Source organism: Cervus canadensis, chromosome 5 (assembly GCF_019320065.1).
Source record: "Cervus canadensis isolate Bull #8, Minnesota chromosome 5, ASM1932006v1, whole genome shotgun sequence".
Lineage (NCBI taxonomy): Eukaryota > Metazoa > Chordata > Mammalia > Artiodactyla > Cervidae > Cervus > Cervus canadensis.
In genome coordinates, this window is record NC_057390.1 from 6,034,440 (window position 1) to 6,099,921 (window position 65,482).

The 65,482-nt window shown below is 44.0% G+C and overlaps 2 protein-coding genes and 1 non-coding gene across 4 annotated transcripts; 1 reads left to right on the forward strand and 2 right to left on the reverse strand.

The window, feature by feature from the left end:
* Positions 1-5,211: 5,211 nt before the first annotated feature.
* On the forward strand, positions 5,212-18,090 carry CNOT11 (CCR4-NOT transcription complex subunit 11). The gene is made up of 7 exons (XM_043467971.1): positions 5,212-5,861; positions 9,154-9,318; positions 9,813-9,965; positions 13,087-13,289; positions 14,494-14,696; positions 16,986-17,082; positions 17,156-18,090. The coding sequence occupies exons 1-7, from the start codon at positions 5,345-5,347 to the stop codon at positions 17,351-17,353; spliced, it is 1,536 nt and encodes a 511-aa protein (XP_043323906.1). The 5' UTR covers positions 5,212-5,344; the 3' UTR covers positions 17,354-18,090.
* On the reverse strand, positions 17,000-48,263 carry RNF149 (ring finger protein 149). 2 transcript variants are annotated; one of them, XM_043467973.1, is made up of 9 exons: positions 47,670-48,263; positions 35,879-36,123; positions 34,983-35,051; positions 31,328-31,410; positions 28,937-29,033; positions 25,511-25,709; positions 20,851-23,218; positions 19,200-19,345; positions 17,000-17,675 (listed from the first exon to the last, which is right to left on the reverse strand). In XM_043467973.1, the coding sequence occupies exons 1-7, from the start codon at positions 48,106-48,108 to the stop codon at positions 23,175-23,177; spliced, it is 1,176 nt and encodes a 391-aa protein (XP_043323908.1). In that variant the 5' UTR covers positions 48,109-48,263; the 3' UTR covers positions 17,000-17,675; positions 19,200-19,345; positions 20,851-23,174. The 2 variants fall into 2 exon arrangements, with proteins under 2 accessions (XP_043323908.1, XP_043323907.1); XM_043467972.1 differs by having other exon boundaries at positions 35,879-36,129; positions 47,670-48,262.
* LOC122442795 lies at positions 20,661-20,774 on the reverse strand. Its single transcript, XR_006269780.1, has one exon. It is a non-coding gene; the product is annotated as a small nucleolar RNA SNORD89 (small nucleolar RNA).
* Positions 48,264-65,482: the final 17,219 nt, after the last annotated feature.

The following is a 65,482-nucleotide window of genomic DNA, read 5'->3' on the forward strand; positions in this document are numbered from 1 at the left end:
AGGGGGTCATTTGTTTGTTTTTGGCCACACTCCGTGGCACATGGAATCTTAGTTCCCAGACCAGGGATCAAACCCACGTGCCCTGCAATGGAAGCACAGATTCTTAACCACTGGACCACTTCTTAACCAGAAGTCCTACTAAAGATAGTTTTATGCCTAAAAATCCACAATCCGTAAAAGATTAACTTAAAAAAAAAAAAAAACCCACACAACTCTTCTCTTTCTCAAGAGAGGTATTTGAGGCAAGGGGAGCCCAAAAGAACAGCTCCCTTGCTGTGGATCTTCTGTTCCCAGCTGTGCTGTGCTGGGCTGGGCTTTGTCACTCAGCTGTGTCCGACTCTCATGGACTCTAGCCCGCCAGGTTCCTCTGTCCATGGGATTCTCCAGGCAAGAATACTGGAGTGGGTTGCCATGCCCTCCTCCAGGGCATCTTCCCGACTCAGGGATCGAACCCAGGTCTCCCACGCTGCAGATGGATTCTTTACCGTCTGAGCCACCAGGGAAGCCCCTGTTTCCCAGAAGAGGAACCTGAGGCCCAGAGAGCCCCACTCGAGGCCAGTGTTACAAAGCAGGGGATGCTAAGCGCCTCCTCATCCAGCCTGAAGGCTCCGCAAGAGCAGGGACTAGGTCTCCTCCACGTTGTCCCCCCACCACTCCAGCTCATGTTCGGGCTCACAAATTGTGCTAGGGAGGGGTTTACTGAGCTGCACCCCGGTGGCGCTAGTGGTAAAGAACCCACATGCCAATGCCGAAGACAGAAGAGACGCAGGTTCGACCCCTGGGCCAGGAAGATCCCCAGGAGGAGGAAATGGCAACCCACTCCAGTATTTTTGCCTGGAGAATTCCATGGACAGAAGAGCCTGGCGGTTACAGTCCATAGGGCTACAAAGAGTCGGACACGACTGAAGGGACTTAGCAGGCACGTATGGGCAGACCAGGTGAGCCTGCTTCTGTAGCTCTGCCAACCTCCCTGGCTTACACCTATTCCAGCTGAGTCGGTCACATCACTTGAAAGCCCTGAATTGACAAGATATCCCAAATGACTGGTGACTATGTGCAGCATATAGAAGGGCTTTGGGGAGATTCAGAGATGGAAAGAGCTTTATGACGCCAGCACACTCACAGGGGGTGACCGTTCATCTGATGGGCAGGAAATCAAAGGTTTCCACTGAGGCTTCCTTCCTCTTGTTTGCCTTTCCTGGTTTTTCTGGAAGAGCCGCTCAGGACGGATAAGAAATAAACCAACTGCAAGCTCTCTTCGATAGCACCACAGGGACACCTGCACTGCTCTGCCTTCAGTTTCACAGTGATCCACGTGGAACATGGATGGAAGCTGCTGGCACCCCAAAAAGAGGGAGCAGGTGACAGACCAGGAAGGAACACCTACCGTCCCTTTCAGCTGAGGAGCGGAGGAGGCTTCAGAAAGGCCTCATGGGCAGACGTCTGAGTAAACGCCAGCGGATTCCAATCACACACCCAGAGTGGGTGTTTCCTGCGTTTCAGTACAATCTTTTCCATCCTAAAAGGAATACATTTTATTTGGAAGTCACATCAATGTAAGAAGAAACAAAGGACCTAGAGATATTAAGTGAAGTAAGCCAGACAAAGACAACTATGGTATCACTCATTTGTGGCATCTAATAAAAACAATGTAAATAAACTTACTTCCAAGATAGAAGTAGGTTCACAGAAATAGGAGACAAACTTATGGTAATCAAAGGGAAGAGTGTGGGGGAGGGATAGTTGGTGATGAACATATAGACTCCTATATATACAATAGATAAATAACAAGGACCCACTGTATAGCACAAGGGGCCATGAGGTTCCTCTGTCCATATAATTTCCCAGGCAAGAATACTGGAGTGGGTTACCATTTCCTTCTCCAGGGGATCTTCTCCACCCAGGGGTTGAGCCCATGTCTCCTGCATTTCAGGCAGATTCTTTATCACTGAGCCACCAGGGAAGCCAAATATATTCAATATCTTATAATTTATAATGGAAAAGAATCTGAAAAAGAATATATAACAATCATTTTACTGCACAGCTGAAACTAACACTGTAAACTATACTTCAATAAAAAGCTTTTTTTTGAAAAGGCAAATATTTAAGAACAACCACTGTTTGCAGTTTTAAGCGTACATGCATGCACACACACACACAGAGAAACACATTTATTTTGCTTTCTGCATTTAGCATTATGCCATAGGAATGTTTCTATATTAAAAAAAAATTTTTTATTTTGAAATAACTGCAGGGACTTCCTTGGTGGTCCAGTAGTTAAGACCTAGCCTTCCAATGCAGGGAGTAACGGTTCGATCCCCGGTTGGGGCGCTAAGATCCCGTATGCCTTGCAGCCAAAAAAATCAAAATATAAAAGAGAAGCAATACTGTAACAAATTCAATAAAGAGTTTATTTTTTTTAAGCAAGTATTTTTTTTTAAAACAGAAGAAATAACTGCAGATTCACAGGAAATTGCAAAAACATGTAGGGCGAGTGCTACTTACTCTTCACCCAATTTCCCTCAATACGGTTGCATTTTGCATAACTCTAGTACACAATCGAGACTGGGAAACAAGCAATGTTACAATATATGTGTTCAGGTCTATGCAATTTTATCACATGTACACATCTGTGTAGCCAACATCACAACTAAGGTACAGAACTCTCCCATCACCACAGAGCTCCCCACGTTACCCTTTCAGAGGCAGATCTACCTCTCTGCCACCCACCCCCACCGACCCCCCGACCTCTGGAAACCATTAATCTATTTTTAATCTCCAAAATGTGGTCTTTTCAAAAATGTTTTATAGGGTCTTCCCTCATGCTCCAGTGTGGGCTCCCAGTGCAGGGGGCCCAGGTTCCATCCCCGGTCAGGGCACTAGATTCTCCATGCTGCAACTAAAGATCCCACACGCCGCAATGAAGAGGGAAGATCCCTCGTGTCGCGACTAAAACCGGGTGCAACCAGGGTGCAGGAAACCCTGGATACTGCTGTTAAAAAAAAATACAACCGGGTGCATTTTAAAGATCTAATTGGTTTCACTGAACCATTCATAAGTCAGGAAGCATCCCATCTGGGAAGTAGAAAGGAGCTCCCAACGGCTTTAGGAAGGAAAGGTTTTCAAAGGCAAGACAAGGAAGTCATCAGCAAAAAAACGTATTTCAGGCATAGGTAACTCGCTTATGGGGCTCCTTAGGTCGCTCAGTGGGTAAAGAACCCGCCTGGAACGCAAGTGATGCAGATTCACTCCCTGGGTCAGGAAAATCCTCTGGAGGAGGGCATGGCAGCCCACTCCAGTATTCTTACCTGGAGAATTCCACAGATAGAGGAGCCTGGCAGGTAAAAGAGTCGGACATCACTGAAGCAAGGAGCACAGCACACAACTTGCTTATGGGGAGCGGAGGGGGTCTCTGTGGCAGGCTACCTCATCTTCCTTTGGGGAATGGGGAGGGTCCACAAGACCAATTACTTCACTGATGCCGCCTACAGCATTCCTGGTTAAGCCTACATTTTGGCTTTCCTGGTGGCTCAGACAGTAAAGAATCTGCCTTCTATACGGGAGACTGGGGTTCAAGCCATGGATCAGGAAGATCCCGTGGAGGAGGGAATGGCAACCCACTCCCAGTATTCTTGCCTGGAGAATTCCATGGACGGAAGAGCCTGGTTGACTGCAGTCCATGAGGTCGCAAAGAGTTGGCTACATCTGAGTGACTAACATTCACACTTTCTGGGGGAGGATGAAGTTTTAGTTAGGTTGGTGGTGTGATCTAGGAGAAGTGACTCCATCTGGAGCCTCTGGGTTTCTTTTTAACATCAACCTAATTTTGAAAATGCTCCTACAGAAAAAAAAAATTAGTTTATTGGGGCTTGGGGGGCACATAATGTTCAAATGTTTTGAAACAACTTAAAAAAAAACAACGAAACAGTGAAACTGGACTCGCCCAGTGGTGCAGTGGCTAAGACTCTGTGCTCCCAATGCAAGTGACTTGGGTTTGATCCCTGGTCAGGAAACTAGATCTCACATGCCACTACTAAAGATCCAGCATGCCACAACTGGCCAGACCTGGAACAGCCTAAAAAAAAAGTTAAAAAAAAAAACTCTGCAGTACAAAAATAAAAAGACCAAACCCCAATAACAAACAGACCTCCCAAACACAATAAAGTTTATTTACTGTAGTAAATAAGAATACCTTCAAGATAATTTAAATCAGTCTCCCAAGTTAGCAAGTTATGTCTGCTGCTCTTAATTGTCAGGACCTTTCTAGAGGGATAGCTAACAATTTTTTAAACTTAAAAAAAAAAATTTAGCTGCGCCAGGCCTTTGTTGTGACACATGGAATCTTTGCTCTTCATTGCATCAGGCATGATCTTAGTTCCCTGACCTGGGATCCAACCCAGGCCCCCCTATATGGGGGGAACAGAGTTTTAGCCACTGGACCACCAGGGAAGTCCTTCTAATAGTCAATTCAACAAGTCTTCAGAATATGCATCCTCAATGACCAACCAGTTTCTCTTCTTTCAATTTCACTTTAGAACTAAGGAGGCACTGAACTAGAGAATTCTCCAGTTGCCAGCGTTAGTTAGCTCACACGGGATTTCCCAAATTTAGGATTCCCAAATTCCCTGGCAGGACTCCCTGCTGGGTTTTGCAGGTCTAAGGGAGGAACCGAGCAAGTTTGGGTGGTTCCCACCTGGAACGAGCCCTAGTCACCTGGGCAGGTGTTTCTGCGTTCTGAAAACATTTTCCGGAAATTTTGTTAAAACAACTGCGTACAATAGGTCGTGCGCAGTATGACTCCATTTCTTCAAATAGTGTAGGATTGAAAATTAATTTTGGTTGTGAGAAATGCGTGGTCTGTAGTTATTGGCACTTAAAAATCTTCTACCATGAATAGTCATGTGTGTTAACTAAGAGAGCTTTTCAGTTTCTTATATGCGTTTTTCCAGACATTAATCTGGACGACGGTTTCTCCCGGGAACAGTGCCCGGCGGCGCGCCTCTCGCTCGCGCACGCGCAGATGACAACTCAGCGCCGCGCTGTGGCTCCGCGAGACTTCCTCAGGGCGATATCCGGGCCCCGCCGGCGGCTCGGCCCCTCCTGCAAGCTCCGCCTCAATTTCCGGCTTTTTGCCCCGCCCGCTCGGCGTCTCGGGATCTTCTCCCTGGCCTGGCTCCAGCAGCCTCGCTCTGGCTCCGCGCTGCCCTCTTGTACTGCCGGCTGGGTTCCAGGCTTGTTTTGTTTGCGACGCTGTCGTGCCACGGCGCGCTTTACGGCCGCAGGGACGGAGCGAGCCGGTGCCAGGGCCCCTCCGGCCGGGAAGCAGGACGGGCGAAAGAGGTTGATGCCCGGCGGCGGGGCAAGCGCGGCATTTGGCCGGCTGCTCAACGCCGCGGAGCAAAGGGGAGCCCGGGAAGCGGCGGGGTCGGCGTCCAGGAGCGGCCCGGGAGGCTCGGGCTCTAGCGGCAGAGGCGGAGCGGGCGTCCCCGGGCCGGGGAGCGGAGGCCCGGGGGGCTCCGCGGGCAGGATGAGCCTGACCCCGAAGGAGCTCTCGAGCCTGCTGAGCATCATCTCGGAGGAGGCGGGCGGCGGCAGCACCTTCGAGGGCCTGTCCACCGCCTTCCACCACTACTTCAGCAAAGCCGACCACTTCCGCCTGGGCTCGGTGCTCGTGATGCTGCTGCAGCAGCCGGACCTGCTGCCCAGCGCGGCGCAGCGCCTCACGGCGCTCTACCTGCTGTGGGAGATGTACCGCACCGAGCCGCTCGCCGCCAACCCCTTCGCCGCCAGCTTCGCGCACTTGCTCAACCCCGCGCCGCCCGCCCGCGGCGGCCAGGAGCCCGACCGGCCGCCCCTCTCAGGTACGGCTGGGACCGCCCGCCTGGAGCTGCTGGGCCTTCACCGGCCCGGGAAATGCATCGTCTCCTTTTGAAATTCCCTCCCCACCCCCTCCACCAAGTACGGAGGAGTGGCAGCTTCCTGGCACCGAAAATTAGCCGCTCCCCCCGCAACAGCAGGAGCCGTCAAACCGTGCAGCTTAGCGTGGGGCTTGACGCTTTTCTGCCTCACTTGCGGTTCGTTCTCGTCTAGCCCGTCAGAGGTGTGTGAAGTTGTAAGTAACGACACACTTTATCTGCCCCCGGCTTTAAGTCTCAGGGGAGTCAATGAGAAGTCATTCAGAACCGGAAGACGTGGTTGAGCGGAGATACACATTACTCAGGGCTTCCCCGGTGGCTCAGTGGTAAAGAACCCGCCTGCCAATGCAGGAGACACGGGTTGGACCCCTGGGTCACGAAGATGTCCTGGAGAAGGAAATGGCAACCCACTCCAGTATTCTTGCTTGCAGAATCCCATGGACAGAAGAGCCTGGCAGGCTACAGCTCATGGGGTCGCAAAGAGTGGGACCCGACTTAAGCTAAACAACAAAGGACTATACTAGCCACCTTCTTGCTGTTAGGTGTCTTTGGTTAACATGATGGGGTCACAGGATAGAAAGCGGCCTCGAATTCACCGCCTAAATTAGAAAACTACTACTGGACATTATGTAAAAGGTGTGTTTTCTGCAACTTTTGTGAGACCGGTGGATTTGATGCGATGCTGCTTTTATTTGTAACTCAATAGATGGTTTATGAGACTTGATTTTAGGAGAAGACCTGAAGCCAGGAGAGGAGAAAGGAACAGAGGAGATAGATGGTGATGAGTATCTGGGAGATTTAGACAGGGACCAGTGTAGTGGGCAGAACAGGTGGTCAGAGGTGGGAAGCAGATCTCATAGTCCTTAGGCAGTGAGGAAACAGGTAAGTCACTCCTTAGGAAGGGACTGCTATTCTGGGCGCCAGAAGGTGAAGGCAGAGGATTAATGTAATACTAGAGAATTTTTTCTTGCAGGAGAGGGCTTCTACAGGTAAGCTAGTCATTGTTGCTGCTGGCAATTCTTCTAGATCTAAAGCATCTTCTGATTAGTTTGAGAATGCCCAGAAAAACGACTGCAGGATTTGGGTCTGAGAGCTTCCGAATTCTGTAGGATGAATTAGGTAAAGGAACTGTGATTTATGTAATGTTATTCTCAAATGCAATGAGTGTGAAACTAGATCTAGGCTGTTAACTGTATTGTAAACGGATTTCCCAGTAAAGAAATCCATAGATTGGTTATTTTGCCTGTCTCTGCCTCAGTTTACTTGTCTGTAAGCTGAAGATAATAATTCTGAGCTGGCAGAGTTATTATCTACCTGCAAAGCAGGAGACCAGAATTTGATCCCTGGGTCAGAAAGTTCCCCTGGAGAAGGGAATGGCAACCCATCCAGTATTCTTGCCTGGAGAATCCCATGGACAGAGCAGCCTGGCGGGCTAGTCCATGATGTGGCAGAGCTGCACATGACTTAGGGACTAACAAACACAGAGTTGTTACGAGGAATAGAAGTGTTACCCACGATTACCGTTGGTAGGGATGGTGCTTAAATCCACAACAGAGGGACTGTCAATGCCAAGGCTTATTACATTGTACATCAAGGGGAGTATATAGTGGGTATATATATAGTTTTAATTTGGAGTGTGACTGCTCTACAGTGTCATTGGTTTCTGCTGCGCAAGTGTGCATCAGCTGTTTGTATACGAGCATCCCCTCCCTCCTGAGCCTCTCCCCCCCCCCACCTTCAGGTCCTCACAGAGCGCGGAGCTGAGCTCCCAGTGCCAGATATACCGCAGCTTCCCGTCTGGTGGGTGCATGTTTTTTGAGCTTTTCAGGTGACTCTGCTGCAGAGCCAAGGTTGAAAATGTATCTGGATGCAAGTAAGAAGGCGTCTTCACACTCAGGAAACTTCAGCCTGGCTGAGGAAACACAAACGTGCTTGTGACCCGACACCCAGGGCTGTGCTGGCTGGCACGCACAGGGCCTCGCGGCATGGGGGAACTGCACCCGTGGAGCTGGAGGGACTTCAGAGGGACTGAGGTTTTTGCTGGATGTTGATTAGAGGTGGTGGGGAGAGAAGGGTGCGGCCCTCTCAGGTATTCAAAAGAGCTGCTTTGTGTTGTTGTGTTGTATGCTTTGAAATCAGGAATCAGAGAAGAGGTTTTGTGCAACTGGAATGTAGAACACAAGCGTTGGAGGGGAAAATGCGATGAGGAGAGTGCGTCAGGACCAGATGAGAAAGGTCTTATAATGGTGCAGAGCTAGTGGTTGCTTCCTTGTCTCTTTACCTTTTACACAGTTGCTGGTCGCTGCAGAGAAGAAAAGCATTTCTGAGCACTATAGTTCTTGATTTGTTTTGGTCTGTATACATAAGCTTATCTTTGCAGGAACTGAATGAAGCATATTAGAAAACAAAGTTCTTAATAGCTCCAGAAACTTTTAAGTTTCATTGACATCACCACAGATCATAGTGAATCAGTTGAGATACAGTCAGCCCTGTACATCTTTGGGTTCTGCATCTAAGGATTCAACCAGCCCCTTGGGGGTGGGGTGGGGGTGGGAGTTCCAAAAAGTTCCCAAAAGCAAAACTTGAATTCTGGCAGCTATTTGCATATCATTTACATTGTACTTACCTAGCATTTACATTGTATTTATGTAGCATTTACACTGTCTTAGGTATTTTAAGTCGGAGAAGGCAATGGCACCCCACTCCAGTACTCTTGCCTGGAGAATCCCAGGGACAGAGGAGCCTGGTAGACGGGTCGCTAAGGGTTGGACACGACTGAGCGACTTCACTTTCACTTTTACGCATTGGAGACGGCAATGGCAACCCACTCCAGTGTTCTTGCCTGGAGAATCCCAGGGACAGGGGAGCCTGGTGGGCTGCCGTCTATGAGGTCGCAGAGAGTCGGACACGACTGAAGCGACTTAGCAGCAGCAGCAGGTATTTTAAGCAATCTGGAGATTAAAGTATAAGGAGGGTGTGTGTAGGTTACTTTCAGATACTACAGCTTTTATGTGTAGGACCCAGGCATCCCTGGATTTTAGTGTTTGCAGGAGGTCCTAGAACCAGTCCTTGGGATGATTCCTTAATTACATTTTCATAAATGTGTGTATTTGGTTAAATGAATATTTGATTATAATTGTCTTTAAAGATACGTGAGATGCTAGTTTTATCAGGCTCAAGATAATTTCTAAAAATAACCATTAGTAAAATCATACATTTTTTGCTTGTGTGTTTACAGGGTTTTTACCTCCTATAACTCCACCAGAGAAGTTTTTTCTTTCCCAGCTGATGCTGGCACCCCCACGGGAACTCTTCAAAAAGACACCCCGGCAGATCGCCCTCATGGACGTGGGGAACATGGGCCAGTCTGTGGACATTAGCGGGCTTCAGCTTGCCCTGGCTGGTAAGGTGGAGCCGAGGTTCGGGTACTCTTGTGCAGAGGCCAGTCTGCAATTCAGATGTCTTTACAGTGAGATCCAGGGACCACAGATATATTTATGGATGATGCAATTGTGTTTTCCTGACTTAAAGAAAACAAGGAAATAAGCATCAATGACTATAAGGGACAGTTATAACTACAGTGTGTATGCACTAGTATCTTGTGTTTTAACAGATTTCCCCTGGTTTCTACTGAGGTCGAATATCTTTTGAGGTGTTTATTGGCCATTCAAGCTTTTAAAGATAAAATACTCAATGAAGTCATTAGCCCATTCCCCCCCCCCCCCCCCCCCCGCCTGTTTTTAAAGATGGATTTGTAGGAGTTTTGGAGAAAAAACAAAAGAACTTGAATCTGGCCCTTTGCTTGTATGTTGTAGACAAGTTTCTCCAGTTACTAGCTTGTCTTTTCACTCTCCTCGTGCCGCATTTTAAAGTGTTTTCTGTTTTAATCTTTTTCAGAACGCCAGTCTGAGTTGCCAACTCAAAGTAAGGCCAGCTTCCCTAGCATTCTCAGTGACCCAGACCCAGACTCATCTAACTCTGGATTCGACAGTTCCGTTGCCTCTCAGATCACGGAAGCTTTAGTCAGTGGACCAAAGCCACCTATTGAAAGTGAGTAAATCTGATTTTATGTTCCTTTATATTCTTGATTTTATTTTAGCAGAGTCCCCCTGAGACTCTGGTGTTCTGAAACATGTTGTTTTCGTTGATGCTGAAACATGAATCTTTTAAAAATTTTATTTCATTGAAATAGTTGATTTACAGTGTTAATTTCCGCTGTACAGCAGAGTGATTCAGCTGTACGTTCTTTTTCATGTTCTTTTCCATTATGGTTTCTCACAGGATATTGAGTTTTGCTTTCTGTGCTATATGGTAGGACCTTATTCTTTATCCATCCTCTGTGTAATAGTTTGCATCTGCTAATCCCTGAATCCCAATCCATCCCGCCCCCATAGCAACCACAAGTCTGCTCTGTCTGTGAGTCTGTTTCAGTTTCATGGATAAGTTCATTTGTGTCACATTTTAGATCCCACATAGCGGTGATATCTTTCTCTTTATCTGTCTGGTTTACTTCACTAATGTGATAATCTATAGGTCCATGTTGCTGCAAATGGCATTATTTCATTCTTTTTCTTTATCCGTTCACCTCTCAATGGACAGACTGTTCCCATGTCTCAGCTATCGTGAATAGTGCTGCCCTGAACATAGGGGTGCGTGTTGTGTTTTTGAATTGCAGTTTTGTCGATACAGGCCCAGAAGTGGGATTGTGTGATCATATGGCAACTTGTTTTTAGTTTACTGAGAACCACCATGATGTTTTCCATAGTGGCTGCACCAGTTTACAGTCCCATCAGTAATGAAGGAGAGTTCCCTTTCCTCCACACCCTCTCCAGCATATTTGTACTGACTGGTGAGGTGGTACCTCATTGTAGTTTTGATTTGCATTTCTCTAATAATTAGCTACATTGAGCATCTTTTCATGTGCCTATTGGCCATCTGTATGCCTTCTTTGAAGAAATGTCTCTTTAGATATTGTGCTCATTTTTTGATTGGGTTGATTTTTTGCTGTTGAGATGGATGAGCTGTGTGTATATTTTGGAAATTAAGTCCGTGTTGGTTGCATCATTTGCAAATATTTTTTCCCAGTCTGTAGGTTGTCTTAGTTTTGTTTATGGTTTTCTTTGCTGAAGAAAAGCTTGTAAGTATGATTAGGTCCCATTTGTTTATTTTTGCTTTTATTTCTATTGCCTTGGGAGAAAAACATTGGTAGGATTTATGCCAGAGAATGTTAAACATGAATTTAATGAAAAACTTCTAGTATGGTGTCCAGAACATAGTAGATATGCTCAATGAAAGTTTCTTCTTTAATAAAAATACCACATTTTTTTTATTACATACCTAAAGCTATAAATTCCGATTTTACTGAAATGAGCTTATTTTTCTATCTTATTACCTTTTTTTGTTTTATACCTCTTTATTAACCTTATCATTCTCCACTAAAGTTTTACTGATCTTACGGCTCTTATTTTAATTCAAAGAAAACACCTATTGAAGCTTGTGGAACTGCATTCTTTGGTTTTATAGGCTTCTGTGTGGTTTTAATGATGAAGGCATGCTTTTTGCTTAGGGATAAGATTATCTTCTCCAGACTATAGTGTTACCTTGAGTTTGAAACCTGCACTGTGACTCTTTATGCCATTTGTAGCAGATCTTTGGCATAAACAGGTCTGGGCTAGTCACAGTGTACGGGAAGGTCCAAGGCACACAGAGGTGGTTACTGATGCTCGCTGTGACTGGAACGGGCCACTGGAGAGGGATGTGAGAAGTAGACCGGTCAGGAATCAGGCCCGAGTCTAGCTGAACACCAAGCATCCTTACCTCATGGGAACATTCTCTTGATCACATAAGTACTGCATCTCCTAAACTGTTGAAACACTTTCTCTTTGTTAACAGTCTGCAGAGATTCAGTGCTGGTTCTGATGAAGAGTTGGTATAGTTTAAGATAAAGGGATGGGGCTCAGGAGACACGGGCTCGATCCCTGGTCCAGGAAGACCCTATATGCTGAGGAGCACCTGAGCTTGTGCACCACAGCTATTGAGCCTATGCTCTAGAGCCCATGAGCTGCAACTTCTGAAACCCATGTGCCTAGAGCCCATGCTCCTTTGCAATAAGAGAAGCTGCTAAAATGAGAAGCCCATGCACCGCAGCTGGAGAGTAGCCTCCACTCTCCGCAACTAGAGAAAAGTCCATGTAACAACAAAGACCTAGCTAGCACAACCCCCCAAAAAAGAGAAAGAGATGATTCTTAGCCAGAAAAGACATTTTCAATGAACTGGAGTATCCAGGTCTGAAACTTGACGGGGGCTTGGTCCATGGGAGGAGACAGCCGTCTTAGGCCCTGTGTGAAAACCAAAGTGAGGGGTGAAGTTTGCCCAGGAATCCAGCCAGTGTTTGTTTTCATTCACTTAAGAGCATGTATATCTTAGGGATCAATCTTTATAAAACAGTTGAGGTATCGAGTCACTCCCGTCCTGTTTTTTTTTTTTACTATTTTATGAAAATGCTGTGGCATTTGTGAATTTATGGGTTTATGAAACTCCAGATTCGTTTGAGAATGTCCAGTCAGCCATAGTTCTTACATGCCCATTTTATCTGTACATAATTTGCTACTGCAAGGTTTTAAGATGCAAAAATAAAACTGGTACACATTATATAGTCTCTGAATAAAACAGTGCTGAGAATAGGATGACTGAGATCAAATAGTGTTTTATTTTCCACATCAAAAGACTTACCAATGAAGTAAGTGGTGTCCTTTTGCTACTGATCATGATTGAACCAGGACTTGTCAGGGGGTGGTATTGCTTTCCTTTGCTCTCTAAAGATAGATAGATTTGGCCTCTGGTATAATAATTCTATGTCAGTGTTTCATTCTTTCATTTGTATTCTGGAAAAAACCTACTTTATGTCATTTCTGCTTCTGACTTTTGAATCAGTATGACCGTGTTGTCCTTATTGAGTGTTAACTGCACTGCAGTAAGTGGCATCTGAGGTTTTGGCAGCCCACTCCGGTGTTCTTGCCTGAGAAATCCCATGGACAGAAGCTGCCTGGCAGGCCACAGTCCTTGGGGTCGCAGAGTCAGACATGACCGGGCACGCCCGCATGCACAGACGTGGGGTTTATACGTGTCGGCTGCCCCAGAGCAGAAGTCACACAGGCTCCTCTGATTGCAGGCCATTTTCGGCCCGAGTTCATTCGCCCCCCGCCTCCGCTGCACGTGTGTGAGGACGAGCTGGCCTGGCTCAACCCCACCGAGCCTGACCACGCGATCCAGTGGGACAAGTCAATGTGCGTGAAGAACAGCACTGGCGTAGAGATCAAGCGAATAATGGCTAAAGCCTTCAAGAGCCCCCTGTCCTCTCCTCAGCAGACACAGGTATGTGTTACCATCAGCATTCTCCTGTAAGGAATTCACCAAGCGTTCTTGTTTCTCATGAAGTGATAAACGACCAGTGACACGGTGTTGTCAACATGATCCACTGGTAGGAAGTGTCTTGGTCCCTGAAGCTCGGTTCGGCCTCCCACTCTGCCCACTGCGCTGTGGTGGGGCAGCGAGTCTGGTGCCCGAACACCTTGCAGCTTCTGTCTGCGATCAGCTCGACTCCGGGCGAGGGGCCTGAGGTGGCGCTCACGTGGGGGCGCTCTGCTCTGGGTGCTCCGTGTACGCTGTCGCTAAGCTGAACGGGACTCACGGGAGGCCGAGTCTGCAGTGACTCACATCTCACCAGGGAGGTAAACCAGCGCCCATCACACGGTTGGTTGGTCGTGTATTCAGAAGTCCCTGTGCCCGACGACGAGATTCAGGAAACACAGGACGCTGTGGGTAGTTCCTGTTGGTGAATTTTACCCAGTTTGCACCCTTTCCCATTAGAACTTGTCAGGAGGTACCTCTCCAATCCGGTGTGCCACCTAACACCATCTTCAGAGCCAAGTAACAGCCTTGTTCGTAGTTCCCTTTGCTGACTAGTCAGCCCTGAAGGAGTGTGTGTGTCCATGCAGGTAGGTGGGGACACAGCATAGAAAGTGTATGTAAAGGAAGGTACAGATCTGGCAAAACACATCATTTTTGAGCACACATACTTGAGTAACTGTGCGTGTGACTTGCACGGCAGTGTGCGCAGTCTGACCCCGACTCCCCGTCCCCCGGGCGCTGGGCAGGGCTCCAGTTCCTGGGTTTCCTGATGACCTCTGTGGTCTGTGCTTTTCAGTAGTGCGCGTTGCTAAGATTATTTTTGATTATAACCGAAAACAGAAAAAAAACCTACCTACAAGGGATGTAAGGATATTATTGTTAAAATCCAGACAGTATTGATTCTGGTTTCATGCCCAGGGGGCATCAGTGTTATTTATAAACTCTTGTGATGGTGCCTGGTTGTAATACCTGACAATTCAAATGTAAGTGTCAAAATATCAAAGCATGATGATCATGGGTTTGAGGGAAGATACTGATGAAGTTGGTTCAGTGCAGGTAAATTTTATAACATTTCAAAAATAAAATAGTTGGGTATTTTTATATGCGGGAAAGAGAATTTCTAATTTGACTTCTTTTTCTCTCTTTAAAAAAACTTGATTTTATTTAGCTCCTTGGAGAGTTGGAAAAGGACCCCAAACTTGTTTATCATATTGGCCTCACTCCAGCCAAACTTCCTGACCTAGTGGAAAACAATCCTCTAGTTGCTATAGAAATGTTGCTGAAGTTAATGCAGTCAAGCCAGATCACTGAGTATTTTTCAGTTCTGGTCAATATGGATATGTCATTACATTCGATGGAAGTTGTAAATCGGTAAGTTTCTGTACTCGATCAAATGCTGGGTGGGTGCCGGTGGGGCAGGTATATAGATCCTGATTAAATGATTAGAAGGGGAAAAACCTGCAAGTTTTTTTTTCCTGACATTGTTAGTCTGAGAAAACCCATTAAATAATCTAAGCTTTAGTGTTAACTGCATATAAATTTCGCACCCCCAAGGAAGAACTTGGAGGGTATTCTGAGCCTTTAATGCTATCTTAACCACTGGACCACGTGGGAAGTCACCATCTGTGAAACCTAATTGCTAAAGTTTATTTCCCTATATATGGTTATATATTCTTAGTTCTCTGTGCTTAAGTCACTCGGTCATGTCTGACTCTTTGTGCTCCCATGGACTGTAGCCCAGCAGGCTCCTCTGTCCATGGGATCTTCTAGGCAAGGATACTTGAGTGGGTTGCCATTTCCTATTCCGGGGATCTCCCTGACCCAGGGATCGAACCCAAGTCTCCTGCATCTCCTGCATTGGCAGGTAGATTCTTTACCACTGCACCACCTGGGAAACTGTATATTCTTTATCTCTACATAAATTACAGGTGTTACATTATTTCTGTTAGTGACTAAAGCTATATCATGGGAAGGTAGGGGCCAAGAAGCTGAGACAGTTCTGAGAATACCTTCCTAGAATTCCTGGCACTGTTCTCTGAACCGTTCTTTGATTAGGTCTCCTTGCTCTGCTGTCATCGACTGTCAGGGAAGCAACAGTGGGTTCTCACTTTGTTATTTTGCTTACAAGTAAGTTTTAAATACATCACAAATTTCACAGACTTGAAGGTTAGCTTGGGAACCTACTATTAAGCTGTTTATATGTAGTGTAGGTCAGGAAGATCCCCTGGAGGGGGAAATGGCAACCCGCTCCAATATTCTTGCCTGGGAAATCCCATGGACAGAGGAGTCTGGTGGGGTACAGCAAATGGGGTCACAGGAGAGTCAAACACGACTTAGCAACCAAACAACAAAGAGTGTAGCCTTATAGGCAGGCTTGCCTGCTCTGCTCCCAATGTAGGCTTCTCATCCCCAAACGCCCCCCACCCCCCACACACGTGGTGTCCTGTTTCGGGGGCTAAATGTTATGGACTTCCTGCTTACGGGGAGATCCATTCTGAGTGCCAGGCAACTACACTTCAATTGGAGCACTTTGTGGAGCACTCGTTTGAGAGTTGGGGATTATTGTTTCTAACCTGTTTATAGCTGTACTAAGCTGGGAACTCCCTGGCAGTCCAGTGTTTAGGACTCAGCACTTCCACTGCCGAGTGCCAACAGTCACTCCCTTGGGCGGCGAGGGGCCACACGACTAAGATCCCAAAATCTGCATAGTGAAGCCCCCCAGAAAAAGTCCTTTTAAGTTAATCGGCTGGTGGGAAAAAGCCTAACTGAAAGCCCAGGGCAGGTGTGTGCTAGGGCAGCACAGGTCTGGGGAGGGAGCGAGGAAGCGCGAGGTTTTCAACCTTCATTTTCTGTCGCTTGCAAGACCGGTTAACCTGCTGCTTCTGCCGCCTTCTTGTTTGAGCTTTCTTCTGTTCGGGTCCTCCAGGCTGACCATGCTGAGTGCTCACTTACTGTCTAAACCAGATCGCAGGCACTTTGTCCAAGGATAACTACATCCTGTTATCATAGTGTGGACATGTTTCAAGGGTGGGGTCTGCTGTGGGAGCCCACCCACCCACCTCATTGTGCATCACCCCATCCCGCGCGTCACCAGCAGCCCATGGCTGCGTTTCCTTGGAGCCTTGTGGGAAAAAATTCTGTAGTCAAGCAAGTTTAGAAACGTGCCACGCCACCCCCGATTCTACACTTTACTCAGATCATTTACTGATTTGAAGGAACACTTCTGTCCGTGGGTTTCAATTTAAGTCATATGCCCTATGAAGCCTTTCCACTTGCACTGCTCCTTGTGCCTCACGTAAGTACTTAGTCATGCATTGTGCTGTTCAGTTCCTACCACGCCTTCCTTCACAAGCGCTCCCTGCATAGCACTCCTGTGTAATCAGGAGTTACTGATTGGTATTACTTACGTAGACGGAGTAACTGCCCACATTGTCAGAGCCTGGATGCTGACTAGGAATTACAGTTCAGCCAAGACCACACAGGGACATGGTGCTCAGCGCTTATTACACATGATGTGCAGACTTGAGAAATGGCAGTGTCACTTATTAACAGGGGTGAGTGGGGTGGGTGGCGCCGATGTTTACTTGCACGAACCATTAATATCAGAATTTTTACTAAGTGACCGAAATTAACAGGCCTGCCTTTGTTTTTATGAAACAGACTAACCACAGCTGTTGATCTACCTCCTGAATTTATTCACCTTTATATATCCAATTGCATTTCTACCTGTGAACAAATTAAGGATAAATATATGCAGGTAAGTAACAATTTTTGTAACCTTTATAAATACCTGCCCTGAAAACAGACGCTAACACAGGTTCCTTTTTCAGAATCGTCTGGTGCGTCTTGTGTGTGTCTTTCTCCAATCCCTGATCCGTAACAAGATCATCAACGTGCAGGACTTGTTTATAGAAGTGCAGGCCTTCTGCATCGAGTTCAGCAGGATCCGTGAGGCCGCGGGCCTCTTCCGGTTGCTGAAGACCCTGGACACTGGGGAGACACCTGCCGAGACCAAGATGTCCAAGTGATGCCTCTTTGGGACCTCCCGTTCGTTGTTCAGCTGTGCTGTGCTTTCCTTTTTAAAACTGTCCAGACCCCAGTGATTGCTTGGTTTAATGCACATAAACATCACTCCCTCCACTTAAGAGTCTTGCCTCCCTGGGTGACTTTTCCCTTTAGATGAATTTTTGGTAAGAACCTGGAAGAATGCGTCCTGTAGGTATCTTGCTGATGGCTATCCACAGGGAAAGGTCATCCCAAAGTCACTGCACTCGGGAGATGAGGCCATCAACATTGAAGAGCAACAGGCTTGTTTTTGCTTAAGATGTAAGTCACAGGCTTCTGATAAGGCTTTAGGGAGAGTAAATGAAGACCCTCTTTAAGAACATGAATTCCTGCCCCTGGGGCCTGGAGTCATCCCGGGATGGCAGTCTGACCCCTAAACCTCTCACTGGGCCCAGTGTGAGCCATGGACACACGTGTAACCTCATGCTTTCCTTTCACGGGAACCTAAGAGACAAGAGAGTAAGTGCTTTTCTTGGGCTGCCTACCAACGTGGGAATTCCTAGAAACCACTTTTGGGGACTGTAATAGCTGGTAGTTCTCTGGGCTTTCTCTCTTGATGTTCGGTGCTCTGGGAGGACGGTCCTGGGGAGCTGTCCTCGCCGAGTGGGGTGTGTGCCCCGCCTGTGGGCTCCTGTGGGCTGTTACCCCTCTTTTAACTCTGGACAACAGTGCCTTACATTAAAGTTTTCTATGAACTATATTATCTGACGTTTTTACTTGAAGAAATCATGAAAAATCCCCCGTCTACTGATGTACTTTCAAAGCATACTCTACAGAAACCTGAGTCACTCACCTTCCAGTCCAACTCTTTTTTTTTTTTTTTCAGTCCAACTCTTAAGCAAAAGTTAAAGGCTATACCAAAGCAGGGCAGGTTTTAAGATTAACATAAATTCCAGCCTTGTAATACTGGCAAAAGAGTATGCCTAGATGATGAGGAATTTTAGCTTAGACATTCTCATAAAGGGAAGGGATTTATAAATATATATGCTTCAGAAGGACCCAAACTGGTGTAACAGGTGTGCCTTCAGAAGTCTAAAATGATTGTGGTAATGGACTTTCCACACCTAACTTTTCTGTGCCCAGGGCTGACATGCGGGCATCACCATTTTACATGTTAGCACTGGGCAAAGAAAGTTTATTAGTCAGTACTCTCTGTGATGGTGAAGTTTTGACCACACCACTGCTGGAAGACCCCCAACCTCGGGTTCAGGCCCTGCCGATTCTCGGTAAGCGAGCGCTCCTGGCCAGCAGCCTGGACGCACACATGAAGCTCACCTAACACACGTTTTGTCCGTGAGGCACCTCAGTCATGTTGCAGCCCTATGCCTGGGCACTGTCCCAAGCTACGCAATCACCAACTGAAGCGGCACAAAATGTCAGAAATGTGGCACCACGCTGACCACACAAGGACACCTGTTGTCAGTCTGACACTAGAAGACCACGTCCTCCTGTCCAGCCGCACCTGGGAACGCGTGTGCCGGAAGCTAGGCACCTCACTGCCCCCGGGGCATCCACAAGTCGCCACCCACGCAAACACTGATTTGGGGCCACAAACCGGCTTTTGTGGGCAGATCTGCAACATGGCCTGTGACTAAAGACAGACCACTGCTCATCATTTCCAGGTTACAGTCCCGGTGTTTACTTGACAGAAGAAAGGGTTTCAGATGTATTTCAAATAAATAGCTTACAAAGAACAGTAGTTATATTTAGAGAACATTTTATGGGAGGAGGAAAAAAAAACCCAGATACATTTACAACACCAGCAAAAAGTTCTTCGTTAAACATGTTTAAAAGTAGAAGAAAGTTTACCTGAAATAAAAGGAACTATAGTCCTGGGATTTGATAACTGCATCAACTTTTAAGTTTAATTAGATGAGTTCATGTTTTTTAAAAACCACGTCTTGAATTCTCTGGACTTTCAGTTCCAATTTCTAGCTTTAATATCTTCAAATCACCTGTTTAAAAGATGACAGCAAGAAGACCTATTAAAATGACATCTTAGGGTAGAAAGATGTTCGAAAAAGTATTTGTGATCCTAAAATATAACTATTTCAAATACCTTTAGCAATACTGTTTACTTATGCAACTCTAAGAAAATGGTATCATTCAACTATTATTCTTACAGAAATAGACAAACTTTCATAAATTTTAATGGACTCAATGGACATGAGTTTGTGCAAACTCTTAATGCGGAAAATCCTTAAGAAAAGGACTTCCAAAATCCTGAGATTCAATAACTGTAATCAGCCTAACAGAAAGTATAAGTGTTTTCCCAGGTTTCTCTTCATCCGTTGATACATAAGCCTCCAAGGCGTCAAAAAGAATGGATTGACTTTTTTTGTACTAATCTTCAACTAATGTAATGCAAATACTTTTTTGATTTACAACTTATTTTATACTTTCCTGTTAGGATGAGGGCACACTTCTAGCTGCATGGCTGATGATGACATTGTTTTACTTTTGTAACTAGTAATAGGTGTGCCAGTACTTTGGAAAATGAAATGCTTTTAAGTGTTTTAAAACTTCAAAAATGAAAATTAACTGGGAAAAGCATCAGTGACTTTTCTAATTGGTGACCTCGTGACAGAAGCACAGTGTGCAGAAAAATAAGCTGAACTCTGGTTCAGGCCAAAGTTCTGTGCTCTGTAAGTTGCAAATTGGAGTTTACACCAAGCCTGGAGAAATGCTTTTGACTAAAACATGTAAGTACCTCAGGTTCTAGTTAGCCATGTATATGTGCTGACTTACCCTCAGCCCGCATTGACCATACGAGCTTTAATGTGCTCAGAAACAGAGACTATAGCTAAGCTAAGCCGTCTTACCGGGGCATCTGGTTGTGTTGGGCATTTTGTCCCAGTGAGAACAGCCTGGTTCTTGAATGTCTTGTGTGCTTCTGCGCTCAGGGATGTCTGACTCTGCGACCCCGTGGACTGCAGCCCGCCAGGCTCCTCAGTCCATGGGGTTTTCCAGGCAAGAGTACTGGAGTGGGTTGCCATTTCCTCCTCCGGGGGATCTTCCCGACCCAGGCAAGGGGCGAACCCGTACCCCTTGTGTCATGTGAATTCTTTACCATTATGGTCTATTACTATTGTTATTGTCTTCACGATTCTTGTCACTAGTCTTTGATGTAGCGAGTACACCATAAAACATGTAGACAGGTGCTTACTGCATGCTGAAGCCCCAAAGTTGCCCAGGGCTCACCAATCATCTCTTCTTAACAATGTCTGAGCTTGCTGGGAAGGCCCATTTTGGAAACCGTGCCCCGACATCACTGAGGTCAGACCAGAGGTTCGCTTCAGGAGGTTTTGTCATCGTGCACCCACAGAGAGCCAACTGCCAAGGGACACACTGCAATTCGGCCTTTTAGTGTCATCACTCCTCAGCAACGACGGGGCAGTCCTCCGGGAAAGGGTCTGGGTGCCTAACATCCCCAGCAGGACCGCAGGCGAGGAGCTGTTACCTGCTGCAGGTGCTGTGTGCACATCCCTCCAGGCGGCATGGCTTTCTGAGGGGAAGCCCTGAAGCTGCAAGGCAGGGGCGCTGGCATCCATGGGCACATGCTGTCCTCCACACACCACCGAGGCCCTCACAGTTAAAAAGAAAGAACACTGTCTCTACGTTATTTGTGAACAAAGCTTTCAAGACAGCTGTCAGAAGGAAAGTGATTATTGCCATTAAGGAGTACAATCTGAACTAAATCTCTCTGCTTTACTAACCGTTCTTCATTTATATTCCCCAGATTCCCAGCATTTTATCAATGTTGTGTTTCAGCAAAAATTCTAGCAACTGACCCTTCATCACGTCCACCTAAGAAAATCCTTTTGAAAGGAAACATTTTCCTTACCAAGTACAAAAGGGTTTTCTGTCTGCTCTTGCAGATTTCTTTATTTGCTGTTAAAGACTTGTGTTTCTAGAGATGACAGTACTATAATTTTTCCAGTCTCTTATGTTTATAACTTAGGGTCAAAGTCTCTTTTTTTTTTTGACTGTGCCTCACAGCACAGGGGATCTTAGTCCCCTGACAAGGGATGGAACTCGTGCCCCCTGCAGTGGAAGCACAGAGTGCCAAACAGTGAACCCCAGAGGAGTCCCTCAACCTCCTGAATTAGGTAAAGCTCTGGTTGACAGCCGCTGATAAGAACTCACTCGCTCATAATCATCAAAAACAATTCACCTTGATCTGTCAAAGCATTCTTTAAAGTCAGCTTCATTGGCTAATGGGAAGAATTAAAGCACTTTCCACTAGTATGTGTCTTAAAATACAAAGAGCAACCTACTTGGTATAGAATCAGGGACATATTTTCCTATCTGCAATGAATGACACAAAAGGCAAATTTCAAAGATAATGGCCATTATGGAAACCCACTGCAGTGTCTGCTGAAATTAGCACTCAAGAATAAGGCAATTTCTATTCCCATAGCTCTTCCCTTGGAGTCTGGCCTCGGTGATATCAGTAACACTGTTGAATCACCTAGAGTTTCACTGAGTGGCTGGAATAGAGTGTACTAAGTAACTTGAAAAAAAAAAAAAAAAAACTATATAAACTTTACGTCTTAGATACAGGTATAAGAATGAATTGTTTACACTTTAAAAATTATGTACTCTAGTAAACATTTATTTTTACCATGAAATAAAGATGTACACAGTAAACAGCTTGGAAGCTACAAAGGACTACAACTTCAAGCTGTAAAAAACTAACTTCCTCACTCTGGACCTTCCACCTCTAAGAAGTAACAGCAGAGCACAATGTGTGTGTGTTTTTGTTGTTGTTTTTTTGGCCACCCCTGTGGCATGCAGAACTTCCCCAATCAGGGATCGAACCTGCGTGCAGCCCCTGCAGGGGAAGTGCAGAGTCTTCACCACTGTGTGTTTGTTTAATCACTTTTTCAACTTAGAGAGTGGCCCCCAAAGCTTCAGAGCAGCCTAATCCCCCTGCCTTCAAGGAAGAGCAGCAAACAAGAGTGAAAGGGAGAGATGATGAAACAAGTTCACTGTCATTAAGCTCGCTTTGAAATTAATCGAGAAAACTGGTTACTTGTTTAACAGCAACTGAAAGTCTGCATCTATCACCCTTTTAATTGTAAAGATTAAACTCTAGTTGAAATCAGTAAATTCATCATTTACCTAAAAAAAAAAAAAATCCACATCAGAGTCTGTTTACTCCATTTCCTTAACAAGCAATGCTCGTGTGAGATACAGAATCTTAGCTTTTTTTATTTGTAGGAAAAAAGGGACAAAACTTCCCTCCCCATCAAGGTTACTGGAAGAAATTAGGTAATAAAAGGGAGAGATGAAATCACTCAAGTCCGCCAGTACTTTTCTCATAATTCCAAATTTAAAAACAACAATGGAAGTGCTCTCAGGTTTGGAAACCGCTCTAAAATACAGAGGTGCAAGAAAGCAACAGATTTCTCACCACATTGACAAGTTTAATGTTCTAAGAAAGGCTTTCCTCCAGGGAAATACACATGACCAACTACTGAATATAATCACGCAATCACGCAACTCCATTTCAACTAGTGTAAAGTCAACGTGCTTAGGCTAGAACCATCCTTGAGAAGACAGAATCATCTTTTGATACATTTCAATAGATAAATATATCAAGACTAATCAAAAAGTCTCTTGAAAGAATAAAATAGTTCTTTGTATACCAAATTAGAACCTGAAAGGTAAAAGAATGTACATTATTTTCACATATACAAACTATGCAGTAAAGTAAAAAAAATAAAGTGTCCTTTAATTCGAGCCTAGGCTCTGTCCGTGACACGGTCCACAGGTCGCGCGCTAGCAGGTGGGTCCGTCACGCTGAGCGTCGCTCCTGCCTGTCTCTACAACAAAGCAATGGGAGCCAGTGTCAGTCGCTGGGCATTTTCTGGGCTTTGGTTACATAAACATTGTTACATTTGGAGATCCTAGTTCATGAAACAAATTACAGATATTTTTAAATAAAACTTACATGGAAAGACAGCAACCTATTCCAGACAGAGAGTTAAGAAAATATAAAAACACCTTCTTCATATAGAGCATGAGAGGTTTTCCAGTCTAATCAACAAGCATGTGGTCAGCTCCGTGCAACAGAAAAGACGCAGGCTGAGCTGGTGGGATTAACCGGAGTGTGCTTTTAGACACGCAGCAATGGCATCACCACCCAGGAAGACAGCAGCTTGCGTTTACCGGGCAATGTATATTGACCCTACAAGCTAGAGACAGCTACACTGTTATCCCCAATCTAGAGACTGGAAATTGAGACACGGAGAGGTTCAAACTGGCATTCGAGCCCAGTCGGATGTTACCAGGAAAGGAGAACAGAATAATTTTGGTGCAGAAGGTTTCTTTCAGGAGTACAGTACCTCCTCAAATACAGGAGAACCAAGCACTGTGAGTTCACCTACAATCAGACCTGAGGTCAAGTGGGCCAAAGAGGAGCCCACTGGTGCAGACACCTTCTGCAGGGAGTGGGCTGCCCTAATAACCCCCACCTTCATCTCTCGAAAGTGTTAGCTTAGCTACTGGTGAAGTTACATTGTACTCTGGAAGTCCTAAGGTCAGCTGGAAAGAATTAACTTTTTCCCAGTGTAATAGTTCTCAAATGATGCTGTTATGATGGCAGGCTAGAAATAATATTAACACATAAATTACCTGTCAAATTTACTGGTGAACAAATACTTAGAAATTCAGGTTAAGAATTTTACCTGTCCTGAAATATCTCAAGGGTAGTCAAGTAGTAGAGGAAACAAATTTCGTTTCCCTTCTGGAGACTGAAGGAAACAGCAAAAATTACAATGGAATGCATCTGGGCTCAATGCAACAGATTTGCTAAAAACAAGGTAGTTCATTCTCAGCAGGAGACCCAGCTAGGAGAACAGGCTAGGAGACCTCCTACGTGATCCACCTTTCTACTTCCTAATTCTCTGAAATTCATTCTCCCTTTTTCTTACACAATGCATTCTTTCTTCCTCAGGTTCTGCTTTAAAACTTCACTTCTCATGTTTCTATCTTTGCCTCCCAGATTCTAAAAATGTATAAAAAAAAGACAAACTGATTCAGTTTGAATATTACCAATTTGGAAAAACATGCTTCTTTTTCCAGGTTGGCAAATTCAAAATTAGAAGCATCAATTCTTCTCAGTTAAATCTATAAATTAATTCAACTATAATAAAAATTTTCATGGGATTTTCTTATACATGGTAAATTGATTTTTAAAATTAATCTTAAAAAATGAAAAACAGCTCAGAAACTTTTTAAAATAAGAAGAATAAAGATGAGGAAATTTGCCTTGCTTTGTGAATATCAAAACATTATTCACAAGTAATGATCGCTAAACAACTGATAAGTGGTTAAATATTTGGGAAAAATAGTTGAGTTAAATCTTTTCTGAAGCTATGTGCATTAAAGATTTAAGCATAAAATACAAAACCACAACTGTTAGTAAAGTATAAGTTAATAACCCTGAGAAAGACTTTCCTAAGTTAGCATTCTATCAAAGGCAGAATCATGCAAAGTATGAGAAGGCTGGACTAGATAAAAAACAAAGCAAAGACCAAAGAGCTCTTAGAATCAATATGAAAAAATTAGTTTTTCTATAGAAAAATAAATTAAGGATGAAATGGGCAACTCAGAAAAGAAATATAAATAACCAACAAATACGAAAAGAAGGTAGTTGCATCAGTAACTTTAAAAATGCAATTCACTCTATTTTACCTATGAGAAGGGCACAAAATAGACAGTTGGTAAACACACACATGAAAATTATTTCAGTGTTACTGATGATAAAAGTCCATCAGCAGGATGTGGTTTACAGAAACTATACTGAACCCAGAATGTACTAGTACACAGCTGCACAAAATCACAGGTCTTGTCTACAGATACAGACATAGTTTCGTACACCAAGAGGAAGAAGCAGGTTACCTGAGGGCACATAAATTATATTCTCTTCCTCTTCACACACAAACACAAAAAATCTGAGATATATTTATCAAAATGTTGAAACAGTATTGTATCTGCAGGGGTAAGGTCATGGTTTTCATTTTTCCTTTACGTTTTTTCTGCACGTTATGGGCTTTTTCACTTTCATTTAAGCACTGATAACACCACTGTTTGCTAACCGGCGAGTGACTCACCCAGCAAGGCTGTGTTTTCACCTGCATCCTCTTTAAAGCTGGCGTCACAGGGTGGCACAGGGTCACTGGTGGAGGGCAGCTCGGAGCTGCCAGCGGCACTTCTCTCGCCGTCTGCTACCATGAGACTCAGATCTGCAGCCGAGACGCCCCCAGCGGGGGATTCTGGGGCAGTCGCCTCCTGTGCGTCCTCAAGCTCACCCTTGAGAGTCAGAGCAAAGAAACACCTTTTCTCAGTAACACCATCAAACTTGTCTATCATCATCTGCTCATAATTCAAACAAACTATTTAAACATCAATATTGCAAAAAGCACATCAGTGTCTTCTTAGCATCACCAGAAAGTGAGTCACTTCTCAGTAAGTAGCTTTTCATGGCCTAAATGCTTTTCCTCCAAAAAACCATGTTTCCCTTGACACAAGCGATGCCACCTTTTAAACTACGTATTGACAGAAAGTGAAGCTCTGTCACAAATGATTGTCCTGACTTCCTGAGCAGCCTGGCTGGCTGCTGACCACTGAGACCAGGGTCCTGAGCTTGAAAGACCACCGCAACCGCTGCCAGCGGCCAGCACTCAGGAGACACGCAGGTCCCTGATCATCAGGGGGCGCACTGCCCGGCTCACTCAGAGAGCGCCGATTCTGCACAGGGTGTCTGTCTGCTGCCAGTGTGCCTCCACTTCCCCACACGCTGCTTTAAAGAAGAAAACGAGGCCATGAAAGTGCGCACAGGAGACCCTACAAGCACCCTGCATTAAGTCTCAAAACCTGGGGGCCATCCAGAAATCTTTTTTGATTAACGCCAGAGTCAGAGTTGTGATGGACGCATCTGCTGGTAAAAGGCCGACTGGGGGCGGGTGGGTGTCCCGTGAACCTGGGCTGAGACTGAACATCACACAGCCTAGCTGCCCGCTCCACTCCTGGGGTCCTCAGGGCCAAAAGCACTGCTGCTCCCGCTGCCGGCTCCGCCTGTGTTCTAGAACCTTCTTTTGACTCCTGGACCCCGCGTGGCTCACTGCCTTCCCACAGGCACCCCCAGAGAAGACGCCTGCCACACCAACCACCAAGTCCTGCCGGGCTGCTGTCGTACGCGCTCCCGCTCAGCCCGCCCTGACCTGTGTTTCCAGGTCCTCGTCTGAGCACCTGCCAGGCTGAACTAGCTGCCCATCTCAGGCCCCATGTGGTCACTCGCCATTGACCTGTGATAACGCAGATCCATTAACACGCAGCTCAAATGTCCCTCCAGCAACCCCTCCCTGAGCTCCCCCATTGCTGCTGGCAGGGTCAAGGCCTCCCCTCTCTGTGCCCCCCACTCTCCAAACAGGCCTCCTTGGCCAGCGCGGTGGGGTGCACGCTTGCCCCTTGCCAGTCCAGATGGCGGAATCCCTGGGAGCCAGTGAGCAGAAGGGTGGAGTCCTGTCCAGCTCTGTCTCTCCAGAGCCAAGTCCAGACCCAGCACTGCACACCCCTGATAAGGGCTGACCCCGGGAGCAAACACGACAGTGACAAGAGGCACGTCAAAGTGGTCACAGCTGCAAAGTCGGGCACCACTATGTGAGGGCCAATGGCTGCTCTCACTGTGGTCATTTCTCACTGTGGAAGTTAGAACTAGTTACCACACGAGAGGAGAGTGTAAAACTCGCTGCAACTCAATGCAGGAGGGTCAGCGGGTCTAAAGAAAAAGGCAGATCTGTCAAAGAATTAAAAAAATAAATAAAGGCAAGACAAGTTAATTTCTTAAGTGTGATTTCAAATTACTGTAGGTTTCTTCAAAACAGAAAACAACCTTTCTGGGAACACATATTCTAGCCTTCTGAAACGTTCTGAAAGCAAGACAACCTGATGTAAAATGAGTCTTGATTTTTAACGTGTGAAATATACGTAGATACATTTCCAAAAACAGTCTCAATGCTAAGGTCAATGGAATGCCTTTTCCACAAATGAAAAGCAGGTTTAAAGTTACCAACTAATGAAGATAGCAACTCAAAGAGTTTGAGAGTGCATCCACAGAAGGAAAAGGAGGAAAACTGCCAGGAAACCACGTTTAATTAAAATTAAACCACTGTTTAATCCCTGGCTTCCACTGTTTAAGACCCAGTCCCAGTAAGGCTGGGCAAGACAGGAATGAGCCACGGTCACTAAGAAAGCCCAGGACACCAGCCAAGCTGAGGAGAGCCACCAGTTATCAAAGACAACCAATCAATGAACATTAGAGATTCTAGAGCAAAGACACATTTTCTAGACATCCAGGTGAGACAGTGCTGCCTCCCTCTGTGTATCCACACTGAGGCCTCTGCAACTCACACTTGAACACTGTAATTCACAGAAAATCACACTGGTTATTAAGACAGTGCATGGTCCCTTAGCTCTCTTTTAAAGATATGCTGAGCTGGAAAACGAAAAATATTTTGAAGGGGGCCTGCAGCTTTGAGGGCTGATACAGTCACATAAAACCATTATCATAAGAAAAAAGTCTCTTTAGTAAATACTGCAAAAACCTCTTATGTTTAGCAACAAGAATAATATTATCTGATATTTAAATTACTTCTCTCAAAGATAGATCTCTGTTTCAAAACAACTTATATTTAACCAAGAGTATCTTGGGACAGTAACAGATTCTATTTAGACTCTAAAAATATAACAATCTAGGAAAACCTGTTTTCCCTCTTTTGGGTAGGAGGGCTTGGACCCTGGAATTAAGCAAACTTACACCTGAAAGCTGACACCCCATCACATCACCCGTGACTTTAGGTAAGCGACTTCTCCCTAAGCTCGTGTTTCTGGCTACTAAAGGTGGCTACTAAAGGTGGTTACTAAAGGTGGTTACTAGAACAGTGCTCCCCTCCCAAGGGGCCAGGAGTCAATACTTTGACTTGCGTAAGTCATTCAGTGCACGGCTGCAATAACCTGCTTTCACTCCGCCCTCCTGGCTCTGTTCTCTGAGCGCCGTCCTGTGACCAGGCCAGAATGGCAAAGTGATGGAGCACGTTCGCTGCAGCAGGAATTTCCCCTGCGGTATCTGACTCTGAAACCCAGGTACTGGGCGAGCTCGTGTCCAGAGGTGCTGGCTTTTGCTTCTTGTATGTAAAGTGTGCGCCTGGCTCCTTGCAGGTCAGATGTTTTACACTCACTATTTCTAAGACACTGACCAGGATCAACATATAGCAAAAATACCACTCTAAGTATGAACTTTAAGCATATACCTAGTGTATTATTCGATAACTCCGTAAGTTCATTGATTTGGGGGGAATGTCTTAAGAATTCACTTTTAGTATAGAGGAAAATTTCTTTAGGAACCAGCAGAACCCTAGAAGGAGCATCTGGTTCACTCCTCCTGCCTCTGGTCAGGAACAGAATCAAATCACTCAGGGAAAATGGGGGCAGTGGGGTGGGGGGAGCAGAGATTGAATATAAACAAAAACATAACAAACCCAATATCCCAGGGCTTTGATGACATCAAGTTTACACATTGGACACGTGCGGTGATCCAAAAGCCATGGGTCAATGCATATTCTATGAAAAATATGCCTAAAAAAATTAAGTATGTGTTAATATCTTAAAATAATTGCTTATACCTTATAAAGGAAATAACACATCCTACCAACTCATCTTCTTGTTTACAAGTCAAATGCCGTCATATCAAAATTCCAGTGTATCCACTTACCCTCGGTGGTTACCTGTTCTACTTTCCAAATTAAATGGAATTTGGCATTTAGAGGGAAATTCCCCCTTCACTTCATGAAAACAGCATGGTTTATTTCTGTATCATGTTGGAATGTATTTTCATGTGCCTCTGTTAGCCTTATCGGAATGAATGTGACCTAAGAAACTGAAGAGTAAACTACAGTAACAAGCTAATAAAAAACTGATAGTATCTTATATAAAGTGACTCCAGTAGAAATACAACAAAATATCAATTAAAATATTAAAGCCATCTTTGGGCTGCAAGTTACACACTTATTTTTTGTCTTTATGTATTTTTGTAGCATCTACATTTTTCTAGAATGAACACATTAGTTTCAGAATCAAAAAAAGAAATCACACATGCATTTTCTTCTTTTACTGATGTCTTCACTGGCTCACCTCCCCTCTTGGGTGATGAATCTACAGTTTATCTGTGCTGCAGGTAAGCGGGTGTGGGGTCAGAACCACACTGATTAGGCTCAGATGCCAGCGGTGTGATCGGAGGCTATGACTCTGAGCTAGATCCTGAGGTCCCTCTGCACCTACCCCAAAAGCTGTTCTGAGGAGCAAACATGCCACGTGACTACTAGGGTAGTGGGCACTATAAATCCTCAGCAATTTTTCATTATTATTACTGTCATCATTGTCTAAAGACCTTTTCTCCAAAGGGAAACCTGTCACGGCAGTTAAAAACAGCAGCAGGTAAGGACGTAAGGTGGTCCAACCCAGCTTGTCTTGTGACCTGTCCATCCTTAAACTGAGACTGACCCACAGGAATAGTTTTGAGAAAAATAAAACAAATATGTTGGTTCCATCGGGAAATTAGTTGAAATAAATCATAGGAGAAAACTGGGGTGGGGTGGGGGCAGGAAATGAAAACCCCACTAAGGAGACCAGGATACATGCACATTCAGGATACACTCAGCTGTTTATGATATGAGTGCAAGTCCCAGCTCGGCCACAGGAGCATCTCCATTTCCTGTAAAAGGAAATCTGGCTTCTCACTGTGTGGCATTCAAGTCAGAAAGGCTTGCCCTCAACCAGCCTAGAATAATAATTCTTTTCTATTTTAATAATGTTCTACAGGACACCATCAACTGACACTGACCTCAATTCATTAAGTACCCAGCACACCAACCCACATGAACTCCTGTAGATTTAAGTTCACTATCTTGAAGCAGGGAAATTAATTTTGTTATTCTGATCCTCATTACTTCATGTCCTCTACAGAACTCCTGAGAACTTTATCTCCTATAAGGTACTGGTATGTACTCTGAACACTCGCAAACATAAAGTGAGGCACAACTACATGATAACTTGTGACCTGCTTATAATCGGTGCGAAGCAGAATTTAAAATGACCAGCTTTAAAACATAGTCTCTGTACACCTTTCTGCTGACAAAGCAATTTTTAAAGAAAAGTTATCAAAGCACCTCATGATTAAAAAGGAAACAATTTCCTATTGCTTAAAAAAAAAAAACTAGTTAAATAAAGGAGGAATATTTATTTCACACAACCCCAGAAAGAATCCAAACTCAGGGTGCAAATAACAGCAGAGCCTAATCTAAGATAAAAGGCATCTCCATAGAAAAATAACAAATAAAAATACATAACCAGGAAATGTCTTTAAGGATAACATTTCTAATAAATGTCTGAGAAAATGTTCACTAGTTTAAAACATAAGAATTAAAATATTTAAAAGCTAAAAAAAAACCAATGATAATAGCAGCAGAGCCTGAGCCAGGTCTGTTGACTGTCCCTGGCCCTCTCACCCAGGGCCTTCACCTGGTCAGCTTCAGGTTCCTTTCTCCCAACATGGCAGACTTTCTCCATTGATAAATGTACAGTATAGACCCCCAGGACCCTACTGAAGCCTCCTTGCCTATAAGATAAAAAGCCAATCTGCAACAAAATGAGACAGTGGGTCTTAATGGTCACCTAAAGTCTTCAAGCAAAACAGTCTTAAAGTCAAACAGTACAAGAGGACCTTGAAGACTTTGAGCTTCTTTTCTAAGAGGAGAGATGATTGCAAGATATCACCTGATAGTAAGATCTTCATATCCTGAAACTTGTCAGGATATTTGGTCAGAAACCTGAAACTTGTGAATTTTAACATCTCAGGAAGTAAGAGAACGTACTTGCATGGCAGAATTCTGATAACGTCCCTTCCTTTAAAATTTTCAATACACACTGCACAACTTTCAGCATCGACATCAATCCCCTGTAAAAAAGAAGAGCAAAGAATTTGCTGTATCCTTAGCAAATAGTATGTGCTTCCCTGGTGGCGCAAACTGTAAAGAATCCCCCTGCCAATGCAGGAGATTTGGGTTCAACCCCTGGGTCAGGAAGATCCCCTGTAGGAGGAAATGGCAATCCACTCTAGTATTCTTGCCTGGGAAATCCCATGGAGAGAGGAACATGGCGGGCTACAGTCCATGGTGTTGCAGGGTTGGGCATGACTGAGCGACTGACACTAGTAAATAATATTCTCTTGGTAAAACTCACTACAACAAAAACTAAACAAAAACGAAACTCACTACAACTCAACTAAAACAATGATGAATTCTAGTCAGCATTGTTACATCCTGAAATTAAATACAGATAATTTCCACTTGGTATTTATTTTTACCACTATCAAAAGATTTTATTTTTAAAAGAATTTGTTTGAACAGGAAAAAATTTCATTGCCTACCTAATCAGACACGAATGTTTAAATAAGAGGCTGTTCATTTTTTTAAGTGATCATATTTTTAAGGGCTGTAGAAATTCAAATGCCTGTTTTATTATAAAAAAAATTTTCAAATATAAAACTTAAAAGAGGATGAATATTTAATAAGATATACGTTTTTTGGAATCATTGGAAATATACAAAAGCAGTTTCATTAGAATATGCTAAAGAACAAAGTTATAACTTGCAGATGAGAAAATGCAAAGTTACAACTCACAGATGAGAAAATACAAATGAGATACTTTCGGACTAAGTATCTGAAAATATTCACCTCACTAGTGATAAAAGAACCACAAATTAAAATAAGTTACCTTTTTTTTTTCAAAGTCACTACGTCATGTCCAACTTTGCAATCCCATGGACTGTAGCCCACCAGGCTCCTCTGTCCATGGGATCTCCCAGACAAGAATACTGGAGTGTGTTGCCATTTCCTCCTCCAGGGCATCTTCCCTACCCAGGGATCAAACGCACGTCTCCTGCACTGGCAGGTGGATTGTTTACCACTGGGAAGCTTGAGTTTCTTTTTCATACATCAAGTTAACAAAGGTAAAAAGAAACAAAAATTTCTGGGGAAGCAGTCTTGTGACACAATTTCAGCTACTGAGAGTCTGTGGGTCATGACCTTTCTGGGGGTGTCAGCTCATCCCACTTTCCTGTGTACCACCTGGATCTGTCCACCTGGCTTCAGCCCATCAACCAAAGTAATAAGCATGGCCGACCTGGTCACCTGACCCAAATCTGGCCAATGAGCTTGTCTCCTCCAGGACTCTGGGATAGGGACTCAGTTACCAGTGTCTGTAGCTTTAGCAAGTTAATTTTATGGAACACAGCTTCACAGTCATCATGTAATTATTTAAAAGTACCTTTAAGCACATGAGTCCCTTGTTAACAAGCAAGCAGTAAAAACTGATTTTATATGTGGATATTGCTATCAAAGATTGCACTAAAATTAACTTTGTCACTGAACTTAAAATTAGATGTTGCAACTAGACATTATCACCTTTTCTCACACGCCAAGAAAGAATGATGAAATCATTTTTACTTCCCTAATGGTCTGCAAGCTTATACAGTACTGTGATTGAGTCCATAAGAAAAACTAGGAAACAACCAGTCTCTGGAACTCAACAAGATGTAGATTTAAGAAAAAACAGTCTTTATTTGCACAAATTAAACATGTAAGACTGCCTGAAAATCCAGCTATATACCTCATGGATCATTTATGGAGACTTTTTTTAACCATTATTTCTGACAATAGTCTGTAGAAGCATATTTTCAAAACTGTTCTGTACAGGAAGAGGGTAATATCAATTGACTTATGTTCCCAAAGACGTTGTGCAGTAAATTACACATATCAATCTATGTCTTCTCATACTTAAGGACAGATTTCCCGCCAGAGAGCAGAAGATACATTTCAAGAGGAACATAAAACTGTGCTTATCATGGAAGTGCTAGCCGAATGCACAGCCTGTCTCAAGATACTTGCTGGGGACTCTCTCCCCCAGGGGGCTCTTCCCTGATGGTTCAGCTGGTAAAGAATCTGCCTGCCAATGCAGGAGACTCAGGTTAGATCCCTGGGTAGGGAAGATCCCCTGGAAAAGGAAATGGCAACGCACTCCAGTATTCTTGCCTAGGAAATTCCGTGGATAGAGATGCTTGGCGGGCTATAGTCCACAGGGTTGCAAAGAGCTGGACATGACTGAGCTTGCATGCGTGCACCCCACGCACGCACGCACACACACACACACTCTCTCTCTCTCCAAGCCTCCGCCAGAGACCCTCGTCATTTGTAAATCATATGTTAATCTTTCCATGAGATGGGATTTTTTTTTTTCACTTTTCCTTTTAAATACAGCCACATGGAAAGAAACCTGGACTCTGCACCAAGTCTGCAAATTCACCGTCACTACAATGTAAGGCATCTGGGAAAGGATGCAGCCAACAATATAATTCCCAGAGTCTCCTAATGGTAAATATTCCACAGGAACCATCAGTATCTGATCCCAAAGCTTTAAAGTCAAAGGTCTATAAATGTAATGAGTATTGTCCTAAAGCTCTAATCCTTTAAGTAGGCCATAAGAGGAAACGTGAACCCAAGGGCACTTGGGGATTGGAGGCTGCAGTGTCGGCGTGGGCCAGGTCTCAACAACTCAGGGAGGAAAAAAAGAAAACCAAAAGGATGGAACCCACTCGTAGCTATGTCACCTCAACATTTCACAGCACTGAAAACGGACCATTAAAGAGTAACTATTCTTGCATTGGCAACTGTTTTCCTTGTAAGGAATCTATCCTTTAAGAACATGAGGTTCTGAGACTTAGGGTTTATTGCAAAAATGCTTCTGAACTCTGCTGAGTTTGGCCTTTTAAAGACTTCCCTAGTGGTCCAGTGATTAGGACTCAACATCTTTTCTCCTCTTCTCCATAAATCCCAGTCTTTTCTCCCTGTAATTAAGGGAGTCAGAGAGAATGGACAGAGTATAAGATTTAACAGAGGTGGATTTAAGCCTCAGTGTCTCTGGTAGAGAGACTGGAGCTTCAGTGCGCCATCCAGTCTGGCAGCAAGTAACCAGTATGGCCACCTGAGCACTGGACATGCAGCCAGGGTGACTGAGGAGCTGAGTTTTCAGTTTAATTCAGTTCATTTAAATTCAGACAGGTGTATGCGGCTAGGGGTACCTTCCTGGGCAGCAAGGTACAGAAGGCTCTTCACATACCCTGGAGTGTTTCAGTCAACTCTTCTTTAAAATGAACACATGTCAAAATTAACAAACTAGCCAAAACTCCATGATCAACACTGTTAGATGAGACATATAAATGGATTGGTATTTTATATATATACATATATTTTTTAAGATTTTTTTTTAATGTAGACCATTTTTAAAGTCTTTATTGAATTTGTTACAATTTGTTTTGTTCTATGTTTTGGTTTTCTGGCTGAGAAGTATGTGAGATCTTAGCTACCCGACCAAGGGGATCTAACCCACGCCCTCTGCATTGGAAGGCAAAGTCTTAGGGATATCCCCAGATTTATATTATAAACAAACAAAAAACAACCATGAAAATATTACCTTTTCTCCATGCTTTACAGTATGAAGAGGAAGCTGCCCAATAACTTTCTTTGTTTCTTTTCTATGGCTCTTAGGGAAGAAAATTATTATTATTATTATTATTGAAATGTTTAAGTTGCTATTTTAAAAATTCATATAGTGTAAGCAAGCTATGGGAAAAAAAGTCATAAAAAGCAAAAATTTGGTGACTACAATGAAATAACTTAAAAAACAACAAAAAACTACCTTTTAAGCCCTAAGGTACAGAACAGTCATGTGTAACTTAAGAGCTGTTTGATCAAGAATACTTATATTCAATTCCATGCCTGAAGAAGGAACCAATCTTATGTTTGATTATTGGTAAGAATGTAGTCAGCTGAGGACGGGGCTCCATACACTCATCTGTGAAGGCCCCTAAAAGGACAGAGGCTTTCTGGTCAGAGGCAGAAGGTGACCCAGCAATGACCATCTGCTGCCTCAGCAGCCAGGAAGGGTGGTTCTCCAGACAACAGGTGAGTGTGGGACCCACAGGGCCCTGCTCTGCTGCTACTGAGCCAGCACCCCCACAGACAAATGGCTCTGAATGCAGCTCCGCTGTGGAGACAGGCAGGCCCAGTTCTCTTCCAAAACACAACCATGTCCCCCCACCCCCCTCGACTTCATGCCTTTTTGTCACCCCTTTATGTCTGGAAAGGAGAGAGGATCTTTGCAGGAGTGAGAGATGACCTGACTTCCTACAGCACATAAAGTTGAATATATTCTAATTTAAAACTTATTTTTAAAAAAACTCCCACATATCAATACTTAAATATTATAAATAATGAAATTGAGAATATTGTCTAATAGTTTAAAAAAATATACACAGGAAATATTTACCAACGATCTTTTAAAAAGCAAAGTTAAAGAAAGACAGTTACCTGACTTCCGAACTGTGAGCCGGTGTATAGGAAGCGCTGTATGTAGTAAAATATTAGCCAGGCCAATGAGATAATCATCATGGTGATGAAGGCAATGGCTACAAAGACCACGGACTGACCGCTGATGTACTCCTGGACGTGCCGGGTGCCCACCCCGATGGTAACGGTGACCGGAATGTCCTTCTGCACAAGTTCCACAATTTCTCTTCCTTTTGGGTAGCTAACCATAATGACCACTATGTTTCCTGTTCCTTAGTAAAGAACAAAGCAATCAACACGAGAACACAAAATAAGATATGGAGACAGTATGGCTCCACGCACACGTGACCGAAAACTGATAAAACGGGACATAAGCCCAAGTTACCAACATGGGTGACCAAGGAGAACACAGACTGTTTACACAAGGAACAGAATGAACAGAGGCTTCTCTGGTGGCTCAGTGGTAAAGAATCTGCCTGACAATGCAAGACACTCAAGTTCGATCCCTTACCCAGGAAGATCCCACATGCCAGAGAAACTCAGCTGGATTTTTCCACAGCTAAACAAGGCTCACCTGTGACCTGAACACTAGATGCCTAGCGCTTAGTAAACAGCTTTGAAAAAGTGTCCAGACAAAAACTATCACACAATTATACACAGCAGCTCTACTTGTAACAGCTAAAAAAAAAAAAAAAAACAGAATAAATCACTAAGAAATACCCCCTTGAAAGCAAGAGCCCCCCCACCTCCCCCATTCAGTTTCATAAGAGAATTCTACTCTCAAATCTTTAAAGAGCAACATATAAAGTGTTCCACAGCAGATTTTTAAAAAAAGAAGTCTTAAAATTATTTCTAGCATAATTAAACCAAACATGGTAAAAAAAAAAAAACCAAAAAAACACACAAAAACCAATTTCACTTGTAAATATTAATACAAACGCCCGAGTGTGCCCATTAACTCAGGGAAGCAACTGGAGAATTCCTCCTCTGTTCGGTATTATTTCATGTTGTTCTGAATTCATGAGCAGACAGGACAAAAAAGTAAGAGAAATAAAAAAGAAGGGATATAAATGCCAATTTTACATGAACCTATCTATAAATTGGGCTTCCCTGGTGGCTCAGATGGTAAAAAAAAATCTGCCTGCAATTTGGGAGACCCAGGTTCAATCCCTGGGTCGGGGATATCCCTGGAGAAGGAATGGCGACCCATTCTAGTATTCTTGCCTGGGAAACCCCAGGGACAGGGGAGCTTAGCGGGTTACAGCTGGTGAGGGTCACAAAGAGTTGGATATGACTGACCAACTAACACTTTCACTTTTCATCTATAAGTTAATCTTTAGAATTATCAATGGGATTTTAAAAACCCTAAAAATTCTGCTTCTAATGTTCACTTAGGGGAAAAATAATCAAGATTAGGAAAACTTTGTAAATAAAACTTGAACTAGCCTTTGTAGTCAAAATAATTAAAAGAGTGTGGTAGTAGCATATGACAGCCCAGAAATTAGACCCCAAAACATAAAAGAATTCAGTAAATGATGAAAGTGGATTTCAAATCAATGGGGTAAAATGGACTATGTAAAAAAAAAAAAAAAAGAAAAAAAAAGTATGGGAGCAACTGAGTACCATCTAAGGATAAAAAAGATGAATCCTTTCTTCACAACTTACAGCCAAAATTAAATTCTAAAAAAATCCAAGATGTAAATATATAAAAAAGAAAAAATAGAGAAGAGCCAGAAGAAACATGGACATTAAAAAATAAATAATATTGAAGAAAAACCTTTCCAAGTGTGAAAAATCACCTCAGAACTTCTTTTAAAAAAAAAGATTTGAGCAACTAACCAATTACATAAAAGCAAAAATTGTCTGTTCTGACTAAAAGAAAGCAAAATCAAGGACTCAAGATCAAAAGAGCAAATGGCCAGCAGGGGGAAAATACATGTAACATAACAAAGACAAAAACTAATTTCCTATAAGAAAAAGAGCAACAGAAAGACAAAGAAAATGAAGTGAGTTTGCAGAAAACACAACTGGGTTTTGATTTTTAAAAGGCAATTTTAGTGAGATATAATTCACATGCTAGAAAATTCACTCTTTTAAATAAGTGTACAATTCAATGTTTTTGTTGTTCAGTTGCTAAGTCATGTCTGACTCTGCAACCCCATGGGCTGCAGCATGCCAGGCCTCCCTGCCCAACACCATCTCCCAGAATTTGCTCAAACTCCTGTCCATTGAGTCAGTGATGCCATACAACCAACTAATCCTCTGTCTCGCCCCCTTCTCTTCTTGCCTTCCATCATTCCCAGCATTAGGGTCTTTTCCAATGAGTTGGCTTTTCGCATCAGATGGCCAAAGTTTTGCAGCTCTAGTATCAGTCCTCCCAATGAATATTCTGGGTTGATTTCTTTTAGGATTGACTGGTTTGACCTCTTTGCAGTCCAAAGGACTCTTAAGGGTCTTTTCCAGTACAATCAGAAAGCATCAATTCTTTGGTGCTCAGGGTTCTTTACAGTCCAACTCTCACATCATATATGACTACTGAAAAAACCACAGCTTTGCCTAGACGAACCTTTGCCAGCAAAGTGATGTCTCTGCTTTTTAATACTCTGTATAGGTTTGTCATAGCTTTCTTTCCAAGGAGCAAATGTCTTTTAATTTCATGGCTGTAGCTACCATCTGCAGTGATTTTGGAGCCCAAGAAAAGAAAACCTGCCACTGTTTCCACTTTATCCCCTTCTATTTGCCACGAAGTGATGGGACTAGATGCCATGATATTTGTTTTTTAAATGTTGAGTTTTAAGCCAGTTTTTCTCTCTCCTTTTTGACCTTATCAAGAGGCTCTTTAGTTCCTCTTCTCTTTCTGCCATTAGAGTATCATCTGCCTACCTGAGGTTATTGATATTTCTTCTGGCAATCCTGAATCCAGCTTGTGATTCATCTGGCCTGACATTTTGCATGATGTACTCTGCATACAAGTTAAAGACGCAGAGTGGCAATATACAGCCTTGACGTACTCTTTTTCCAGTCCATTCTTCCTTGTCTGGTTCTAACTGTTGCTCCTTGACCTGCATACAGGTTTCTCAGGAGACAGGTATGGTGGTCTGGTACTCCCATCTCTTTCAGAATTTTCCAGTTTGTTGTGATCCACACAGTCAAAGGCTTTCGTGTAGTCCATGAAGCAGAAGCAGATGTTTTCCTGGAACTCCCAATCCCCCTGCATTGGAAGGTGAACTCTTAACCACTAGATCACCAGGGAAGTCCCTTTTCTAAGTTTTTGCTATCAAAATCTAAATGTCAATCAACAAGAAAACCATTATGTAAATTATACTATGTGTACAGACTGAGGCAGCAGCTCTATTACTATTGACGGCAGTCAAGACAGAGGAAAAAAAAGCATCATGTAAAAAAACCTGCGTGGACAAGAGGTCTACGTGGTCATATCAATACAGACACCCCTGAAGATCACACGAATACAGAGCAGCACCTGCCTTGGCAGAGGTGGTGAGGGGAGAGAGCTGGACACAGTAGAAATTCTCTGCCCTGTGTACATATTATCTATTCAAAAACTAACCTAAAAAAATACATTTAAAGATTGTTCTCCGGCATTACACTGAAACCACATTCTAACACTATTTTATTGTGGGGAGAAAATTTAATCCGTAGCAAATCCGCTGTGGCCCTCGACCGTGGGGATTTAGTTACTGAAACCCTAGAAGAGCAGCCTTCTAAGGTGGCTCCTGTCTAGAAGCCGATGCTGTGACCCGGCCCTAAAAGTGTCACTTGGCAAGTGCCACGGCTGCCCGAGTGCTCGCACAATCCTCTACGTCATCCCTGGGGAGGCTCAGTAAGGAGCAAGGCATTTCCTGCCTTCAGGGAAACAAACAGCTAGTAGCTGAGAAAGACGAATACAGAAACAATTAGGAGAACTATACCATGTACGATTATGGGGTGCCTTGTAAGCTGCAGACCCTTTTCATAAGCTAAAAAAGTTTCCTTTAATGGAAAATGTCAAGCACATACTAAAGCAGGACGGACAGTATAGTGAACCCCATGGACCCGTCTCCATGTTTATACACAAAACAAAAACGTTTCTATGCTATGGTTACAGGTACAATTTCTGTACTCACAGAACAATCTCTGGTTGCTAATGCAGAAACCAACTCTCAAGCATTTTCATGTCTGTATCATACTTCACTTGAGGCAGAAAGAGGCGAGTGATCATTTTACAGACCAGGGCTGAGACATCTTAAAGAGAATTGCTCAATGTGACGCAGCACCTGAAAAGCCAGTTGCAGGGCCTGAAGACCCAGTTCCTAAGTGCACCTCTGCCTCTCCCCCTTGTGACTGGGGGGTGGGGGAGGGGGTGGGGGAACACAGGCTTCAGGACCACCAGGCTGGGCTCCAACCTTCCCCTGACAATTCATGTCTGGGTCCTCTGAGACTACTTCTTCAGCTGTACAATGGAAATGACAGTTTTTCTATTTTGGACTGTTGATTATTGAATGATAATGTGGAATAAGGAAAAGCTGCAGAAATGAGGTGATCATATTTACTGGGATGGGAAGGAACTTTCCCCTGGGCAGGGAGTGCATCTTGATGGACAGGAAGAGTTTATCAAGCAAAAAGAAGGGAGGTTTTCTAGGCGGTGTACCATCATAAAAGCATATTTGCATTGGTGACTGGTCTGGCTTGCTTAGTGACTCAATATACATAAACGTATCCTGTTTATCTCATTACCACCAGTGCCCCATGCAGCTTGGCACATAGTAAGTGTTCAATGAATATTTGTTACCTAAATGAGTGAGGGATGGCGGATGAGCTGAGAACACCTGAAACTTCAAGGGAGGGGCTGCAGAAACACGCTGGCTATCAGAAGCACACCTGAACGGGAAACTTCTCCAGCACCAATCTCATGTTTTTCCCCTAAAAAATGCTTAGTTCACTAAGTTGTAAGAAATCATTAAAAAGTAATAACACTGTGCCTGGGCTGAGGGCTAAAATTTGCTACACTCTAAGTACAGAGAGTCCCTTGGACTGCAAGGAGATCAAACCAATCAAACCTAAAGGAAATCAACCCTGAATATTCATTGGAAGGACTGATGCTGAAGTTGAAGCTCCAATACTTTGGCCACCTGATGCGAAGAGCCGGCTCACTGGAAAAAGACCCTGATGCTGGGAAAGATTGAGGGCAGGAGCACAAGGGGGTGATTGAGAATGAGATGGTTGGATGGCATCACCGACTCAACGGACATGAATTTGCGAAAACTCTGGGAGACAGTGGAGGACAAAGAAGCTTGGCATGTTGCAGTCCATGGGGTGGCAAAGAGTCGGACATGATTTAGCCACTGAAGCAGCAAGACTGCCTCTGTGAACTACTCTATTTTAAAAATATTTACTTAACATTTATTCATTTGGCTGCACCGAGTCTTCATTGCAGCATGTGGGATCTAGTTCCCTGACCAGGGATTGAACCTGGGCCCCCTGCATTAGAAGTGATGAGTCTTAACCACTGCACCATCAGGAAAGTCCCTTCTGAAACTACTTTAAATCATGAAATTCAGAATTAAGACTTCTTCTATCCCATGACTGGCTTTTCTGGGACGTGTTGGGGGATGAATGGAGGCAGGGCAGTTGAGCTTAGGGTCACTGGGTGCACGGCCCCCAGGGGTACCTAGCACAGGCCCCTGTCTGGCTCTGCCCTGTCCTCCTATCATAGCCTCCCTGGGCCAGTCTTAGAGCCCTGGTGGCCTGAGAGAGCAAGTCACAGCTGATTTCCAAACCAAATAGCTGAATTTCCTCACAGAAGGCAAAGACGCTCAAAGTCCTGGGACAGGGGAAGAAAAAACCCTTTGAATGTTTTTCTTCCCCAAGCCACGCGTTGCTACCAATCACCAAAAAAGGTCGTTATGTGCAATGCCCGCCCCTCCCCGCAAACAACCCCCAGTCACTAACTCCTGGAAGGCAGTTTGTTGTATTCCTTAGATGTAACTCAAGGTCTTGCATAGAGCACATGACCATAAACCTTCTTGAAAAATAATAGTTCCTCTTACCACCTTGTCAAAAACAAACAGAAAATGTAAAAAAAAAAAACCTGTCTTGGTCTACAGCTTCAAAATTCTGCAGGGTCATATGAGTCTAGTGTACCACTTCTCCTCCCTAGGAAACTATTTAAAGTAGATTTCAACATTCTCTTGAAGGAGACAGGAACTACTAAAATATTTAAAGTGGTAGATTAGATTTCTGGTCTAGAAAACTGATGCAGGCAGCAAGAAATGCATTTTATCCCTTTGCTGTTCACCTCAAACCATCACAACACTGTTAGGGGTATTTGCGTACCCCGACACAAAATAAAAAGTTTAAAAACATAAAAATAAATAGCTTCCTTTGGAAGGAAAAATACACCAAAGATACCCAATGGTGAGAGGTTACTATTATAATTTTACTTTAATATGCCAAAACATAAAAACTGGTATGCTTTCATAACTGTAAACTTAACAATTTGTAAATGTATGTAAATATGACTATAAAACTATTAAAAGTAAGAATTTTTTTTAAAAAAAGCACTTTAAAGCTCCAGCATGAGAATCCCATGACCTTTTAGGTTTTCTTTTTTTCCAATAACATCCACAGTCTCTCCATCCTGCACCCAACATGGAAGAATTAAGATTCAGCACAGGTTCAACCTTGGTTTCCAGCATCCCCACACCTCTGTGTATACGATACAGCAATGCCTCTTAAGTACACTTGTTTTTATTCACCTGTTATAGAATGTCTTGGGCTTCCCAGATGGCGCTAGTGGTAAAGAACCTGCCTGCCAATGCAGGAGACATAAGAGATGTGTGTTCAATCCCTGGGTCGGGAAGATCCCCTGGAGGAGGCCACAGCAACCCACTCCAATTTTCTTGCCTGGAGAACCCCATGGACAGAGGAGCCTGTCGGGCTACAGTCCACAGGGTCACAAAGAGTCAGACATGACTGAAGCAACTTAGCACACACATACACACATAACGTCTTCGTGAGTCTCCTCACTAGACAAGGACTACTGTTCCTATTTATTAGTTTTTGTAGCTCCAGCGTCACACGCAATGACCCAATAGAATGGTTTCTATATGAATCAGTCGACCTGAAAAACTGGTTTCTCTTCTGGTTATTATCCTTAAACTGACCCAAGGGGAGGAGAATATCAGAGACTCCTTTTGCAGGGGAAATAGTACATGGAATATGAATGGAATGGAAACGTCTCCAGAACGTGAGCTATCATGCAAAAAAAACAAATGTCTTTATGGTTGGCTGAGATGAGTGATGAAGACTCAAAAACACATGCAATTCTCATCTTGGAATTTCACATTTTGTTTTGGAGAAATCTGGCTTGCTCAAGAATATTCTGTATTTGTCGAGTACAGCACTCAACAATCTTTGCAGTTTTGCTAAATGCATTACTTCATCTCAGTCCTTCGGTCTTAGGCAAGGCAACTCTTGTCACCCAGAAGGTCCTACAGCTCCTCACATAGCCCCCATACCACATTCACCCAGAAACCTTCAACTTAAGCTGTCCTTCAAGACTCCGTCTGCCTGCTAGCTGGGAACAGTCTGAGTTAATCCCACCTGCTATGAGGCTGCAGGGCACCATCTCTTCCTAGAGCACCAAACTACAAGCTAAACTCAAATCTAAATGTTTAGCTCATTTGTGAGGGCAAAGCATTCAAGATCACTGAGCACCACTCACTCATAAAAGACCATTTCCCACGCTCTGCAAACACAGACTGTACATCTCTCTCAAGCTAAGGGACTTTCTATCACGTGTCATCTCCTGCCACCCCCACACTGGCCCCTTCCCCAAACACACCTCTCAGCCCTGCCAACACCTGGCCTCAGTAAATTGCTGACACAAGGAAAGTGCCAGTCTAAACAGCCACTCAAGACGTCAGCTGGAGGATTGGCCTGTAATTAACTAGCAGTCACCACATCAAGGCCAATCCTCTCTAAAAGCTTTCGTTTCAACAGCTTGATTTATATCAATTTTTACTCTTCTTGGTCAAAATAGCCTCTAATACCTTTGCAGGACCTACATTGGATGCCTCTCCTTTATGCTTTCTAAGCACTTGGGCATATAATTCTGTTGAGGGCTCAACCATAGGGCCTGGAAAGGTCTGTTTATCACTCCACTAAGCCGTGAACTCCTCAAAGGCTGGTATGTGTCTTAGGCATTTCTACCCGCAAGCAGGTGCCGTATGTGGCCCAGACTGGCCACTCTCTATTCATCTGTCAAAGGAAAGGGAACCAACCCTGGGCATCACAGTAACAGTCCTCACACTGAGGGCTGTTACAGTCCTGACAGAATATTATCTTAAAGTCACAACTTATTTTGGAGCCACAATAAAATACTGACTTAAGTTCACAACATCTTGTACTAGATCTTGGCAGTCAAGCAACAGGGTTTAAGAAAAACTGCTGAGGGGCTTCCCTGGTAGCCCAGTGGTAAAGAATCAGCCTGATAATGCAGGAGACACGGGTTCAATCCCTGATCGAGGAAGATCCCATGTGCCAAGAAGCAACTAATTTAAGCCCTTGCCCCACAACTACTGAGCCTGTGCTCTAGAGGCCGAGCCCAGGAGCAGCAACTACTTAAGTCCGCGCCCCGCAAGAGTATGTGTGCATGGGAAGTCACTTCAGTCGTGTCCAACTCTTAGTGACCCCATGGACTGCAGCCCGTCAGGCTCCTCTGTCTATGGGATTCTCCAGGCAAGAATACTGCAGTGGGTTGCCATTTCTTCCTCCAGGGGATCTTCCCGATCCAGGGACCAAACCCGAGTCTCTTATATCTCCTGCTTTGGCAGGTAGGTTCTTTACCACTAGCGTCACCTGGGAAGCCCCCACAACAGCAGAAGACACCACAGTGAGAAACCTGCAACTAGAGAGTAGTCCCCGTTTGACACAACTAGAGGAAAGCCCGTGCAGCAGTGAGGAACCGGCACAGCCAAAACAAAGAAAAAAGAAAAACTGTTGAAATTCTGAGACTTGGGAGGAGATCATCACAATCGGAGTTCAGTAGCAGCCACCTGACCTATGTACACAGACCCCGAGTATCACAGGAACATTGAGAACCACGGATCAGTAGTTTTTACTGGCTCCAGCCACATTCTGACAAAATAGGAAAAACTACAAAGTCTGAGCTGCTGTCAAGGTTCTGTGTAACCTTTAAAATCTAAGTCTGTCAAAGCCAGCTCCTCTTCTGACTTAGTTCCATTCACTCCATTCTTAACGCCAATCCATTCTCAAAAAGACATGATACAGTCGTACCCTTGTCCCCGGCAGGACTGAGTTCTGAGAATGAAAGGGACCTTCTTTTCCATTTCTAGTCACCAACACAGCACAGGCCCTTATATTTCTGCTTGGACTAGTCAATGGACTAAGTGGATTTCAGCTTTTCCTCTGTGTAACCCACTGGTCTCCTTTTAAGTCAGCAGTTCAAATCTGGGATGTTACTGCCATCCTCTCTGCCCCCGGACATTTGGCAATATCTGGAGACATTTCTGGCTGTCACAACGGGAATCCTGTGGATACAGGCCAAGACAGGCCCCTGCAATAAAGAATTATCTGGCCATAGATTGCCTTGTTCCCGGGGGCCAGTCATTTCAATTCTTCGAACATCAGTCTCCTCATCTGTAAAATGGGGTTAAAGCACCTACCTCAAAGGGCTGTAAGCAGAAAACTGACTCTGCACTGGGAACTTTCACACATTTTTTAAAAAACTGCTAATGCTGTTACTTTTGTCTCTTTCCTCAAACAGAAGTAATCTTACACTGAAACAGACTAAAATGGACACTGAGAATGGTAACAGAAGCTTGCAAGAAGATTTAAAATGAGCATCAATGAGGGGCTTTCTGAGCCTGGATAAATTATATGTCCGTAAGATAAGCAAGCAAGACTGCTGAACCATGGTTAGAAAAGTGCGATTAGCCTGGAAGGATGTTAGTGTCATTGCCAAAAAATGCAGTAAACACATTGAGAAAATTGTGGGATGGAAAAGAACTGCCATGGAAAAGAGAAAGCCCACAGGAAGCTGCAGACTCAGAAGTGAACGCAAGGACCCAGCATCGGAGAATCCTGGCACACTGCCCTCTCTTCTCCAACAGAACCCTGTCCACAGGATGCGTCTGGAACGCTCTGTGAACTCCAAAAGCACTTCTCATGAGTTTTGCAGAAACATGACTTGGGTAAAAAACAACTGGAATAACTGCACCAAAGGTGCTGCCTTGCCCAATGCCACCGCATGGACATCTGCTCCCATTTCCTCCCCAAACCCACTTCCTCTCTGTTGCAATTGAGGAATTCCCCCCTCTTCTATCAGAGGTCAACCCCTCCGAGAATCCTGGACATAGCCGCCATCCTTCCCAAAGACCTGACTCTTTCAGTTACCTCTTCTCCACCATCCAACTTCAACATGCCTCACTCACTATACCGTTCATCCCACCTCTCCCCAGCTTTTACCCGTTGCTCAGCACCTCCCCAGCCCTCGCCAGCCAACGTCTTGAAAGAATCATTCTAACAGTCTCACTTCCCCACCTCTGAACTGACTTCCGTCCCATCACTCTGCTAAGACAGGCCAAGTCCAAAGTCACCCTTCAGTCCTCATTTTACAGGTATTCTGAACTTTCATTCAAGAAGCCAAAACAGAACAAAAGTCAAAAAGTACAGAGGAAAAAGGATGTCTGACTTGCAGCAGGAGAAACTGAAGATTTTGATCCCAAGAAGTTCAGAGTGAGTCTGATCTTAGAAGGCCATCACACTCTGTATCAGTTGAATAGTACTTGGAATTTCAGTTCTGAGAATGATGCATGCCTGTGTGCTAAGTTGCTTCAGTTGTGTCCGACTCTTTGTGACCTTATGGGCTGTAGTCCACCAGGCTTGTCCATGGGATTCTGCAGGCAAGACTACTGGAGTGGCTTGCCCAGGCCCTCCTCCAGGGGATCTTTCTGACCTAGGGATCAAACCTGAGTCTCCTGCATTGCAGGCGGATTCTTTACCTCTGAGCCACCCAGGAAGCCCTTTCTGAGAATGAGAACCCTTGCAAAATAAACCTTTCAAACTCTCACAAGTGCTTGAAGATGTAACCTGTTGCCTCCGAAAACCGCCTGTGGGAAGGGTTGCCTAGCTAAGAACAAAATCTTTCCCTGCATGATCACTTTAAAAAACTTCATCTAAACTCCATTCAAGGACTCTGACAAAGGAGCCAGTATCACAATCTTCTCTTTAGCAAGTGAGAAAACATATTCAACTTAAGGCTGGGTTTTCGGACTCAGTTAAATCCAGACTGTCTCACTTTAAAGTTTAGAATATTGACGTACATTATTAAAGTGAAGAAACCACAGCGTCACCGAGCCACCGCCTTACATGGTGAAGGGACTGCCAGACCCTGCAAAGCCCTGGAAAAGAGCTTCCACTCCAGCCCCATCTGACTTTGGGAAACACTGGCAAGGGACTCCTGATTAAAGAGACTTTCCGCCGGTGAGAACCACAATCCTCCTCATGCGGGTTTTAAAGTCTTCCGTTCCTGCCTCCTCCTTCCTGCACAGGGTACCTTTCACCTGAACGACCCGGGGAGAAGATGGAATCCTGTCCGGGCGCTCGCCTCCCTCCTTAGAGCACCGGGGGTCACACCGAGCCAAGCTGGCGCTACCCTCGCAGGTCCCGACGTCCGGAGCCCATCACCGCCGCCCCTCGGGGTCCCGGCAGAGGACCTCGCGGTCTGCTGGGGCTCCGGCGCACGGCCGCCCCGCCCCGCCCCGCCCGTGCCCGCGCGCCGGCGGCTCACCCGCGTGGGACATGGGCGCGGTGAGGTTGCCTTGGCGCTGCTCGTTGTACAGGACCACCGCCGAGGCGTTCCTCCGCGCCGCCGCCAACACCTTCTCCTTGAAGGTGCAGCCCCCGCGCGCCACCAGCGCGACCCAGGGCGCGGCGCCCCGGCCGCCGGGCACGAGGAAGCGAGTGCTGGCCTCGCAGCCCTCGGGGTCGCGGTCCTCCGCGCGCGGGACGCCCACCAGGCCCCGCGCGCCCTCCTTGGGCGAGCTGTCGCCGAAGCGGCCGCTCTCCGAGACGCTCCTCACGCTCCGGTTGGTCTGCGGGTCCACGTACTCGGTGCTCACCACAGCCGAGAACCACTCGTGAGCCCGGCCCCGGGCCCCAGGAGCGCACAGGGCCAGCGCCAGCAGCGCCAGCGCGCCCCGGGCCTCGGGCCGCCGCCGCCACGCCATGGACCACAAGGGGACCGGCCGGGAGCCGGGCGACTCCCGGCAGGGGCCGGAGGGCGCCTGCCGACGAGGCCGCTGAGGAGAGCGGAGAAGCGAAGTCTCGCTACCCAGCCGGGAAAGAGCGAGTCCAGTCTGCAAGCGGCGCCGCGGCGCACGCGCACCTGAAGGAGCGGCGACGGGGGGCGGGGCAAGGGCGGGGCTGGCGGGCGGGGCGGTGGCGCACGCGCACCTGACGGAGCGGCGGCAGGGGGTGTGTTGTTGCTGTGGGGGCGTGGCCTGCTCTGGCACCTCCCCTGCGCAGACCTTGGCGCCAGAATCGCGGGCCCAGGCTCCACGAGTGTCATAGAGCATCTCTCTTTACCTAGCGGATCTCGAGAAGCGGGTGTGGGATATCACGCCGCGCCTTGCGCCACGCCGGGCCCCAGTGGCCAGGGGCCGAGCTTATGCAACAGGAGCTCCAGTGCCCAGAAACCTGGGGAAGTGACACACCCGCCCCCACCCGCACCCCGCCCCGAGAAACGGGGAACTTCACGAGCCGGCCGAGAAGCGTGGGAGCGTGATTGTGTAAAATCACTGAGCGGATGTTTATGAAGAATTTACTGTGTGAGGCACGTGGCAAAGGCCTTGCTTGTCTAAAACACTGGAAAACAGCTTAAAAACTCCAAAGCTGCACGAATTTTTCAGATCACTTTTGTTGCCGATTTTCTAAGGCTAATTGATCTCGGTATTTCATGTATAGTCTGTAGTTTTTAAGTTAGTGCATCAAACTACTTGTTTAGACGAGCACTTAAATGGTACAGCAGTAAATAAAAAGAGAAAATTACTGTTTGGAAATAAAAACTGGGTGATAGTCCATATGAAATTGCCCTGGAAAGGAAGCCTTACTGTTACAGGAAAAGAAGTTTAGAACACCGATTTCTGACTCATCTTCCTTCTTTGCACAAGAACCTATAATTGCAGGAAGTAGGTTGCTGTCACACAAAGCATTTTGTTGGGCTTGACATACTCTTCTGTGTCCTTTTTGTTGAAAGGCTTTCTTGGACTGCATTTTAAAACTCTGCTCCAAAATTCAGCCCACAACACAAGTTTTCCTTGAAGTTGGATCTCCTTTCCATTAACCACTTGGAAACTAGCCTTAAAATCCTGAAAGGGGACTTCCTTGGTGATCCAGGGGCTAAGACTTTGTGCTGGCAATGCAAGAGGCCCAGGTTCAATCCCTGGTATGGGAATTAGATCCTGCATGCCATAAGTAAGACCAGGAGCAGCCAAATTAATAAATAAATAAAAATAAATATTAAAAAACAAAAGACTTGAGGCCTTCCCCTTGTTCCAAGCCTAAAATAAAGGAAATAAGGTATGGTGGTCATGGCAGTGTAGGACCTCCACCATAAGCTCTACGAGCAAAAAAATACTTGTAATTCTCAGAAAAGGTGTTTATTGTTGCGTGCTATGTCTTGCCACTTCATTTCCTTCTTCCTGAAGTCCTCCTGCTCCTGGCTCTTGTCCTGGAAAACACCAACTTCATCTTCAAAGTTTAACTCCCTGATCAGGGATCAGAACCCAGGTCCCTGCATTGGGAGCATGGCGTCTTAGCCACTGGACCACCAGGGAACTCCTCAAAAGCTCTTTCTTCTGTGAAACCTTTCCTGGTTCCTAGAAGCAAAACCTGAGTGCTCCAAAGTTCCATGTTGCTAGTGCATGTTTTGCTTGCGCATCAATGTTATAGTAACCAGCAGCACTGCTTTTCAAACATAGTGTTTTGTCTTCTTAATAATACTGTGAGTTTCCTGAGGATCAGGGGTGTGTCTTTGCTGTTTTCACCAGCCTACAGCATCATGTGTGTAATCCATGTTTGTTAAATAAGCAAAATAGCTCTTTTGTACTATTTGAGTTAAAACTTATGATTACTTACAGGCTTATTGCTCAGAGAAGTTTGCAGGCTAATAGGCACTTTCACTGCATCACCAGGGAAGACCCTCTGGTACCTACATTTTGACTTTGCCCCTTGAGAAATGATATACTGCAGTGTTATTCTAGAGGACTTCCTTTGTGAGATCCACGCCCCCCCCCATTAGCTATGATATTCTTTTTTTTTTTTTTTTAATTTTTTGGCCATGCCCCCATGGCATATGGGATCTTAGTACCCTGACCAGGGATCAAACCTGTGCCCCCTGTGTCAGAAGCATGGAGTCTTAACGGCTGGACCGCCAGAGAAGTCCCAATATAATATTATTCTTAATGGAATTCCAATTCAAAGTTGTAATTAAGAGACACTTATTTAAATGTGTAATCTACGAACCAATTTTATTCACACCTGAGACTTTAGTTGTGTTACCAAGATAGCCTTTTTTTTTTTGGCCTGTATCTGAATAAAGATATTTTTTTCATGTCTTCAGATATTTTAACTTTTTCAGGATAGTATCAATCAGGAAAGACCTGGGTCTGCTGCACTGCAGGCAGATTCTTTACTGTCTGAGCCACTAGGGAAACCCCAAACTCTGCCTCAGTTCAGTTCAGTCACTCAGTCATGTCCGACCCTTTGTGACCCCATAGACTGCAGCACGCCAGGCCTCCCTGTCCATCTCCAACTCCCAGTTCTTTTAATTTCATTCTTCTTCATAGTTTGTAAAAAAATCCCTAATAAAGAAATACCTTAAAGGGTGAGGTTGATAAAAAACAGAAAGTATCATTCATTACCCCATTAAAGAATTTTGTATTCATTGAAATGGTTCTTTTTCTCATTTTTTGACTTTATAATATATGTAGTGGGGAGGAATCTCAGTTTACTAATACAATTTTACAACTTCAAAGAATTCTTTACTTTGTTCTTTTTAATTGTTTAATTAGTCCACCTAATTGCTTATCTAATTGCTCAAGCTAGGACTTCCAAATACTGTGTCAAGTAAAACTGGCAAGAGTGGGCATCCTTTTCTTGTTCCTGATTTTAGAAGTAACGTTTACAGCTTTTCACCTTTGAGTATGGTGTTAGCTAGGGCTTAGCATGAACGAAAAAGTTAGTCGCGCAGTCATGTCCGACTCTGCACTTCCACGGACTGCAGCCTGCCCCGCTCCTCTGTCCATGAAATTCTCCAGGCAGCAGTACTGGAGTGTGTTGCCATTTCCTTCTCCAGGGGATCTTCCCTACTGGGGGATCAAACCCGGGTCTCCTGTGTTGCAGGCAGACTCTTTACCAACTGAGCCACCAGGGAAGGGCCTTTAATACGTCGAGGTATGTTCCCTCTATGCCTGTTTTGTTGAGATTTTTTAACATAAATGTTAAATTTTATCAAAAGCTTTTTCTGCATCTATTTAGATGATTATATGATTTTCACCCTTCACTTTGTTAGTGTGGTGTATCATATTGACTGCTTTGTGGATATTAAACTAGCCTTGCATCCCCAGAAAAAACACCACTTGATTATTGTGTATGCTCCTTTAATGCATTGTTGAACTTTGTTTGCAAATATTTGTTGAGGAGTTTTGCATCTATGTTCATCAGGGATATTGGCCTTTAATTTTCTTTTCTTGTGGAGTCCTTGTGTGGTTTTGATATCAGGGTGATTCTGGCCTTGTAAAATGAGGTTGAAAGAGTTCCTTCCTCTTCTATTTTTTTGGAAGAGTTTGAGAACAATTGGTATTAATTCTTCTTGGATAGAATTCACCAGTGAAACCATCTAACCCTGGACTTTGATTTTTTGGGAGAGTTTTCAATCTCCTTAGTAGTAATCAGCTTATTCAGATTTTTAATTTCTTCATGATTCTGTCTTGTTTTTAGGAATCCATCCATTTCATCTAGGTTGTCCAATTTGTTGGTATATAACTGTTCACAGTAGTCTCTTATTATCCTTTGTATTTCTGTGATATCTTTTGTAATATCTCCTCTTTTATAGAAAACACTAAAGACTCCATAAAAAGCTGTTAGAACTAATAAATGAATCCAATACTGTTGTGGGATGCAAAATCAATGCACAAAAATTAGTGCATTTCTATGCATTAATGATGAAATTTCAGAGAAATAAGAAAAAATTTCAATTTACAACTGCATCAAAAGGAATAAAATACCCAGGAGTAAATTTAACCAAGGAGGTAAAAGACTTGCACACTAAAAAGTACAAGACATTAAGGAAAGAAACTGAAAAAGACACACACAAAAGAACCATATCCGCCCCCCCCAAAAAAGAACCATATCCCATGCTCAAGGATTGTTGTTGCTTGTTGTTGTTCAGTTGCTAAGTTGTGTCTATCTCTTTGCAATCCTATGGACTGCAGCCCATGGGATTTCCCAGGCAAGAATACTGGAGTTGGGCCATTTCCTTCTCCAGGGGATCTTCCAGGCCTAGGGATCAAACCAATGTCTCCTGTACTGGCCCACAGATTCTTTACCGCTGAGCCACTGGGGAAGCTCAAGGACTGGAAGAATTAATATTGCTAAAATGTCCATACTACCCAAAGCAGTCTACAGAGTCAATGCAATCTCTATTAAAATACAAATGACAATTTTCACAGAACTACAATGAATAATTCTAAAATTTGTATGGAACCACAAAAGACAAGATTGCCAAAGCAATCTTGAAAAAGAAGAACAAAGTTGAAAGTATCATGCTTCCCAACTTCAGGCTATATCACAAGGATATACTAAGGGTATGATATTGGCAAAAAAATGTGGATCAATAGAATAGAATAGAGAGCCCAGAAATAAACCCACACACTTATGGTCAATTAATCTACAACAAAGAAGGCAAGAATATACAATGGAGAAAGGACAGTCTCTTCAAAAAATGGTGTTGGGAAAACTGGACAGTCACTGGAAAAGACTGGAACAGACACTGGAAAAGAGTAAAACTGGACCACTGCCTTATACCGTACACAAAAATGAATTCAAGATAAAGACTTAACACAATGTAAGACCTGAAACCATAAAAATCCCAGAAGAAAACACAAGTAGTAAGCTCCTTTACATAGGTCTTGGTGATTTTTTTTAAAATCTGATACCAAAAATAAAAGCAACAAAAGCAAAATTAAACAGTGGGATTACATCAAACTAAAAAATTTTCACACAGCAAAGGAAACCATCCACAAGACTAAAAGGTAACCTATGAAATGGGAGAAAATACTTGTGAATCATATGTCTGATAAAGGGTTAATATCTAAAACAAATAAATAACTCAATAGGAAAAACAAAACACAAAAACAGGACTTCCCTGGTGGCCCAGTGGTCAGTGCTGATGCAGGGGACACGGCTTCGATCCCTGATCCGGGAAGATTCCACATGCCCTGGAGCAATTAAGCCCATGTTCCACAACTACTGAGCCTGTGCTCCAGAGCCTGGGAGCCCCAACTTCTGAAGGCCAAGCGCCCCAGAGCCCGTGCTCCACAACAAGAGAAGCCACTGCAATCAGAAGCCTGAGCACGGCAACGAAGAGTAACCCCTGCTCCTGGCAACTAGAGAAAGCTTCGCAGCAACGAAGACCCGGCTCAGCCAAAAATAAATAAATAAACACTAAAAAGAAAAAATCTGATTACAAAAAAATTCAGAAGTTCCAAACAGACATTTTTCCAAAGAAGACTTACAGGTGCTCAACATGTACACGAGAAACATGCTCAACGTCACTAATCATCAGGGAAACACAAATCTAAACCACAGCAAGATATCGCCTCAAACCTGCTAGGATGGCTATTACCAAAAAGACAACAAATAAGTTTTGGAGAGGATGTGGAGAAAAGGGAAGTCTGTGCTCTATTGGTGGGTATGTAAATTGGTGTAGCTAATGTGGACATTTGTATGGCGGTTCCTCAAAAATTTCAAAATAGAACTACCATATGATCCAGCAATTTCACTTCTGGAAATGCATCTGAAGAAAACAAACACCCTAATTGGAAAACACATAGCACTTCCATGTTCACTGCAGCACTGTTCACAATAGCCAACCTAAATGTCCGTTGATGGATGAATAGATTAAAGTTGTGGTGTATACACACAATGCAATATCATTTAGTCATAAAAAACAAAATCTTTCCATTTGCAGCAACATGGACCTTATCTCATTATGCTAAGTGAGATAAAGCAGACAGAGAAAAGAGTTTACTTTGTGTGACCTCTCCTGTGTGTGGAACCTAAAAAGAAATAAATAAAACCAAGCTCATAGGTACAGAGAACAGATAGGTTGTGATTGCAGGGGTCGGGGAGAGGTGGCAGTCAGGGGTGGAAAAAAATGGATGAAGGGGACAAAAGTTAAAAAAAATAATAATTATAAATTTACCTACCCAGCATTTCCATGTCTAAGTATTTATCCTGCAAATAAACCTCCACATAACTGAAGGGATAAAAAAAAAAAAAAAGCTCAAGACGTCAGGTTCAGGATGAGCAACTTAAGACATGCATTTTCTTTGCACTCCCAAATTGTAATAAACTTAACATTTTGAACCTCACCATACCTGTTCCTTGGCTAACCATGAAAGTATTTGAGTCTGTGGCCCCTATTTTGGGGATTCTGTCTTGTTAGTGGGAAGCCCTGAGGCAGTTCTGTGGTCGGGAAATTTTGAGCCAGGTCAGAGGGACCTGTGGTTTTTCCGGTTGTCATGTACAGATGTGAGAGCTGGACAAACGAAATCAATCCTGAATATTTCCTGGAAGGACTGTTGCTGAAATTGAAGCTCCAATACTTTGGCCACCTGTTGTGAAGACTCATCAGAAAAGACCCTGATCCTGGGAAAGACTGAGGGCAGGAGGTGAAGTGGGTGACAGAGGATGAGATGGTTGGATGGCATCACTGACTCAATGGACGTGAGTTGGAGCAAACTTCTTGAGACAGTGATGGACAGTCCAGCACTGGCCTGCTGCAGTCCATGGGGTCCTAAAAAGTCAGACACGTCTTAGCGACTGAACAACCACAACAGCAGCAGCAGAGGGACCAGTTAACGAGCAGGATCACAGGTGCCTTGCCCCTTCCTCCTTCCTCACCTTCTCCACGCCCTCTCCTAACCCCGAGTCTGCTTCTACAGGTTGGACTCAAGGCAGGAGCCCTGGCTCCAGGAGCCCAAGTGCAATTCCTCAAAGTGAGTCACCGCCATCAATCATTCAGGCTGTGGGCTCTGTCCCCGGATGCGTGTTTCACCACACGGCCCTGCGGAATGCCGTGGGCTCCAAAGGGGTCCGGACACAGGGCTGGGGGCCCAGGCAGGGCTCTGATAGCGGCCCACTGTGGACACTCCGACCTTCACGGTCAAGGCCTCCGGCGGTTCCTTGAAGTTCACTCACACCCTGCTTCGCTGCCTGTCGTGGGGGGCAGGAGGAGGCCGGGCTGGGAACCCCAGGCCACCTCGACTGAGCTCTCAGCATCTTCCTGGGTCCCGCCCTGGAGCCTGGCTCCTTTCCTCCCCCCTCCTGCCCTTCGTCTCTTGTCACCTTTCCTCTAACGCAGTGGCTCCCTCACCTTGGTACGTGTGCTCATCACCTGAGGAAGTTCTTACAAGATTTCCCTGGGCCTCACCCACACAGGTTCTGATTCCAGGGACCTGGTGGGACCCATGGGCTCACATTTATAACAAGCCCACAGCTCCTCAGAGGACCACTCTTTCTGTAACACTGGCGAGGACCCCTTCAAAACATGAAGAGCCTTAGGACAGCTTCTGTGGTCTGCTCTGCAAACTTCCCAAGGCCAAGAAAAGCCAAGCCCTGGACCTGCTTGTGTGGGGGAGGGCTGTGAGATAATGTGGTCATGGATAAGAGAACAAACGAGTATTTCACAACGTGCTTGCCTGCTAAGTCGTCTCAGCTGTGTTGGACTCTGTGCGACCCTGTGGACTGTAGCCCACCAGGCTTCTCTCTCTGTGGGATTCTCCAGGCAAGAATACTGGAGTGGGCTGCCAGGCTTTTCTCCAGGACTTCTCGCCCATCCAGGGGTCAAAACTGCAACCCTTGTGTCTCCTGCATTGTCAGGCGCACTCTTTACCAGTAGTGCCACCTGGGAAGCCACAAGTATTTCAGAACAGATATGACCAGTTTGAAATTATAGAATTAGGTTCCACGATGAAAGCATCACTTATCTGGATTTCTGTGTGGACTATATGCACATTAGAGTTCCACTGAGATTTAAAGACGTTTCTAAAGAAGCTTAAAACCCCCTTTCCTAGACAAGGGACCTTCCTGATGGTAGGGGCTATGACTTTGAGATTTGTGTACTCACAGTGATGAATGAATGAATGAATCATAACTTACTAAAATTCTACAAGACACACATTCACCTTGACCCAACCTGAGTATGCCTGAGAAAGGACCTTAACGGAAATCACGTAGTTGTTAATAGTAATTGTTTTCATGGTTGGTACTACTCTGAGTAAATTTTCTTTTTTTTTTTTTTTTTGGCCATGCTGTGTGGTATGTGGGACCTTAGGTCCCCAACCAGAAATCGAACCCACGCTCCTGCATTGAAAGCTTGGAGTCTTAACCACTGGATTGTCAGGGAAGGCCCTCTCTGAGTGAATTTTCTGGATTTAGCTTTATGTCACTACGAATTTTTAAATTTTTATGGGCTTCCCTGGTGGCTCAGATGGTAAAGAATCTGCTTGCAGTGCAGGAAACCTGGGTTCCACCCCTGGGTTGGGAAGATCCTCTGGAAGAACAAATGGCAACCCACTCCAGTATTCTTGCCTGGAGAATTCCAAGGACAGAGGAGCCCGGGGGTCTTCAGTCTAGGAGGTTGCAAAGAATTGGACATGACTGAGCAAATAACAAACAAACAAACAAAACTGTAAAAAACTCTATTTTAGAACTTCTCTTTAATGCACTTGTCTGACTTCAATGGTAGAAAAATAAATCTTAGAAACTTAAGTGAAACCTAGGTTTCCAGGTCTGCGAAGCCTTCCTGGTTTGGTTTGGGGAGTGAGGAGCACATCAAGAGAGCACACAGCTTGACACCCGGTGGAACAAGGGCAGCGCTTTGCTGGGCTCCCTGGGTGTGTGGCAACAGCTCTGCCTGCCTGACACCAGGTGGATGGTAGATGGATGGCACACACCCCAGGGTGAACTTCTACTTGACTTCATTCAATCTGAAAACCCCTGGTGGCTTCTAGGGAGAAGAGATCTCTCTAGGCTCGTGCGTGCGTAAGTCGCTTCAGTCACGTCCAACTCTGGCAATCCTATGGACCATAGCCTGCCAGGCTCCTCTGTCTATGTGATTCTCCAGGCAAAAATACTGGAGTGGGTTGCCATTGCCTACCCCAGAGGATCTTCCCAACCGGAATCAAATCCATATCTCTTGTGTCTTCTTCATTGGCAGGAGGATTCTTTACCGCTGAGCCACCTGGGCAGCCCATGATTCTCTAATAATTATTTCTAAACGGATCAATGGAAATTTTGCCTTACAACCATCTGAAAGTTTAACACCAGTATATGAAACAGATAGGTTACCAGATGGTGGGAAATTGTGAGGTTGGATATTTACCAAAACACTTATAAACCTTTCTCTATCCTACTGAAGTTAGTGACTATGACATTCTACAAACTTCATAAATACATAGATTTATAAACGGTTGCTAAATGCTCACAAACAGGGGTGTATATAAGGCTTTGCTGCTGGTGCAGCCTGCAATTTGTAAGTTCTTAAGTGCATTCCTAATACTAGGTCATCCAATGATTATACCTTGTGTTAGCAGAGCCTATTATGCAATGTCATAGTTCACCCTGGTAAAATGTCTTCCATTTCCTCAAGTTGTGGGTTGCACTGCTTTTCCGAAGCAAGTAGTACATTAATTCATTTATATAATGAGGGGCTCTTCTGAGGACATTTAAAAGAAGAGGCAAGGTTCTTCAACAGTCCTTCATTAATCCTATTTAGATAATCACTTGTACCTTTAGGGGTTTCCCTAGCAGCTCAGATGGTAAAGAATCTGCCTGCAATGTAGGAGACCCGGGTTCAATCCCTGGGTTGGGAAGATCCCTTGGAGTAGGGAAAGGCAAGCCATTCCAGTATTCTTACCTGGAGAATTCCATGGACAGAGGAGCCTGGCAGGTTACAGTCCGTGGGGTTGCAAAGAGTCAGACACAACTGAGTGACTAACACTTGTACCTTCAGAGGGGAACCTAAGAACAAAATGAAAGAAAGGAAGGCATCTAGGGACTTCCCTGGTAGCTCAGTGGATAAGAATCAGCCTGGCAGGGGACACAGGTTCGATTCCTGGTCTGGCAAGATTCCACATGCTGTGGAGCACCTAGGCCTGTGCACCACAGCTACTGAAGCCTGCATGCCTAGAGCCTGTGCTCCACCACGGGAGAAGCTGTGCAAAGAGAAGCCTGTGCTCTGCAACTACAGAAAGCCGGAGCAAAGCGGTGAAGATCCAGCAAGGTAAAAAAAAAAAAAAAAAAAGGAGGCGTATGACAGGCTCACTTAACAATATTCAAAATGTTCTATCTCCTTCCTTAATTTTCAGTTAGTCTTTGAACATATGTGCTTATGGACGGGCAAATAAATATAGCTGCATTTTGTAGATAACTGTTATATTTGTCTTTCTGAGAATTTTTCTGTTTCATCTAGTTATCTATGTGACAATCTATTATGATTGTTCATAATATTCTCTTAGAACTCTTTATTTCTGAAAGGTCAGAAATAATGTCACCTCTTATTCCTGATTTAGTAATTTGAGTTCATTTTCTCTGGTCAGTCTAACTGAAAGTTTGTCAGTTTTTTCTGCCTTTTCAAAGAGCCTATTTGCATTGATTTTCTCTATCATTTTCCCTATTCTCTCTCTCGGCTATTTCTCTTTTAAGCTCCATTACATACTACTTTCTGCTTGCTTTGGGTTTAGTTTGCTCATCTCTTTCTAGTGAAAGTTTAGATTATTGATTCGAGATTTTTTTTAATGAAGGCATTTACTGGTATAAATTTTACTCTAGGCACAGCTCTACCTGAATCTTGTTTGATATGTTTTGGGTATGTTTTATTTTTTATTTTCACTCATTTCAAATTATTTTCTAATTTTTCCTTATTTAAAAAATTTTTTTGACCCATAGGTTATTTAGAAGTGAGTTACCTAATTTCCACATATTTGTGAATTTCCCAAATTTATTTCTGTTACCACTTCTAATTTAATTCCACTGTGTTTGGGGGGCACACTTCTCATGATTTCAGTTATCTTAAACTTATCGAGAACTTTAAAAGTGTTCTTTCATTTCAATCTAACAGACCCTCTTTAAATTTCTTGTAAAGCAGGTTTGCTGACAAATGCATTCTCCTAATTTTTTGTTTGTTTATCTTGCAATGTCTTAATTGCTTCTACATTTTTTTTTGAAGTACAGTTTTCCTAAATATAGAATCCTTGGGCTATATTTTCTGAATATTCATATTAATATTTTCTGAATATTGGTTAATGAATGGTCTGAGATTTTCTTAAGTGCCTTGAACGCTTTGCTTCAGGGCTTTGTGTACACAATGGGGCATGTTTTTCTTCAATGTTCCGGAAGACAGTTCACAATTCTGCCTTAATTTTCCTTTCTGAGTTGTGCAAAGCCTCAAGGTTATCGTAGGTGAGAGATCAGGACGTTCTCAGTTCTGTGCAGGCATGTACCTTTAGATTCCCAAGAATATGCTGGAGCTGGATAGGAGGGGAGTATGGGGGAGAACGGATACCAGTATAGGTATGGCTGAGTCCCTTTGATGTTCACCTGAAACCATCACAACATTGTTTGTTAACCAGGTGTACTCCAAAGTAAAATACTACAAAATAAAAAGTTAGGGGGGAGAAAACAGAATATGCTGGAGGTTTTCAAAGTCCCTATACTTTAATTCATCACCTTTTCAAGTTTTTTGATCAGCTTCTCATTTGCTGCAACTATTAATACTACTTCAGTACAGTACAGTTCAGTCACTCAGTCGTGTCTGACTCTTTGCAGCCCCACGGACTGCAGCACGCCAGGCCTCCCTGTCCATCACCAACTCCTGGAGCTTACTCAAACTCATGTCCATCCAGTTGGTGATGCCATCCAACCATCTCATCCTCTGTCGTCCCCTTCTCCTCCTCTTCTCCTCCTGCCTTCCATCTTTCCCAGCATCAGGGTCTTTTCCAAAGAGTCAGTTCTTCACATCAGGTGGCCAAAGTATTGGAGTTTCAGCTTCAGCATCAGTCCTTCCAATGAATATTCAGGGTTCATTTCCTTTAGGATGGACTGGTTGGATTTCCTTTCAGTCCAAGGGACTCTCAAGAGTCTTCTCCAACACCACAGTTCAAAAGCATCAATTCTTTAGTGCTCAATTTGCTTTATAGTCCAACTGTCACATCTATATATGACTACTGGAAAAACCATAGCTTTGACTAGATAGATGGACCTTTGTTGGCAAAGTAATGTCTCTGCTTTTTAATATGCTGTCTAGGTTGGTTATAGCTTTTCTTCCAAGGAGCAAGCATCTTTTAATTTCAAGGCTGCAGTTACCATCTGTAGTGATTTTGGAGCCCAGGAAAAGAAAGTCTGTCACTGTTTCTATTGTTTCCCCATCTATTTGCCATGAAGTGATGGTACCAGATGCCATGATCTTCTTTATATATATATATATATATATTTATTTATTTATTTATTTATTTATTTATCTTATTTATTTACTTGTTTGGCTGTGCCAGGTCTTAGTTACAGCATGTGGGATCTAGTTCCCTGACCAGGGATTGAACCTGGGCTACCTGTATGGGGAGCACAGAGTCTTAGCCACTGGACCACCAGGGAAGTCCCCGATCTTCATTTTTTGAATGTTGAGTTTTAAGCCAACTTTTTCACTCTCCTCTTTCACTTTCATCAAGAGGCTCTTTAGTTCTTCACTTTCTGCCATGAGGGTGGTGTTATCTGCATATATGAGGTTACTGATATTTCTGCTGGCAATCTTGATTCCAGCTTGTGCTTCATCCAGCCTGGCATTTTGCATAGTGTACTCTGCATAGAAGTTAAGTAAGCAGGGTGACAGTATACAGCCTTGACATACTTGTTTCTCAATTTTGAACCAGTCGGTTGTTCTATTTCCGCTTCTAGCTGTTGCATCTTGATCTGCATACAGGTTTCTCAGGAGACAGGTAAGGTGGTCTGATTTCCCATTTCTTGAAGAGTTTGCCACAGTTTATTGTGATCCACACAGTCAAAGTCTTTGGTGTAGTCAATAAAGCAGAAGTAAATGTTTTTCTGGAATTATTTTGCTTTTTTAGAATTGAGTGTATGTTGGTAATTTGATCTCTTGTTCCTATGCCTTTTCTTGAACATCTGGAAGTTCTTGGTTCATGTGTTGTTGAAGCCTGGATTCACACAATACTTATGTACATACAATACTACTTCTGGCAGCTGACAAATATAAAAATTGCTGGTTATTTTGAACCAGTATCCCTAGGGAAAGGCTAGTCCCACTAAACAAGCTCTGGATGAGGTCAAACAAAGATAAACTCTATTGTGTTTCCAGGGAACTTCCAGACAGCTCAAATAATGCAGTTCTTTTGGAATGGGGCATTTTTGGGAGCTCTGAGCTGGCTGCTAGATCACTGGTTTTCATGATTATCACAATTGCAAGGCGGTTTTTGGTTTTTTTTAACCTTTTGTAAATGTTCAACAGCAGATTTTTTAAATTTATGTGGTACTGTGCTGTGAGACATGCGGGATCTTAGTTTCCCAACCAGGGATGGAACCCATCCCCCTGCAGTGAAAGCTCAGAGTCTTCACCACTGGATTGCCAGGAAAGTCCCAGACTGGTTTGGTTTTTTTTGAATTATTTATTTATTTATTTTTGGTGGCACTGGGTCTTCATTGCCGTGCTGGAGTTTTTGCTTGCTGTGGAGAGCAAGGGCAGCTCTCTGTTGGGGGGCACAGGCTTCTCTTGTGGAGCACAGGGTCTAGGCGCACAGGCTTCAGTAGTTACAGCGCATGGCCTCGGTAGTTGTGGCACACGGGCTGAGTTGCTCTGATACACGTGGAATCTTTTAGGACCAAGGATTGAACCCATGTTCCCTACATTGGCAGGCAGGCTCTTAGCCACTGCACCACCAGGGAAGTACCCAAGGTTGGTTTTAAAGGTTACTGTGGAGCTGGGGAGCCGTGGATGGAGGCAGGGTATGTGAAAAACACCACAAAGCTTGCTGTTCTCATGGAGATTTGGCCATTTTTCTTGAATTAATGCCTTTCAGATTGTTGCAAAACTTTGGCTAACTTCCACAGATCTGAAAAGTTGATTTGGACTATTTCCTGGGAGTGTTTTTAGTGCTTTTGTGAAGATTTGGCTTTCAGAGGTCCTTAACTGGCTAATCCAGAAGTTTTCTTTCTCTGTGTATTACATTTGATAAACTTATCTTCATGTTAACTTGCCAAGATGAAAGATTCTATGTCAAGAAGCAATGAAAAAATAATTACAGGAAACTAATACAGATAGGGAACTAGCATGTGGCAGTGAAAACTAGTCAATAAGATTATCAATAACGACTTTTAATAGAGAGGAATAAGACTACCCAATAAGTTTGTACTTATTTAAAATATGTATTGAAAGATACTGTGTCCCAGGACAGTCTTACCTGTATGTAGTCTGGTGCAAGTCAGTAAGCTGTTTGTCGATGGTCTGCCAAGGGACAAGGGGCTTGTGCCAGAGGGTAAATCAATCTACTGTTTCCCTTATCAAAAAAAAAGTTTTGATATAAAAAGAAAAAACCTCAGCTGAACTGACTAGTGTACTTAGTGATAGGGATCATACTCTGCATGAGGCACTCCATTGCTGTTGTTTAGCCGTTAAATCGTGTCCCACTCTTTTCAACCCCATGGACGGTAGCCCACCAGGCTCCTCTATCCATGGGCATTCTCCAGGCAAGAACACTGGAGTGGGTTGCCATTTCCTCCTCCAGAGGATCTTCCCAACCCAAGTATCGAACCCAGGTCTCCTTCATTGGCAGGTGGATTCTTCACCACTGAGTCACCCGTGAAGCCCATGAGGCACTGTATGGAAAGATGCAAAGAAAGATCAGATAGAAGATTATTTACAATTGAGTAGCAGGGATAAGATGCACATTTTCCTGTCTCATTACTGGGTAAGTTGTAGTAGGTATCAGGGAAGCTCCAAATAATAAGAGAACTTTCTAGTGGAAAAATCTGGTGATGCTTCAAGGAAGCAGTGAATAGGAACTAAAATTTGAATAATGTTGAAAAAAACTTTTAGGGAGAAAAATGTTTGTTTTCAGGTTTATTGAGGCATAATTGACAAATGAAAATTGATGTATATGATGTACAATATGGTGATTCGAAATACGCTGTGAAATAATTACCAGTCAAGTTACTATAATAATCTCACGTAACTACCCAGGCTTCTCAGGTGGTGCTAGTGGTGAAGAACCCGCATGCCAATGCAGGAGACATAAGAGACATGGGTTTGATCCCTGGGTCAGGGAGATTCCCCTGGAGGAGAGCATGGCGACCCACTCCAGTATTCTTGTCTGGAGAATCCCATGGACAGAGGAGGCTGGTGGGCTACAGTCCATGGGGGTCACAAAGAGTTGGACACGACTGAAGTGACTTAGCACTCACCCACATACATAACTACCATTTTTAAAGCAATTTTCAAGTATTAAATATAGTATTATTCTTTCCACCATCTTGTACATTACATCCCCAGAACTTATTCACCTTATAACTGAGAGTTTGTGCTTTTTGACCAACATTTCCCTATTTCCCCTACCACTCAGCCCCTAGAAACCACCATTCTACTCTCTGTTTGTACAAGTTTAATTTTTTTTCTTCTTTTTAATTCACTTTTTACTGGAGAATAATTGCTTTACAATATTGTGTTAGTTTCTGCCATACATCGATGTGAATCACCTATATGTGAGTTCAGTTTTTTTAGGCTTTAAATATGCCATACCATATCTCCCAGTGCCTGGGTTATTTTACTTATCATGATGTCCTCTAGCTTCATTTATGTTGTCACAAATGGCAAAATTTTCTTCTTTTTTATGGACGAACTATGTATATTCTTTATCCATTCATCCATTGACAGACACTTAGGTTGTACCATATCTTAGCTATTGTGAGTAGTGTTGAATGGATGAAGATATCTCTTCAAGATGTGGATCTCATTTCCTTTGGTTATACAAGTGGAAATGAGATGGCTAGATTGTATGGTGTGTGTGTGAGTCGCTCAGTTGTGTCCAACTCTTTGTGACCCCATGAACTTCAGCCCACCAGGCTCCTCTGTCCATGGAATTCTCCAGGCAAGAATACTGGAATGGGTTGCCATTCCCTTCTCCAGAGGATCGTCCCAACTGTGGGATTGAACCCAGGTCTCCCACATTGCAGGGAGATTCTTTACCATCTGAGCTACCAGGAAAGTCCAGATTGTATAGTAGTTCTATTTTTAATTTTTTGAGGAAACTACGTAACGTTTTCCATAGTGGCTGTACCAGGTCACATTCCCACTAACAGGGTGCTCTTTCTCCACATCCTTGCCAACACTTATCTCTTATTTTTTGATAATAGTAGTTCTAACAGCTGTGAGGGAATATCTCACTGTGGTTTTGAGTTGCACTTCCCTGATGATTAATCTTTTCATATACCTTTTGACTGTTTGTATGTCTTATTGGAAAAACTCTACTTGGATCCTCTCCCACTGTTTAATTGGGTTGTGAGTGATGTTTAAGATTTTGATGGGGTTTATAAGGTGAAAAGACGAGGCATTTGATTTAGGACGTAGTATAAGAAAAGATTTGGAAGTGGGAAAATGAGGGTTGTGTTTGGAGACCAGCGAGTAGCCAATTTTGAATGGTAAATAGGTATAGAAGTTAGAGCGAGGTAAGGTCAGAATGTATCTGAGGCCAAGTGACATAGGACTTGTATTCCATACTACAAAGTTTACCCTTCATTTGGTAGACAAGAGGGACCCACTGACATTTTTTGAACCAGGAAGTGACGTGATTCTACTTTGATTTAGAAGATTAGCCTCATATCTTTGAGGAACAGACATCTAAAGAGGATGAGACTGGAGTGAAAGAGACTAAAGTGAAGTGAAGTCGCTCAGTCATGTCTGACTCTTTGCGACCCCATAAACTGTAGCCTACCAGGTTCCTCCATCCATGGGATTTTCCAGGCAACAATACTGGAGTGGGTTGCCATTTCCTTCTCCAGAAAGAGACTAAGGGACTCTTTAAATAATAAGAGACCAATAGGATGGACTGACCGAGCATATTGGCAGTGGGATCTGAGAGGAATGACAGGGTATAAAGAGCTATGATTGAGGCGGTATTTATAGGCCTTAAAACTGCTCAAATAGGCACAACAAGGGAAAGAAAGGGTGCTTGGAAGGATGGCAGTGCCAAGCAGAGGTGAGCAAGCAGCAGGAAGAACTGGTTTGGTGGGACAATGATGAGTTGGCTTGGACTGAGT

Bases quoted from the DNA above. Each gene is read 5' to 3' on its own strand.
- CNOT11 (XM_043467971.1), top strand. From the start codon at position 5,345: ATGCCCGGCGGCGGGGCAAGCGCGGCATTTGGCCGGCTGCTCAACGCC. The intron at 5,862-9,153 runs GTACGGCTGGGA...GTGTGTTTACAG, and splicing joins CGACCGGCCGCCCCTCTCAG to GGTTTTTACCTCCTATAACT. The intron at 9,966-13,086 runs GTGAGTAAATCT...CTCTGATTGCAG, and splicing joins ACCAAAGCCACCTATTGAAA to GCCATTTTCGGCCCGAGTTC.
- RNF149 (XM_043467972.1), bottom strand. From the start codon at position 48,108: ATGGCGTGGCGGCGGCGGCCCGAGGCCCGGGGCGCGCTGGCGCTGCTG. The intron at 29,034-31,327 runs GTACGTTCTCTT...TAATTTTTTTAG, and splicing joins ATCAGAATTCTGCCATGCAA to GCATATTTTTCATAGAATAT. The intron at 23,219-25,510 runs GTGAGTCACTCG...GCTTTGTTGTAG, and splicing joins TGAAAACACAGCCTTGCTGG to AGACAGGCAGGAGCGACGCT.